This window comes from Clarias gariepinus, chromosome 26 (genome assembly GCF_024256425.1).
Source record: "Clarias gariepinus isolate MV-2021 ecotype Netherlands chromosome 26, CGAR_prim_01v2, whole genome shotgun sequence".
NCBI lineage: Eukaryota > Metazoa > Chordata > Actinopteri > Siluriformes > Clariidae > Clarias > Clarias gariepinus.
The window spans coordinates 18,152,045-18,224,133 of NC_071125.1; the positions used below are offsets into that span (position 1 = coordinate 18,152,045).

Consider the following 72,089-nt stretch of genomic DNA (forward strand, 5'->3'; position numbering starts at 1 on the left):
AATCTTAGCGCACTTCTCAGGTTTCGCATTTGATATAGTTCTTGGCAAAGTCGTGTTTTAGTACTGATGTTAGGCTGAAAGCATCAACGCCGCTTTGTTAAGACCAGCATAATGACCACATTACACATTTATAAAATTAATACTTTCTGTATGTTTGCTTTTAAAGTGTTTATAGCTATTGATACAATAACTTAATCTCACAGTGATGCATGAGAAGTAATGGGCGATCTAAAAAAATTGCAAGTATAATTTTTTACATTTCTGAAATATATACAGTATGTGACCTTGATTCACCTTCTAGACATTCCTTCTTTCTTGTCCTTCATACATTCATTCTTACTTTTTTTTTTTTACCTATTATCTTCTCAAATTATTTTAAAAAGTATTTCCAAATTTGCCATCAGCATCTATAATAGATGATTTTCTGTGTAATGGCAAATACCAAAAAAATGTATTGTGTTGTAATTGAACATTTTAAAGTATAATCAAAAGTTGGAAGAATCATTGTAATATTCAATAAGTTTCCAAACATGGGAGAGTCTTCGGGATTGTGTTTGTCTGATTTCTCAGTAACATGAAAAGTTTTTTGTTTCATTAAATTTAAGTGAGAGAAAAAAGAACACGAGAAGACTGGTTATGGTTGCTGTAACAGGAGTTCACTTGTCTTAATGACATTACTGAACTTTAATTGTAACTATAAATAAACTAAAAGCATTATTTCATGATTATTAATAAATTATGTAGTATCTCTATTTTGCAAAAATAGTTTTTCAAAATTTTTTGGGTTATATAAGTGTGGATTTTGTGGGATTTAAAAAAAAAAGCTATAACTCCACATCCCAAAGTTTTGGAACAATGGATAAAGCCTGCAGATATATTTATGGTTAGTTAAGTATGAAATTTAGTAGTGATACTATGTTGGTTGAGTTTTACAAAAACTGATCTATTGCTCATGGTTTTGTAGTGAATTAAACAGAAAGCAATGGCTAGAAATTAGATCAAGGAAAAACTGTTGAGTTTTGTTGCACGCAAAACTTTTTTAAAATAGAAAGACTGGTAAAGATCTTAAAAAAACTTATAAGCAATACAAAAATCTTCAGTTAACAGCATACAGTAATAGCCTCCTTATCTACCAGTTTTAGTTAAACTATTGTAAATGATGGCAGCTCCACTAGCATCCCTAGCGTTAGTGCAGGTATGTACATAGTACAGGTATGCACCTTATGATGTTAGTTTATGCATGCCGACTGCATATGTGTCAGTCATTGCATAAGGTTTCTACAATTACAGTAATAGTCGTCAGAACCACACAAAGCAAGTGCAACAGATTTCCACAAACAGCGCATGTATCTCATGTTTCTTGTTCATATTTAAAGTTTGTAACATTATTTTTCTGCTTCACCACAGTGCCCACACAAGAGTATCCACCATAACTTTGTTACGTATATCATATAGTGTTCAATCAACATCCAAATTGCATAACGTCCTATTTCACAGAACGTATCACGGACATTAAGCGACACATACCTGTCATTCATTACTGCTGGAGTGACTGCAACATCTTTTTCTTGCCTTCAGAATTCTCCAAAAACCTTTTGAACCCATATAAACCACTCCTCTGTGTTGCACAGGAATTATCTTTGCCTCACTGATCAAGTAACAGAAATTAGAATTTGGAAGTCATGCAATTGGCTCCTGATTTTACTCAAAAATCTAGTGGTCATGTATCATGCTTTGTTCAAAACATGGACGTTTAAAGCTTCTAAAATAAGATTATATAGTGGATTCCAAATTAAATGGTCTGCTCTAGAAAACCTTGTGTATTAGAAAATAATTAATGAGTAAATGTCCAAAGTTGGTGTTTATTATGTTCTCCTGAGTATTATATACCACTTATCATGTACAGGGGGCCTGGATCCTATCCTGGAGACTTAGGCCATGAGTTGGGGTACACCCTGAACAAGGTTCAATCCATCACAGAACACACATACACACAATTCCAGGCAATTTGGAAAGGCCAGTTAGCCTAATCTGCATATCTGTGGACTGTGGCAGGAAACCGGAGTACCCGTAGGAAACTCATCATGCACGGGGAGAACATGAAAACTCCATGCACACAGACACAAGGTGGGAATCGAACCCTTGACAGTGCTGATGACTGATCTTATGTCTGTTTACTGTTGTTTCATTTGTAAAGTTCAGACAAAAACAAGACAAAAAACAAATCATATTATATGAAAAGACTTTACATAAAATCATGTAACAAAAATAACAACAGAACATTGTACACTTATTTATTTGTCGATATAAACTGGATATTCACTTTAGATAATGCAAAATACTTCTACACGCTTTATCTATATGGTTAATTATTATACAAATGATTGACATCAATTTTATTAAATGGTCCGATGGTATATTGAATTCTAGAGATTGAATTATACTGTTGTACAGTGTTGGAAGTGGGAGTTTTTTTTTCCCTTTTAACCAAATATCCATAAATTCCTCTGACTACATTTGCCCTGTTTGATCACTCACTAGCTTACTAGATAGGGATGAAAAATATGAGTGTGTTTGGATGGGAGATAAACAACTTGCCGGTAATTACACTCTGCAATTTGAAAATAACTCGCTTGCAAAATTACATTGAAAGTTAATTTCATACAGCTGCACTTTCATACAGAGAGAGAGAGAAAGAGAGAGAGAGAGAGACAGAGAGAGAGAGAGAGAGAGGGAGAACATGCAGCATAACTCGATTGGCCACTTTTTAGCCCACAGCCATGGCGAATAGTTAGTTCTGCAGCATTTGTTAGTCGATTGAGTTATCAAGAAAATGCGTTAGATTGAATTTTCAGAGCTGAAATGAGAAATTTATCTCCAGGCACATAGTCCAGCATGTTTACAATAAAAACACACTTTTTCTGCTCACCTGCTGTCTCTGTATAACCACCCAGTTCGCTACACTAACTTCAACATGCATGTGAGTGTATAAACACCCAACATGGCAGATACATACAGCATCTTACATTAACATTAATGTGCATGCGTGTGTGCCCACACACATTTATGTATTCAGTTTTTTTTTGTAATGATGCGAGATAAAATCCAAGCGTACAGGTGAGAATTGTCTTTCGTCTTTAATGTGCCATTAATGTCCAAGGTCCTGGGATTTGAACTCATGTTCTGCTAATCAGTAACTCAGTATTTGGTCAATTCCAAAATGTGTGTGTGTGTGTGTGTGTGTGTGTGAGAGAGAGAGAGAGAGAGAGAGAGAGAGAGAGAGAGAGCGTATGTGTACTAAGTTGTCATCTATTAAAGTAAAATAATATATAATAATACATTTTTGTGTAGGAAATAATCTGAATCTTTTTGCTTACTGGGATTAGGTGTGCAGCTAAATATTAGTGTAGTGGAACAGTAATAAAACAGGGGAACTATTTATATATATCATTTGTGACCTCAGACTCAAGACTTTACAGGAAGCCTTTTTCATTAAAACAGGTATATCTGACAATTATAAGTGGTCCCAATATTTGTCTGATCAGCGCAAGGAAAACTGTAGTGTGTGCATTTGCGTGTATGTATACATGCTTATAGATCTTGGTTGTAACAAATATAACAAAAATACCAGTCAAAAGTATTATTATTATTATTATTTTTTTTTTTTACATTTTAGAACAATACTGCATTTTTTTTTTCAGGACATCATATAACACATATGGCATTACATAATTTGGTATTAACGACAACAACAACAACAACAACAGTCAGTTGTCATTTTAAGACATGAAGGTCAGCTGTTCTGGAACAGTTCTTGCAAGAACAGTATTGTCAAGTGCATTTGCAAAATCCATCAAACACCATGATGAAACTGACTTTCAGGATAACCCTCCCAGGAAAGCAAGACCAAAACTTACCTCTGCTCCAGAGGAGAACTTTATTTAAAGTTGAATAAAGTTTTCAACTATCTATAATCGTGCCTTGGATAAACCTCATAGGCTACGATATGAGTTACCAGCATCAAAAATCACCAATTAACAGCACGCCAGATTAACCCATGATAAAGCTTTACAGAACATAAGTAGCAGGAACATCTCAATATGAACTGTTCAAAGGGAAATATTGCATATTTTGGAGGCCTTCAGCATTCAGCTAAAATACAAATCAGGAAAGATTATGAAGTTAGGACATTTGACTTAATGTCTATATTCATACATGGACAAGGATATCTGACAATTTATCCTACTTTACTCTGGTCCCCACAAGGTAAAAACTACTTTTGTGTATGTATTTTTCATTATGTGTAGATACACTCTTTAAATGGTCTGTTGTTATAATCTTTTATCTGTTGTCTTAAAATTTTTGGAGAATTTTAATAGCTCAAAATTGATTTTGAAAATCTAAGCTAGTAGGTTTTTTGCAAACGTCATACTTGTGTATTTGTGTGATTGGTTCACACAATTTTTCTGTTATAATCTTAATACATTTTTCCATGAATAGAAAATAGAAGGGAGTTACGAGACAAAAAAAAAATGTTGGACATTGAAAAAAACAACAAAAGAAACTTTTAAATAATTATTTTTTAAACCTATTTGGTTGTTTTTCCTTAACCAATGTTCGGACTTAATGTTTGTTTCCAAAAGTTGTATTTTTTCCCCTAAACACTACAAAAATAGTATTAAGCATTGCTGCACCACTCAGCTTCATTACACTAGGTGTGTAACGATTCGATTGTGCTGTCAGTGCATTCCGGTATCCACTTCCACCTTCCTATTCACGAGACGAAGGCATCCAGTTTCCAAAATAGCACTCCAGGGTTCAGTTTTTCAGTGAAGAAAAATACTGGGATGTTGTTTGTCAAGAAAACACGTCTTCTCTCACCAGCTACACCAGTATAGCATAACACAAACAATTTCCTCAATCACAAACGTGTTAACACAAAATTATACGGAACTACGGTCATCGTCACAGCCTTAATTACAAAACAGCAACAATTAAAGGAAATCTTACTAAAACCAGGAGGGAAAAGTGTCAGCCTGAGGGGAGCGAGGGATGAGGAATTGCTTTGAGATGAGTGATAAAATCTGAAGGAGAGAAATACGGCTTAAAGGAGCGAGTGAATGACATATGGAGGGCTGGTGTGAAGAACAATCCCCAGCGCCTCCTCCTCCACCTCCTTGTCCGTCCTGAAGCCTTCCTGTGTGTGTGTGTGTGTGCGTGTGCATGTGTGTGTGTGTGAGGGCAACTTTCTGCTTTTTTAAAATCCACCCTCCCTTCACCACTCCCTCTCTCTCTCTCTCTCTCTCTCTCTGTTTCTCTCTCACACACACGCTCACACACAGATACACACAAACACACACACACACTCAGACTCTAGCTAGCCACTGCCTCCAGCAGTCATCGGTTGAATCTGACACACTCTTCTCCTCTCACACACACTTACGCGCACACACACACTTACACTTACACACATACATACACAGACACAGTCAGAGTCACTCAGTCTCTTGAGAGCTATGCACAGGGACTTTGTGCCTGTTTTAGGCTTAAAATGAAAAAGAAAAAAACTTGTGCCTCGTCATTGAAACGTTGCTGAATTTTTTTCTTCGTCGAGTTTTGAAATCCAAGATTCTTCAACGCTGTTTCATTTGCTCGGGAGACAAAAAATAATTTCAGACTAGTGGAAGAAGAACGAGAAAGGAAAGAGGGATAAAAGTGCAAGGACTCATCCAGAACTGCAGTGAGTACCTTTTTATAAAATATTATTTACACATAATTAAAGCTAAAGAAAGTGCAACTTTCTTTTTTTTACTTATAAATTTAAACAAGCATTTTCTGGAAAACTTAGATATCTACATAACTAGAAACAATACTTTATAGGGAACATAGTGAAGCTAGTGACCTGATTTCTGATTTTAAAACTCATTTGACACTTGAATGGTTGCTTGAGTTTAGATTTCTAATTAATATTCTTTATTTTAAAAAAATACATTTTAAACTAAAGAAGTAGTGAGAACCTTTATATGTATAGTGCATGAGAATGCATAATAGCATTTTCATAAACTAAATTTAACTGCAAACATCGCAACAAACAAACAAAACCTTTTTTCTTGAGCAGACAGAAACTTCTAAAGTCACGAAAGTGTATATTGTTGTCAGATCCAAATGTCAAATTGAAAAGAAAATTAGCAATCAGCAAATATAGAAGAAAATAATACAACAACTGGTTACAAATTACAGATAATTTCTTATTCTAAATTACAGATAATTTCTTATTCTATTAATATATATATTGTATCACTTTTTAACTTGAAAACTAAAATTCACTGTCCTCACAGATTTTTAAGCTCATAATCATCCTTTATTACATATAGAAGTATTCTTTAGCTAGAAATAAATAAACCACTAATACAAAATTTTATATATAGATACATTTTTTAAATAGTTTATCCTATTTGTGTTAGGAAAATAACACAAAGCAGAATAAACACAATGTTTAATGCACACAGCAACAATCTTAAAAATATGTAATAGCAAAAGGTACATGTGTACATTTTAATAATAAATACTAAGTATAATATTCTGTTATGTTTTTGTTTTATACTTCAGTCATAAATCTGCAGCATATATGTGTCAAATAAAAAAGTGTTTCTATAGAGAACTTCTATATAACTATGTAATAATCTCTTAACTAACAACAGCGTTTGAAGAGCTAATTTCACATTTTCCGCATTTGATGTCTAAAATTTAGCTTTGTTATTACATTCATTCTTAGGCTCACCAAATGAATTAAAAACAATTCAATAATTTAATAATAATAATAATAATAATAATAATAATAATAATAATAATAATAAAGCTTCCTATGTTAATTTTATTGACTTAAATTATTATTACATTTAAACTAAATTTAAATAAATATTTCTGTCATTATTTAGTTAAACATTTATATCATGCTCATATCTTAGAGTTTTTTAAAAAAGTAATAATAATCTAACATTTATTTTGTTTACAAAATATAATAATTGTTGTGAGACAAATTTGCTTAAATTTGTGATCAATTATTATAATAATTATATTTTTGTATCTTAATTCCTGAAAGAGTGCAATTTCTTTCTCTTATTTTGATCTGTCTAACATTATTATAACAAATATTACTCTAAAGTTCTCCTAATGAGCTTTTTATAAAGTATTGACTCAGAGTGTTTGTTTTTAATAAACGCACACTCATAAAAATGACGTTCTCTTTTTCTAAGCACTGAAGCGAGATCAGCGACCACTGTTTACCGAAGTGTGTGTCTATGTGTGTGCACGCGTGCGTGCTGAGGAAACACTGCCTTAATTGATGCTGTACAGTATATGACACAGGCACGGCTGTATTGTGTTTTGTAAACACTGCGGTGTTTAGTTGTTTAGTTAAGCAGGTCATAATTTATTTATGATTTATGCAAATAATTTTTGCATATTTCCCTGTAATCAGACAGCGTCTTCACTTAAAGATGAAATAAAAATTAGCATCGATGCTGGTGTGTTAATAATGATAGCCTTTTTTTAAACTTCACTTCTAAGTAGAAGTTAAATAGCCAAAATTTAATAAATGACTAAATTTATCCAAATTAATAAATGACTACTTTGTACTTTTAATTACTCGTATTATTACTAGTTAATTTATTCCATAAAAAGAAATAGTTCGATGCTCTGTAAGTTGTGTTTTTTTTTTTTTTTTTTTTTTCTTCGTCGCACTGCGGTAGGGAGCAAAGGATGAAGTGCGCACTTTATGAAGCGGCCCTTCTGGAAGTGATTTGGAGGCCCGAAGTGAGCGTTATTAGCGGATTTAACGTGAACTGCACGTCAGATTGGACAAAAACGAGAGAGACAAATTGCACGTCAGCCGACATCTGACAGGAATTAACATTTTAATCACCTGTTACGCCACATCGCACACACACTTGCAGTCACACATTTGCAGTCACAGTCACACACGCAGTCACGCACAACGTCACGCTCACAGTCGTACACGCTACATTACTTTATAATGCATGGCACTATCGATGTTACACTGGGGCCTTGGTTCTTTAGTGCATACATACAGACCAATAATAATAATAATAATAATAATAATAATAATATGAATAATACATGTAAAATACAATAATACACATAGCACATATAGAGTGCTTACTTAAAAATTATAGATAGGATTGTAAGTTTATAAGTATTACTATTATGGTTCATTACTTCAATTATATATTTTTGGAAATATGATAGAACAGTCAGAAAAGGTGCTGAACTACATTAAAACAATTTATTTAATTTTTATTGATTGATTGATTGATTAATTAATTGATTCTTTTTCTCATCTTTTATTAAGTGTGTGTGTGTGTGTGTGTGTGTGTGTGTGTGTGTGTGTGTTGACTTTAAAAGGTAATTTAGTTTGAAGGCACATTGCTCATATCTGGGCGTTCACGGCAGACACACATTTACATTTTGTTTATTATTTTAAAATATGACAGACACAGTTAACAGTTCACACCCAATGACATGATAGCACAATCTGAGTTAGTGCAGGTTTGTGGCGCTGAAGTTGTCGATTGAGTTTGGTTAAATTTTTTTCCTCCTGATTTCATTATAATTTTTTTTTACCTCGTATTATCCTTAGGCTCTGCATTAGTGCGTGCGCATGTGTGTTTGTGTGTGTGCCCCACCTCACTGTGTCCTTCTTTTTTTTTCCTCTTTCATAGTGTCATTTTTAAATGCTAATCAGTCTTCTCACCGTGGCTCCGTGGCTCACACAGACAAGTGCTGCGCTGCAGTTTCGTCTCACATCTGCGTCCAATTTTTGTCCACATCGACATTCTTTGCATGTCGATTTGTTGTTTTTGGCCAAGCGTGTGGGTTCAGCTGAGCAGCTTATGCAGGGATTAGATGGTTGAAAGTTATTTTGATTAAAGTGTTGTGTGTGTGAGTGTGTTTTAATATATAGTACATATGGTTTGCATGCTGTGTACATTTCTAAAAGGTATATGAGAGAAGGTCAAATATAATTTAAAAAATCAATTAAAAAATAATATGTGCAAAGAGATCGTTTTCCTTTTTTACATGGTAATATACTATTTTTGCATATTTATTTTTTATTCTAATGCATCACCTGTTTCTTTTCAAATGCAGCATGCCTCACTAGGTAGTTCAAGTTTTACTTTCATCGCTACGATATTATAATTTTATTTGTAAGTATTTTAACATTATTACCTTTTTTGTTTAAATAAAAAACATTTCAACCTGCTTAATTAAGAGACATTTATTAAAACAAGTTGAATTAGATGCCATTTTATAGTCAGGTTTTAGAAAAAATTACAGCTACAGCATCTCTTAAAGCACACAATGAAAAATAAATAAATAAGTAAATATATTTTCAAACGCTTATTACACTAGAATTTCTTATAAATAAGCCTAATAATGACATTATAACACTGTTATTACAGTATTATTATTTAACAAGAATTGTTGTGCTAAATATCACTATATTATTATCACCAGTTATCAGGACAACGTTTCTGCATCTTGTACATGTGTGTGTGTGTGTGTGTGTGTGTGTTTGCTCTTGGTAACTACTGAAGCTTGACAAAAAAAAAAAAAACCCAGAGCAAACAGTCATGAGTGACGTGCGCTTGGGCTTTATTTATTTTTTTTTGACGACACTGGGCTTTGTTCCTGTAAAGGCGGCGCTCGGTGCGGGCTGAATTGAAACGTGAACATCAAAGCGCGCACATCTTCTTTTTCTCTTTAAGCTACGAAGCTTGTTGGGTTTAGCACTTGTTTGCGCTTCACCTGCACAGACTCACCTGCATGAACAGAGACGCTGCACTGATATCTATAATCTCTATATAACTTGAATTCAAAATATAATTTCTTTCTCATTTCTCCTTGTTCACTCAGACAAGAGGTGGATATTATAGATATTGTTTAATTTTAGAAAGTGGATAAGAGACTGAACTTTTTTTTATTGTCCACTGTCTTGAAGAAAAATACATTAAATTAAAATGAATTAAAACCAATACTTATTCAAGTAAAAATGACACAAAGAAGTAAAAACACAATAACTACTCTTGAAGAAAAAAACAAACAACAGGTAATATGGGTCGATAAGATAAAATATAAAATACACCCTTTAAATAAGAGAGAGACGGTTGCCAGTGGCACCATAACTCACCCCCATATTGTGTACTTTTTCAGTTTCATGTTCTAATGCTGTAGTTTCAAATTTTAATCAATAACTGTTTCACACACACACAAACACACACACACACACACACACACACACACACACACACACACATATATATATATTAACTTCAATAAGTTATTACACATTTATAACTGTGTGCAAAGTGTGTATTACGTTAAACATCTTGGACTTATATGAATGTTAAATGTTAATTCAGCTCAGGGGATTTGGCCGTATAGACTTTGCTAAACAGATAATTCTAATAATGGCTAATTAGAAAATGATGCAAAGTCATTCTGAACTTGCCGACGCGATAAAAACTTTACACCTCTTCTAGCAGTTAACTCTAAAATAAACAGCGAAATATTTAGTTCTTCGGGTTCAGCTATACAGATGCTGCTTAGACAGAAATGCTTGTTTTTTTCCTTCTTTTTTTTCTGGTGCTGATATTCTGGTTTTTGTGGACGAAGGAAAAAAAAAAGAAAAGATAAAACCCTGAGAGAAAGTGGGTGACAGAACTGACTCACTGAGGTAATAGGGGGCATTTTGTAGTGTCATAAGAACCATATGTGTCTCCATATGTTCTCCGTGTTCTCCGTTTCCAATTTGACCTCGTCGCGAGAGATGGACTGCCGTTTTAGGTCCTCTGAAGAGCTCTCACCATCTCTTTTTTTCTCTCTCTCATTTTTTTCAACCCCCTTTCTCTAAACCTACACCCCCACACCCCCCCATCCCACCCTGTGCTTTCCTTCCCATCGCCTGAGGCAGAGTCATTAGGAACTGTCACTGTGCAGGGAGATAAATTTCAGATAGCGTCAATTGCAGATGAAAGATATGGTGAAGATGCTAGGGGTGTCGCGCTCCACTTGCTTCTGTTCAACAAGTTCCCATCTCTCTCTCTCTCTCTCTCTCTCTCATTCTCTCTGTCCTCCTGTCTTTACCTCCCTCCCACTCGGTTTCCCTCCCGCTCCTCTCCCCTCCTTCCTGCTTACCTTGGCTAAGCTGCTTTTGCATGTTGATTGGGGGAGGACTAATCCAGTTTGCAGCTGTCGTAGTCCAATGATGAATCACCTTTCCCTTCATTTCGGGCCCGCTCTTTCGTTCTCGGGAGGAAGGAGGGAGGACCTGGAGGAGGAAAAACGTAGACAATGTGCCTCTCTGTTCCTCCTCTCTCTCTCTCTATCTCTCTCTCACTCTGTCTGTCCGTCTGCTCAGGAATAACAATAATGTTTTCTCAGACAACGTCTATTGTGTCACGGATGGATCCGGACAGTGACACTGGGCTAGAATAACAAAGAAGGACGTTGTTTCATCGCAGGTGGGGGAAAAAAAGAGAAATCAAAAGAAAAAAAAGTAAAGGGGGAAAAAGACCTAGTTCAGAATCATCAAGTTTCAGGTAAGAGATGACATGAGATGATACAGGAAGTGGAATGTGTTAAAAAAAAGACAGACATAGTGATATTATTTTGTTCAGAAAGAATAGAGTTCAAACTTTTGCTCTTAACTGTACCGTAACTTCCTGTTATTGTTGTGCTTGTTGTCTTGTTTTATCTATTCAAACAGGAAGTTGTATAATCTTTTTACACTGATAATGTATGTGCATCATTATTGTTTTCTGCTGATTATTATTATTATTAAAGCTGAATGTTTCTGATAGCTGCAGCGTTTAGCGTCAGATCGAGTTAGCCGATTGGCCAATCGCCGTAATTGTTCCTTAATGTCGTTAGAACAATAATGCTTTTAGCAAAGACAAACACAGATGAACATGTGTTTGAGTTTTGCGGCTGTGCTCTCTCTCTCTCTCTCTCTCTCTCTCTCCACACACCCACCCACACACATACAAACACAAACACTGGCCTTCATAATAAAGTGATGCAGATGATAGAATAATGTTTTCAGTGGCACAGGTTTCGGAAATGAAAGAAAGAAAAAAACATTTCATTCTCTTACTTTACTAATTTCTTGTTTCCTGAACTCGTTAGTGACGAACCATGCCGATCCCTTAAAATGTGCGCGAGTGTATGAAAATGGCGTCATGCATGAATGGTGTGAATTATTAACGGTTAAAACGAGCAAAGCCGGTCAATCGTCAGGTGTCTCATTAATTGTTCAATTCGTGTCAAATGTCATTGGCGTGCCCAGGGGACGTTGAGTGTTTTCATCTCGGGAGACAGCGCAATGTGTTTAGTGGAACAGGTTTTAAATACAGTCTGTGCGTGCGTCAGGAATTGTGTGATTAAAAAAGGAAAAAATAAATAAATAACCATTAGGGATTATATTAGTCAAAATAATTGAAATATATATATATATATATATATAAAAATATTAATAAACATGAATTGGATTTTTTTTTAATGACAATGCAGTTTAACTGCCACTTTAAAAGTCTATAAGGACTTTTGTTTTTTTTATTTATAATGCATGTGCTTATCTTTTAGTGTGTATATCAGATTAAACTAAGAGCTATGTGTATGTATCTGTAATGATATTTACCATGCATTTTATTCACAGGTCTATGGAAATGCAGGATCTAGCCAGTCCGCACAGCCGAGTCAGTGGTAGCAGCGAATCTCCGAACGGCCCAAACCTCGACAACTCACACCTTAACAACAATTCCATGACACCAAATGGCACTGAAGGTACAATCATTTTATTTGCATTTGTTTAATATTTTCCCAGCTCTGGTATATTCCAGATGACTTCTCATCCTTCTTTCTCTGTAACAAGTGGAAAATGATTAATATACCTGAACTGGCTGATAGTGACATTATGTCAGGTATTGATTGTCATATCAGAAATCTGATTAGAATTTTAATCTTGAAAGTAATATTTTGGTCATTGTCATTTAGATGTAAGTTAATAACTGTTGGAAATGTAGTACTATACTACATATTTTATATAAATTCTGTCATTTACTCAGGTATATAAACAAGCTTCATTATTATAATTCACACACGCACGCATGCACGCACGCACACACACACACACACACACACACACACACACATATATATATATTAATTAATATTAATATATATATTAATATTAATTAATATTAATAAACAGCTTTAATACAAATCCTTACCTATATTGAAGGTGCTTTAACTTTAAATGTTGCCATTTTATTCAACCTTTATTAAAATATATTAAGAGACACTTTACTGGAATTCAGGAGTCAAATAATTATAATTGGTTAAGGAAAAGAACAAACAAACAGGTTTTAGTACTTAATGTATCAGACCTGGTCTGATTGTAATTTGAATTATTCTGAAATGTTAGAATGCATTAATAGACAGTATGTTACACTAAGATTTCTATAACATGTGTCTTAAACAAACTGGGTTTTACTGTATATTAATACCAGATTTTGCAAAAATATAAAACAGTTGATATATAGATAGATAGATAAATAGACAGATAGATACATAACATAATTGTTCTGAAATAAAATACAGTATATGTATAAGTATGATTTACATTGGGTATTATGTATGAAAATGTTTGTGTTTTAGCAAGATGTGAAACGAATAAAAATAATTAATTTATGCTTTCTAAATAGTAATAGTGTCTAAAGTAAAATAAATGCATTATGATTATAATAAAAAATAACAGGTTAGTTTGAAGAATCTAAAATGTGAATGCAGCGTTCGATCGTATTTCAGCCTGTTGGGAACACTAATCTCTCTCTCTCTCTCTCTCGCTCTCTCTCTCTCTCTCTCTCTCTCTCTCTCTCTCACTTTTTACGCAGTCTCAGTTTACATAATGTGATTTCTGTCGCGTCTGTCTCGTCCAGCGCCCGTTTTTGGTCACCTACCCCTTTCTGTGCCACTCTCTCTCTCCCTTTAGGTGATAACATCACTATGCTCACGACAGCCGACTGGTTATTAAGTTCTAATTCACAATCCACTGCAGGTTTGTGTAGAAGCAAGCGAGCAATGAAAGGACAATACTTGGTGTTGTTAACCCGAAACACTAATTTGTGACTTGTACAGTTTGGCAAAAAACATGTTCAAATCTACTGTACAATCTTTTATTATTTTCTTTATGTTTTCACTACAATTGAATTGATAAGACTGTGGAACCATTCAACTATTGTGCCTTTCATTAGGGTCTGTTGTGTTGTGTTGTGTTGGATTGAAAGCATGGTTAAAGTTGCAAAAAGACATGCTCTCCTCCTGATCAGAGTTTCATGGTATGCAATGAGAATTTAGCGCGCTAGTTTGTGCATGTGCGTTTTCCCTGCTTCTTAAAAAAAAAGAAGGATGGAAAATGCTGGTTTGTCTTGAGAGGAATCATGTTCGCCATGTCGAGTATGAAGGATTTCACTGGGCATGACTTTATACCCACATGGTGGATTTAGTTTTCAATAAAAAAAAAGAAAGAAAAAAAAGCCTTCTTTTGTCCTTTCTCTTTCTCTCTTCTTGTTCTCTTAGGACTTTTTGCCTTTTTCTTTCTTTTCCTCTCTTGCTTCCTGACTCTCTTTCTTCTGTCATTTGCTTCTACCCTCCACTTCTTCTCCCTCACTCTCCTTCCCTCTCGTTCGTCGTCTCTTGTTTTTTTCTCTCCCATTTCTCTCCCCTTTCACTAGCTCTTTCTCCCTTCCCTTTCTCTCTTTCTTTTTCTGAAACGGATAAACGGATGCATTTCACAGATTCGGGTCTGTCTGAAGTCTAAAGTCTGAACCGTGCTGTGAAATCATCTCTTTTTCTGCCCGGGTCAAGCTCATAACTGTTTTATTCACTTTTTGACGTCTCAATTTATCCTGCACGTTCATGCATTCCACAGTACAGCGCCTGGCTCTTTGGCCTTTTATTCTTACTCTTTATGCCTATTTTCCTCTTTTTATGCCACATAAAAACATGCGGTAAGAAACATGATGACTGATAAATCAGAGATATGACCTGACATTGACTGAGGTTTTGACTGAAAAAAAAAAAAATCATAAAATTATGTCCACAGCAGCTAAAAACACTGGCTCAATGCATGTTGGCATGTACGAGTATTACATTTTAATATCATTTTAATATAATTGAGTAACTTTGGTCACAGTTTATGATTTTCACCTTCTGGTGTAGCAAAACCACAGAGGGCATTTCTCAGTGGGGTGGGTGTTTCTGACAGACGTGATTAACCAGAATCTACTTCTCTGGAGGAGAGGTTAAAAAAAGAGAATTGTTAGCTTTTCAGCACTAGGAAAAAAGCAGTCACTTTGCTGTTAATGTTGAGTTAGTGTTAGCTAATAAAGGCCTAAATTTAATTGTTTCAAATGCATAAGGGAAGCAGTGGTGGCTTAGGTGGTTAAGGCTCTGGGTTGCTGACTGGAGGGTTCCCTCCACTGGGTTGTCACTGCTGTGTCCTCGGGCAAGGCCCTTAACCCTACAACCATACCAAATCGCTCTATCGTTTGTTGGTCCCAACATTTGAAAGAAGGTTTGAGCATTAAACTAAAACCGGGCCCTGTAAAAAACAAGCCTGAATAATCTTAAAACTTCTGAATTGTATTAAAATCAGTAGTTCACACTTTTACTGTATATTCAAAAGCAAAGCTTATTAATCATATTTAGCAGTAATCATCATAATAATATGCACAAATGTGTACGAATATCATAGTATATTGTACAACTAATTATTGGCGCAACTACCAACCCATAGCAGAACATTTTTGTATTATTATTATTTTTATTTGTATAATAATTATTATTATTATTAGGAGAATGAGCAGTAATAGTATTACTAGTAGTATTTTGCATATATACATGTCTTATGTTTTATATTTTATACTTATAATATGATCCTAATAATTTAATGTCATAAGTATTATGGTAATTGCATACAGTATATTCTAGCAATATATTAAGCCTGTATAAAATATTTTATAATATTTTGAATTGTCATTTATTTATTTTTATAATGTTATGAATTTGTTACAGTATCATTAGTAAATGCAATACATTTTAAATTGCACATACATTTAATAATTAAGCTTTGTGTTTCTGTTTCCTTTTTTTCAGTCTCTAGTTTTGATTTTTATTGTTATTATTATTTTCCTCTCTTTTACAGTTAAAACAGAGCCAATGAGCAGCAGTGACATCACCACGTCTGTAGCAGACGGCTCGCTAGACAGCTTCTCAGGATCAGGTAACACAAACGCACGCACACATACCCCCACACACACTTTAATATTTTTATTATTCATAAGATGTTTTTCTGTTTCTGAACAGAACATTTAATTGTCGAGTTATATAACGTCATTTCGTTCATCACTGAAATCATTCATTAATTATAAACTAGTTCTTAGTAAGGAGTTATAAACCTTTGTATGTGTGGAAAGGAAACTTGCAGCCTCATTGGGCATTTATTAAGTTCACTTTGTCGATCCTATAATAAATTATTAAATTAAGGTTAATGCGAATAAACCAATTTATCTAAGTGTACCTTTATGCTAATTAGCATTTTGAAGTTAGCATCAAATTAAAAAGATAAAATGTTATTTTATACTGCGTGTTTGATTAAACCCAAAACCGGATGCAAACAATATCTCACTTCCGGACACCTATACAATCTTAGGACATATTCATTTTAACTCAAACAAACATATTTGGATAAGTGTTACACGTTCCCCGCTCCCAGTTTCACATGTTTCAAGGTGGCGTACGGCACTGCTGCTAATTTGTCTTATTTCCATCCCTATTTCATTGAACACCCGATACCTTAACATTAGACGCACATAAATCAAAGTTATGACTCCTGTCTCTGTGATATTAATGAAATTTAGCCGTTTAAAGTCTAGAGAACTCGAGGGAGCTGAGAGGAAACGTGTCCGGTGTTAATAACGCGTCTCGGCTCCCGAACTCATTTTACTTTACATGCCACAACCAATTACACACACACACACACACACACACACACACACACACACACACACACACACACACACACTTACACTTCTATCATTAGAACTGAAAAATATGATATTGTTGAACATAAATAGTTTTTTTTCAGCCTAATAAAGCCAAAAAACAGTATTTGTTGTGGCAGACATGACAGTTTCTAAACCATTGCTACATGATAACAGTGGTAATGAAACCCAGGCACACGTGTAGTTGCACACACATGACACAGAGCTAGTGAGAGAGAGAGTGAGAGAGACAGAGAGAGAGAATGTAAAGTATTTTAGAAAGAATTCACAATACCGTGTTTTAAACAATTTGTATGTGTATGCTTTAAAAATGGCACCCTGTAGAATACTAGCATTGTAAATACTAAGCATGTAGTACTAGCAAACATTAATGTTTTAATATTAAATGTGTGCGAGTGTGTGTATGTGTATATGAGCAAGAGAGAAAAAGATAGACAGAGAAAGAGAGAGAGAGAGAGAGAGAGAGAGGGGAATGCACAAATGTTTAGACATGGTTTAGAAATGAGTTTAGAAATAGCACCTATGTTGTTCTGCTAATGTTAGCTGCTAACATAATTACCTCAATCAAATAACAGCACTAGTGCTATGAATATTAGCACAAAGCTGCAACTTTTTACATGCTAAGCATGAAACTAGTATGACAAATATGTATGTGTGTGTGTGTGTGTGTGTGAGGAATGCACAAATGTCTAAGGTTAAAAATGGCAGCTGCTAATGTTTTATGCTAGCAGAATAACCTCTGTAAAGAAATACTAATGCTGTCAGCATATTATATATTAAATGTTTGTGTGTATATTTCTTTTTCTTTGTGTTAAAATTTTAAATATATACTGCTAATGTAATTAGAAAAATACTACAGCCACATATCAAGATAGTGTGTGCGTGTCTCAAATATGCCCTCCCACAAAGAGATCTGCACAGTCAGTAAAAAGTCTCTCCCTTATTACTGCTTTACATTGTTCCACTTTAAGCTAAATAAATCCAGTGTAATTACTTTTTCGTTTAAATTCGATGAGTTCTGTTGCCATAAAGTAATGTTTACTTTATTTTTTTTTTCTACAATGCTTAAACTATATGCTTGTCTGTTTTCCGTAGCTATTGGAAGCAGTGGCTTCAGCCCAAGACAAACTCACCAGTTCTCTCCGCAGATCTATCCTTCCAAGTAAGTGTATTTTTTTCACTCAATAAATCGAGCCCTTTTTTTTTTTACTTTTAATTCCGACCTTTTATTAGGCTCTGCGTTAAAACCTCACCAGATGCAGTTTAGTATCTTTTACAGAATACTATTCAGTAGTTTAGTGTGCAGGGTTTGATTTAGCCATTTTAGGAGACTTGCTCCACTTTCTGTATTTGTGGTTTTAAGTACACTCCAGTACTGACAACACTAATCGAAGACCTTTGCATATTTTTGGACTAATTGTTTTATTACAAATTGGAGTTAACAACCTATGAAGTCTACAAACCACCTGCCAACAACTACAGTCTACCTTTGAATTACTTAAGGACTGCTACAATGTTTTTTCCCTTTTTTTAATTCAGAATTATTTTTAGGCATGGCCGAAAACTATTTTTCAATTCTCTTGAACAAGAAAAACCCTAAAAAAAACTCTGATGAAATTTGAGTGAACAAATGTGTATCATGTTCCTTTCTTCCTTTTTTACTCCTCCCTTCAATAGCAGACCTTATCCGCATATTCTTCCTACTCCTTCTTCACAAAACATGGCAGCGTATGGACAGACACAGTACAGCACGGGAATGCAGCAGGCCTATGCCACTTACCCTCAACCAGGCCAGCCTTATGGCATCCCGGCCTATGGTGAGCTAAAAAAAATTCTCCTCTTGTTTCTGTTCTTTTCCACATACCACTTTGATTTGGTTAAAATATTGTGCTTGGTTTAATTCTTCAGACTCCTTCATTTTCAGGTGAAGCTGTGCTACTTTACATTTCAAAATTCCTCCATGGCACAACAAAGTCTGTTAGCAGTAAGCTTTGGGTGCTAAGCAACATAACAGACAAAGATTTAATGGACAGAACAATGACTTTGGTGCAACGGTTTATTTTCTTTGAAACTTGGCACATTAATATGAAATTAAATCATTGTTCAGTTGTGTGTGACTTCAAACGTTCCTCGGCCAACCAGATTTGCAGGATCTGCGTGTATAAAAAAAAATGTGTGATAAAATAGTTGTAAAAATTGTATGTACTAAGTGAATAGCCAGGGAATGTTAGCTAACTCAATTTCCTTATATAATATTCTAATATTCCCCTATTATATAAAATAATATAGATAAGATTATTGATTAGCACCATGACTGAATTTGTAAAACTAAATGTTTTTAAAAGTCACAGAATGTTGGTGTTTTACTGAATAACAGGATTTACTGAACATATCCAAAAAAACACCATGTCAGTGGGACAAACTTATCCTGCAATGCTGCCTGCCTAGGCTGTTTTGTCCCAAATAAGATAACTATAGCGTCTTTTGTGGCCATGGGTATGTACCATATAGGTTTTTGGATAATTGCTAATCAGGGCTCTCTGTGTTTTTTCTGAGTTATTTGTAGCGACAGACTTCTAAATGGCTTCCTCTTTGGAACCCTCGCTGGAAGGAAAATCTTCTCTTTTTAGAGCTTTGTAAAGAATACAAATTATAATACACTATAGGTTTGACCTTTGTTGATAATGATAAAAAAAAGAATAGTTCTAAGAAATTAATGAAAAAGAGTACAATTTATGTTTATATAAGAAGTGCTGTTGAAGTGCCTGAAAGCTGAAAACAACTCAAATAAAAAAACAGCTTCTCATCAATCAGAATAAAAAATTTTTACATACCATTGTGGTATAACGTTGGATTTATTTCCATCAATCCTAAAATGAAGTGAAAAAGTTTTTAAATGAATAATTTTTAATGAAAAGTTAATGCTTTATTGCCTTAAAAAGCTGAAGATACTGCCTGACTGTTTCCTCTACATTGAGCCATGGTCCACCAAACAGACAAATATTTATAAATGTTTTTTGAATATTAAACTTGTGAAATTATGGACTATGCGTCACTATGGTGTTACTAACTGATTTAGGTCCATTGTGGGCAGGAATCAAGACGGAAAGCCAAGCTCAGTCTCCAGGACAGAGCAGCTTCCTCAGTTATAGCTCCAGCTTCTCAACACCACAGACGGGACAAGCACCCTACAGCTACCAAATGCAAGGTTGGAGTCTTCTTCTTCTTCTCCTTCTTCTTCTCTTGTTCCCGCCTTAATGGAAAAGAGCTGTGGTTTCTTTGTCCAGTCCAAATGTGTCAATTAATCAAATATAATCACTTGATTTGGTATTTTAACACACATCCAGACAGAGACAGATTTTCTCTTTCTCACACACAGCAATTTTTTCCCCCCTGACTGGTTTCATTTATCAGCCTTAACTACATTCTGATCATCATGTTCAACTATAAAGTCAGGACTTAGTTTATTTCTCCCTGTAATGTTTTTTTCCCAAGCAGGGAAAAGAAAGTAGCACCGTGAAAACAGTGTATCTTCCTTCTTTATACATGATGTGAGGTTAATTTTGTTTAAAATACAGTCCATCTGGACTCCATTGAATGCTCTTTCAACAAGAAAACAAAACCTCAGCTGCAAAAAAAAAAGAGTAAATGAAGCTGCAGTTGAACAGTAAATGTCTTCTTTTGAAGGAAATATTAAGTGAAGCACAACAAATAAGTGCAGGAGTGTGTACTTAGGAATGATATGGGTGGGTAGTTGGGGGGAGTGGGAGTGTAGTCAGGGGTTTGCAAGGTTTTTGCCCCAGGGATGATGGGGTGTTGGGTGACCAGGCCCTTTTCCCCAGCATGAGGCAATTCTTCATGGACAGGAGGGAGTTTAAAACGGCCTTTCATGTAGCTCGACACTCCATCCAGAGTCAACGTCTGTCCCTTTTATGACTTTTTGAACTGTGGGTTTTGCTAATTCAGTGTGCAGTGAGAGTTTGAAGTCTGAGGAGAAAGTTCATGGTTGGGCTCCTCCCCTCCACCACCACATTAACAAAAGGGAGAAAGAAAAATGAAGACATTACCACACTTTTATTGAGATGTTTAGCATCTAGTTAGAAATGCCATCTTGGCTATAAGTCAAGAAATGTTTCCTAAACCCATCAAACACCAAACAAAGTCATTTAGCTGTTGTTGTGCATAGATCCATGTTAGATTTTTTAGGAACACCCTTCTCCTGCTAATTCAGGAATTTGATGAAAAGAAAAATCTACTGTCCAATCCATATACACACAGATTAATTTTCAAAAGGTAGTATCTCCTCTTTTAATTCTATATGTTTTGTGTAAAGATATAATAAAATTACTTGACCATTATGGGTCTTAGTATTGAGCAAATAAAGCCCTGATGAACGATAGATACCATTTTTCACCATGACATTATTTATTTAATAAAATTTAAGTCAAAAAGAAAAAAAATATGTCTATATAAATTAAGTACTCCTAAGTTTCGTCAGCTTGTGGATCCACCTTTAGAAGCAATAACGAGAAAAACATTTCCTGTATGACTTCTGATCAATCTCTCACATCATTGTGGAGGAATTTTACAAAAAAAATTACAAAATTGCTTCAGTTCATTGATGTGTTTGGATATTCGCATATGCACAGCTCTCTTAAGGCTGCAAAAGAAGCCCAAATCATCACAACAGTTGTTGAGTTGTATGAGGGGTTTCTGCTTAAATGCTGTTTGGTTTTTGCCAAACATGGTACTGGGCATTGGGGCCAAACATTTTTTTCATAGCACTTCGTCCCAGAATTCCTGTCGTTTGTTCGGATGCAGTTTGTCGAACCTCAACCTCCGCAGCTTCTGTGTTCATTTTAGACTTTTTCTCCTTCCGAACAAACTGTGCCTGTTTAGTCTTCTAATTGTGCTTTCATTGACTTTAACATTTAACATGCTCAGTGAGGCCTGTAGGGTGTGAGGGTCTGAGATGTAGCTCTTGTTTTTTTTTTTTGGAGTTTCTCTAAACATCGAGCTCTGAGCGGTTTGACCTTGGTGTGAATGTGCTGTCATGTCCACTCCTGGCAAGATGTCTTCCTGGCAACTGTCTTGAATGCATTCCACTTGTGAAAAATCTTTCTCACTGTAGAACGTTGAACTCCAAATTGTTTGGAAATGGTTTTATAGCCCTATCCAGATTGATGTGCAGCAACAACTGCTTCTCTAAGACCATTGCTTATGTCTTCCCCTCTTGGTACTGTGTTAAAACACACACCTGAATATTCCATACTAGCAAACTGCCAAAACTTATGCTTTTATAGAGGTCTGCGCACATGGTCATGATCAATTAATGAAAGACTGATGTTTAGCAGCACCTGGCTGCAACTTAACCTCTTAAATCCTTTGTTTTTCAATTGCTGTCTTCTAAATTGTTGCTTAATGTAACATTACCTACAGGACCTATTACTTTCCCTGTGGTGTTGCTCAATTAATACCAAAGGGTTTTATTTATCAGGTTGTAAATAAAGAGTTTTATTTATTATTTATTTGTAGGATAATTCTCCCAAAATATTTAGTATTCATAAACATCCTATCATTTAAACTAAAAAAAAAAAAAATGACTTCAGTGCCTGAGTGTGTCTGAATTTACATGTAGGAAGACTCGCTACTGTGAATCTTGATTGACTAGTTTTAAATTATACGACTGGAACAAGTTACTGAAAAGGTTTACATGGAACAAGCTGTTGAATTTAAACAGCTTACTTTAATTGCACACAAATTTAAAGATTTATTTTTTTGCTTTGTAAGAAAGATGGCTGAGTTACTTGAGTTTAGGCAGTTTGGCTGCTTTTAAGTTTTTCCTTTTTATGGAGGATTGTGTGTATAATGCGATGTATGTAAATGAGATGTCATTTGATCATGGTTAGCAATTTACAATGCGAATATAAACAATATGCATGTGAATTCTTAAATGTCTTAAATATTGATAAATGAGGATAATTTAGGGATTATAATAGTATTGTTAGTATTGTTATACAGTACTGTGCACAAAGCTCTTGACCCACCCCTCATTTCTTCATTTTAAATTTCATTAAATAATGTACATTAAATTAAAGAAAAAGGGAGAAAATGGGTAACTGCAACAAGCTGCGAAGTGCTTAAAGATACAATAAAAAAATTGTTGTATAGTAACGACCTTAGCATCAACCGCACTTATTTGTTCCAACCTCCCGTCTGTTCCAACCACTCAGCATCACCAGTATAGAAATTACCGAATGTGATCATCTGTCATAATCCACACCGGTTTCTCACTAGTTCATGGAGGTTGGATGTGTTCTTTTATGCTTTAGGCTTAACAAATAAAAACAATTCCTCTGAAACTGGTCAGGTACAGGGACTAAAAAGGAAAATGAGAGGTAAAAAACTTGCCAATAATGAGAAGTCCTTCAGGAAGCCTGGAGAACTATTCCTTAAGATTATTATAAAAGTACAACAAAGTCTGGCTTTTTGGGAGCAAATTATGAAGAAATGAGTGGTGGCTGAAGCCTTCTGCACAGTACGGGATTTCCCTCTTATAACAATTCTAATACAAAAACATTTTTTTATGTTTTAGAAGTAATAGGGACTTTCCTGTTGAGCAGAATACAAAAGATTGTGCTTTCTTCAACAAAAGTACAATTAAATTAATCTGTGTGGCAGATTGAGAGAGAGAGAGAGAGAGAGAGAGAGAGTCAAGAGAGAGAGAGAGAGGAACAGCTGTTCATTAGCTTAGAGCCTGTTGATATTAGTTAAACTGGCCGCAATGGGAACCAACTTCCTGGGAAAATATTTTCACCGTGACACGGTGTCAGAGAGTGTTAAAGAGGCATGAAGTTTACCCTCACGATCGCATGTTCTGAGTCCAGACTGTAATAGCATTTTGACATAAACATGATTATGCATTTAAAAAAAAAAATCTAAATAGTTTCTGACATAGAGGTCGACATTAAAACTGGAAGTCATGTCAGATGGATGTCATTCACATTTGCTAATAAGAACATAATTATATATTATATTCTTACTTTCATGCATGCTTTGGTATAGCGTATTAATTTTTATCCACTTGAATCCACCAATGTATTACATATAAACTTCAGATTGCCTCTATACTCCAACTTTAATTAAGTACTTCCTGATCTAAGTGAAGTGAAGACAGATTTGTGTATTCATCAGCCTTTCAGTAGTTTACACACAACACTGGGACTCTTTCCGCCATTGTGAAGGTGATAATTGATTTAAAAAAAAAAAAAAAAAACATCCTATCATTTGACCCTACGTCCTTCCTTCACCTCTTTCTTTTCAAACTGCAGCCAAGATGAAATGGCTGATAAGGCAAAGAGAAGACATAGAGACACTGTTTAGTCATCTCCCTCGTCTCCCACAATCCTTACACGCTTCACGCTTTAGTTTTAGCCTAAAGCAATGTGGCTTTCACGCATCAGAGTTTTGTTTTCATGTGCAAGATGCTATCGCTGATAGCTCAGGCAGAAAACCGTTTCCTTTTATTTTATTTTCGATTTTTCAAATTGCAAGTGTTCATTATCTGGAAATATGGATGCTTTATCACCTTACTGCTCTTTAACATCATCAATGCAGGGGTATAACTGAAATTTATTATTTTAAAAGCATGAATGCAGATCAGTTATTGTAGCACTTGGAACTGATGAGATTGAAGAATTGAAACATTTTATCATTTAAACCTTTAAATTCATATGCTATAACAGCATTTTTAACAAATATAGAATATCTAAAAGTCAGCCCAGTTCAAGTCAATCCAAGACTTTGTGATTTTGAGTTATGACTAAAAAATGCATTTATTTCTTTATATAATATCCCTCTAAATAAATGCACTTATCCTCGGGTTTCACTAATGCTTGAAGACCATCAAAATAGAAAGTTTTCTCAGTATACCAGAGCCATAATTGGACTGTCTGGGACTCCCAGGAACTCCTTTAATGGACCATTTCCCCCTAATGTGACCTCATATGAGGGGAAACCCTCCTCTGGCTTGTTGCTCGGCTCTGTTGTTCTCTGGCGTGGTGTGGCTCAACAGTGGCTTATTTACATAGACACTGAAATATGGGACCTTTAAAGCTAATATTGGTCAAAATCACTTACTTTTACTTTAACAAGTAACTAATGTCAAACATATGTCAGTGTTAAACATGGAATAGACTTAAGATTTTTCTAAACTTGAGTTTAGGTAAGATATCCCCACATCACCCACTCTTCCCAACAGTGTTTGACTGATGGTGCTTCAAGTCAGAAACATAGCGAACCAGTGTAAGGATATATTTATTGATGGAGACTTCAAAGCACTTCCCTCTGGATAAGGATATCTGCCAAATGCTGTAAACTGAAATGTTTTTTCATGGTATAGTTGTTATTGGTATAGCAATGCCAAAATCTGCATCAACAAAAACATCAATTGAAACTATAAATGTGTTTTACTCACACACACACCCACTCACAAGTCATGGTAATGTGTCTTGCTCTTACAGGAGGCAGTTTTACAACGACATCGGGACTGTACGCAGGAAGCAATTCCCTCACAAACTCGACTGGATTTAACAACACACAACAGGTAGCTGTAATCCACTTTCCCTTGCTTGTTCTCTTCTCAAATATATTTCCTTTAGCTAGATACAAGGTCTTTAGCCTATACAAGGTCATTGCATGTTTGCATATGGAAGCCTTTATAAACATGTGCACGCTTGAGTATCATCCACATGATATGAGCACAACAGAGCACATCGCACCAGGTAGCCATCGTTTTTTATTTATTTATTGGATTTTTTTTTACCATGTTCACTGCTGTAAATGGATTTCCTTTATCTTTTAGCATCGGCCACTGCGTGTAGCGTAAGATAAACTGGATTTCTGGAAACTTTTATAAAACATCTGTATACTTACAAGGGATTTTACAATACTTTTTTACGTCCAACTTTGACTGCCTCATAAATGATGAACAAATGTTTGCCATGATTTTGCTTTTAGCTATAAACTGCTAGCATACACAAAGGACAGACAATTAAAGGAACAGTTTGGCTAAAATGTCCATCTTATCCCAAGATATGTTTCTCGTCTGGATTCCTTTTTTTTTTTTTTTTGCACTGCTACAAGAATAATGAACACAACAGGAAGCTCTACGACACACCGAACAGCTCTAGCCTCCCACCATCATAAACAGTGCATGTTGACAGTGTATCTTCTTTAAAGGTTACCGTCAGCTGTTGCATGTCAACATATACAGAACAAAATTTTGGAAACCCTTCTAAAACATCTGTGTCCTTAAATCTTATCCACATGATATGAATCACTCCTAAAACGTCCTGCCTGCTGCAGACAAGGATTGTCCCTGTGATATTCTCACATGTGCATTTCTCCATGAGGAGACAAAAAACAGATCGCTTCCCAGATGTAGCACATGACAGACATGTGTTCACGTTTACATATTTGAGAATCTGAACAAGGAAGTAGCCGTGTTTGTAGAGTGTTTCAGTCCTGTATCACGTTACGGCAATGCAGCATGTGTGCGTGTGCTCCTTTGCTATAAATAAAAATCATGTTAACTGCATTCATATTTATATATTGCAGCATACATTTGATTTTATGTTTGGAAATAATAGTAGAACACTCCTGTTCCACAAACACAACAGAAAACATTTTTAAAAACTGGGTTCATAGTGCAACAGAAGTTTTAAATAAGACTTGTGAAAAAAAGTGTTGTCAGTGTTATTTATCAGTTCACAAATAGTTGCTTATCCTTAAAGCTAACAGTAGCTAAAACATACACCTTTACTAGCTAAAAGCAGCTAACACTAAGAACTAGCATGGGATGTAGCTAATACCTGGAGTAGTTAATAGTAGCTAAAACTTGGTGTTTATTGTAACTGTAGCTAACATAAGCTAAAACCTGTTTCTTTTCTTGGGTAAAAAGAGAGCTAATAATAAGTTTTTTTTTTTTTAAACTACAGTTTATTGTTCTGGGAGTAGTTAATAGAAGCTGCAATGTGGAAGTTAAAGTATATAACAACAGTTAATAGTAGGTAGCATTTAAAGGTTATTTTACCTTATGTTACACAGAGTACCCAACGTAAATAATTCATAGTAGCTTATATTAATAGTAGCTAATATATAACTTGTAGTTTCTATCATTAATAGTAGCAAATGCTTGTAACTTAAAGCAGATACAACAATCTTGGAGCTTACACTTAACATTTAGAGGAGCTAAAATAGTAGCTAACATTTTTAACTTCTAATAGCTAATAATAAATAATAGCAGCTAACACATATAGTACACAGTATACAAAAAACAAAGATTATGCAACAAGATTTAAGTTAAGGACAGAATTGCATCAATCACTCAAGTAAAACATGTAAGTTGATCAAAAATAAAAAAAAATGTAAATAATGGCAATAATTGGTTAAACAATGTATTTTAGTAAACAGTAATAGTAGCTAACAGTAGCTAACACCTATAGAGTCACTAATAAAAATCGTAGCTGACACTTATAACTTAGAGTAGCTATCTGCAACAGTACAGTAGCTAACACTTTGCACTATGCATTATATTATACAATTATTTAGCTAATACATAAACAACATTAAAACATTGGCAAATTTTATATATAGTCTAAATTGAATTCACACACTTTTACACACACTTGTTTATGTATTTGTCTGCAGGACTACCCATCCTACCCTGCGTTTGGCCAGGGTCAATATGCGCAGTATTACAACAGCAGCCCCTACACATCGCCCTACATGACCAGCAACAACACAAGTCCCACCACACCATCCACCACGGCCACATATACACTGCAGGAGCCACCGTCTGCCATCACCAGCCAGGCTCTGACCGACCAATCAGCAGGTGAGTTGCTTACAGAAACTGGTTTCTGCTGAAGAAGAGTCTTCATTAGATTCTGTTTATTACAAGACTCGATTTTATGCTTAAGCCCAGACAAGCATGTAATACATTTTTTAGGCCCAGGTTTATCCCTAGAGCATCTTCATTGTATTATGTGTAAGGGATGTTTAAGTTAAACCGGGATTCGTGACAAAATTTCTCATAAAAGAAGGCCTTTAAACCAACATTTACAGACACTGACGTCAGAAGACACTGTCGTTCCCAAGAACATTCAGTGACTGGAACACATGTATCTTGAAAATCGATGGAGAACCTGTCGCCAACTTGTGGAAGAAACGCATCTGTCCATGGGTGTCACGAAACTAACCGGGATGATCAGAATATTTAGCACACTAGCGGTTAGCCCTTTGTAGCGTGGATGGTAAACCCAAACGCGGAAGCAAGCAAGTAGGTCGGATAACCACGCGATTTAGTCTAAGGACTCTCACAAAAGGGGAGCAAGGGAAAAACACAAATTTAACCCGCGTACTATAAACACACACTCGAATCAGAAAGATAACCCAAGAAAGATTGTCGAAATGGCAGACGGACAATCTGAACCGACATGGGCGAACTCAATGACCGAGCGATGTGAAGCGCCATCTTGTTTTCTTTTATGCTTTCTGTTTTGCGACTGTACTACTTCCGGGTCCTAGTGCCGATCGCCGCGCGGGTGTGTGTGACAGTGGGAACTGTACACACAATCATTCAACAACACCACTTGCACATTACAGGAACTTGACTTATTAACTTGAGTTATTGCCACATGTCCCGTACTATTCTGACCTTGCTCCAAGCCATTTCCACATGTTTGAGCCATTAAAGTAGTTCCTGGGAGGCCAGTGTTTCAGATGTGAAGCAGGAAAGCAGATCATGTCCCTGCATGCTGAAAAAAACTTTCTACCCTCATGGTATAAAAGCACTAGTGAAATAAAGGTAGTTTTCACTCTCATTAATGTGTGCTGTTATTCTGAACAACAAAAGGTTCCGGTTTGACTTGAACACCCACTTGTATATGACTTTTATAACAATAGTGTAATATAATACTGGTTCCTCATATTCACAACAAATTTATGGACTCCTCTTTTGGTAAAAAAAGTTCAAATGATTAATTTTGACCTAAAAAGAATAGACAGGATGAACCAGGCCACTCCAGACACTCCCTTATATCCATTAGTGGTGAATAAATGGTATCAGGGGTGTAAGAGGATCAGATAAACGGATTCAGCCGCACATTGTTCAAGTTTTGAAGGTGAAAGCTTTTTTTTCTTTTTTATTTTCTCTCGTTTGATACAGTTTTTTGTGTCTTCCTGCAGGAGAGTACAGTACAATCCACAGTCCATCAACCCCCATTAAAGATTCAGATTCGGATCGATTGCGTCGGGCCTCGGATGGAAAGTCACGTGGAAGAGGAAGAAGGAACAATAATCCGTCTCCACCTCCGGACTCTGACCTTGAGGTACTGAGCAAACTCACTTTCTAGTTCCGGTAAATATAACCAGTAGTTTTGCTGTTTTACTTGAATTGCTCATGCATTAGTTACAATTGTCAAAAAACGACAATAAAACAGAAAGTTTATGAACATTCAAATGTTTTTTCTTTGCAATACAAATCTAACATATATTGTAACACAAGTCACATAATTGTGTATCTTTTACTCTTTGTATTTTCTTATTTAGCATAAAATTTGATGTTGCATTATGTTATTGATCTTGTATCTTATAGCATGTTAACATATCTGCTTAATTAGTTGGTTATTATCGATCGCAGCACATAAATTGAGAAACCAGTTTTTTTTTTTGTACTTTCTAGCCCCTAAATCCCAGCGCCCTATTTATTGACAAGCATCTCAGTTTGCATGTGTCATTGATTTATCCTTCTTCTTCTCTGTTCCCTTTCAGCGTGTGTTCATTTGGGATTTGGACGAAACGATCATTATTTTCCATTCCTTGCTCACAGGGTCTTACGCCAACAGATATGGACGGGTAAGTGATTTGCAAAAGAATCTGTAAATGCTGCAGTGGAAATATACGTATGAACATAAAGATGACACAGTTAGACTTAAATTTAAGGTTATGTTGAAATTTTGGCTTTCTCCCCAATCAGAAATAGGTATTTGTGATGTCACAAAATAAATAAGATTAACGAAACCTACTTTTAAGGTCTTATTTCAAGCTGTAAATTCAATATTTTACTGGATCAAAAACAAGTATGGTTACATCATTAAACCCATTAAAGTTGTTTTCTGAACTGTAAATAATATTTTTCTTAACACACCAATCAGAAATAAGCATTTGTGAGTGGATGTCACAAAACTGGTCGGAGCATTGTGATTTGCCTTAAACACTACATTTTAGAAGTAAAAAACAAAAAAGATCCATCAATCAGAAACAGGTATTTGTGATGTCACAAAATGCATCAGATAAATTAAACCCACTTTAAAGTAGGTTCAAGCTGGGTTTTCTTTTACTTGATCGACCAATCAAGTAACTAGAATTTGTGGTTTCAAAAAATTGACAAAAGTGGTTAAAGGTGTTAAACAGTTTGATTTTGTATATAATTTAGTACTTGTGTTTTAAGCAGTTTTAAGTTGTGTTTAAAATGTTTTGACATGATCCACCAATCAGAAACAGACATTTGTGATATCACAAAACTGATTGGATGAGTAAATCCTGCTTTACACTTGACTTGATCCGCCGATTAAAAACAAGTATTTGTGATGCACAAAAATGGTAAACTGATTGGACCCATTATATAGTTTTAGTTTAAGCCTGTTTAGTGCATAAGTGATTTTTGCTTAAATTATTGCTTATTATCTGCTGTAAAGTTTCAGAAATTTTCTAAAGGATTGAAACCTGTCATATTTCGATGATTATTTATTTACATCATTTCGAACACCAGTTTGACTAATTGTTTCCTTTTTTAATCGGCCCAACGAGGCCTGAGAGGAATGCGATTTGGCCTGCAGCTGTCTGAGATATGTGACCACAAAACAGTTGCACTGAGAATGTCACTTCACACTTCTTAAGAGTTTTTTTTCCCTTCGCTTTCCTGTCCTTCAAAAATACTTCATTGTTAGTTTAATGAAGTGCTTTCCAAACCTTCCGCTCTTAGTGAGATTAGCCCGGTACTTTCCAGGATTCTGCAACAGACAGATGGTTACATGGGGCAGAATTGTGTTTTGGACATGAGAATGTGTAAAGGTAGAGCCCTTGTTGAGCTAAAGAATCATGTGTGTCAGGAGAGTTTGGCATTTGACGTTCGTCACATTAATATACAGAATGAAACAAAAAAGCTTGATGTATTGTGCCTAATGAACAATTAAGTTGTGTAGCTGTTTCATTTTGAGTTAAGATTGAGTAAAGGTGTGTGTGGGTGTGTGCTGATGGAGTCGTTTCGCTCTCTTTGTTCCTGCAGTGGGGTGTTTGATGGCTGCGGTGTTTTGTTTTAGGGCCTAGAGCCTTGCCCCTCGACCCTTAACTCTGTTTATTTACTTTGTTTTTGCTGTGCATGCTGGGAACAAAAAGTGAGCCTCTGGGCTTCAAACACACACACAGAAACACACATGAACTCCTTCAAAGTAGCTTTATTACCATGACCAAACCAAGGTACCATTTACAGTACTGCTGAATTACACTGAGCAGTAAGGGCCTCATAGGTCTTCTCTCTCTCTCTCTCTCTCTCTCTCTCTTTCTCTCTTTCTCTCGCTCTCTCTCATTCTCTATCCTTAAACATAGACTATATTTTCCAAAAGTTCTTTGACACTTGTTTAAACACAATTTGTGTGGTTCATTGTTATACTCACAAACCAAAAGAAAACCTGCAAGACCAATGTGACCTGTCACTCAAATACGAATAAAAATAAAATATTGTTATATTTCTGTAAATTCTAAAGACGTAGCTGTTGAAGTTTTTCACTGCATTGGAGTCAGTAGGTCTTAATGTAAATCCTCCTCTGTCAGCAGGCCAATAGACCAAAAAGAAGTAAAAAAAAAAAGATTAGTAAATCTGAAAGCCACTGAATGTTCATTAGAAATGTAGATTTATTAAAATAATATGTTTTATTTCTGCTTCTATTTTTGTAAATATTTTTAATGTCACTTAAACTGAGATTAAGATTTTGTTTAATATATTAGTATACAACATTTTGGAATAACAGAATAACTAAGAGAACCTGAAAGAAACCTCTCGGAGAAGTCTGAGTCTTTGATTGCACTCCATAAATGTTCCTGCCTCATTTCAATGTTTTTGATTTATTCATATTCCTTCCTATTAATATTTTAATAACTAATGTAATAATATAGAACGAGATGAGTTGTGTTGAAAGTCTTAATAGAGCTTGACACAGAACTGCTACAAGAGCAAGAAGCAAAAGAAACTGTATTTTTTCCCTCCCTGTTGAACACACACTATAAATAGAGCTGTATTGGAAAAGAAAAGTGCACTGCTGTGGTGATCAGTTATCCTAATTGGCATAAAGGCAGTTCACTTCCATAAAGCTGATGGCTGAGACCAGCTGTGTGACCATCGGGGTTTTAGGGTGTGCCTGCGTGTGTGTGTTTGAGTGTGTGTGTGCGCGGCTGTGCGGTGCTGTTGGAGGTGGGGGCCGGGGGGACTTGGCGCCCTGCTGATGATGGCTGATGGGTAAAAACAGGTGGAGCACTGACAAGAGCAGAGCCTTTTGACCTTTTGGCCTCCTTGTATTCTTAACTCCTCCTGCTGAATGATTGTCTCGATTTAATTGGAGGGGATTCGCCACGCCGCAGAAATGCACTTTACATTCCTCTCAGCGCCAAACTCGTTTTTATTAACTGTCGGATGCAAAACGCAGACATGTGTAATGAGGGCAATGAGTAGCAGGCTCATAAATAGATATTATTTAGCAGTGAGGATGTATTTTGATACACTACAATATTATGTGTGTGTGTGTGTGTGTAGTGTAATGTTAGTGTTAGTGCATGACCAATGTGGTTTAACAGGTGGTTTAAAACAAAATATCAGGAATTAGATTCAATTTGGTTTGTGTGTTTTGAGTTATCTATGTGATGGATGCTTTAACTCATCCTTTATATCAGTAATTCTAAAAAAATAAAAATAAAAACGAATCCAACCTGAAACACAAGAACAAGATTTGCCCTCATTTTACAACACAGTTTTTATGCAGATCTCAGAAGTTTTCAAATGTAGGGAAACTGACGGCAGTCAATGTCTTTTATTTTATTTTTTTCCCACAAAATCTTAATAATTTATATATCTTTTCTTTATATAAAACTCCTTTGTGATTTCTCATGCATGTTGTTTTATTCAAGACCTTTATAATTATTCTCATCTCATCTACTGTACGCGGTTTCATGCGGTTGCTGTATGTACAGTTCATCATGATCCACTGCAATTTTTGTTCCCTGAAAAGGTTTTCATCTTTCCGCGCGTCGGTCCTCGTCTAGTCAAACTGCATAGATGAGATAGGGGTATAACAGCAGAAATAACAGAGGGGGGTGGGTTATTGGGGCCGGGGCTTGTAGGACGACTTTCACACATACACTAAGGGATTGGGAATGACTGCTGTCTGGTTCACGGTTTCCATAAATTGTCTAAATAACGGATTACATTTTAGAAAAAGTTAAATTACTCGTTACATCAAAAAAGTAATCCAAGTACTCTAACGCATTAACGTACTACACACTAAATTAATGAAGACGTAACACTGAACTGACTTGTGTGTGGTTTTGCTGTGCTTAAATCATTTTCATTGTTGAGTGTGGCACGCAATCAGGAGTAAAAGCTCAGGTGATTCTTTAGGTAGCTTTACATTTAATCCCCACTGCTGAACACACACACACACCAAACACACAAACACACACTACACATACAGGAACAAATCCTGTCCTTCACCTGCTCTCCTCTCACTCTCTCTCTTTTAATAAAGAGCTCAGAGATTAAGAACTCGAAACCCTGACTGAACAACGATTACAAAAAAAGGTTTAAAAGGAAATGATTAACTTCTGAATCCACATTTAATAAGATTTGTAACATCTTTAATGCTCCAGTTTTGAGTTAAATTCTACTTCCTTAAATTAACCAATTGATTAACCAAATATTAAATAGTGATAATAATTAGTAAAAATAACCAAATATAGACTGCACTGAAGTTTAATTACGAGGTTTGTTCAAGTCAAACCAGGCTGCATGATGAAATTTCTTTTGAATTAAGCTTTAAAACTATTAGACATTTACAGACGTCTTCAACCAGAGTTCAGGGATGTGACTCTTAGCTGCAGTAGAACATTTGCATGGTGTAAACATTTAAAAGAAGTCTGTACTTCTGTGAATCATGATCCTGGCCGAGGTGGCTCGGAGCCCACTGCAGTCGTTCCCATGAACAATCACAATTATGATCCTTAATAATCGCTGGAAAACTTGTCTCCACATTGTGGAAGTTACTGCTACATCCCCCTACACACATCAAACCTTATTTCTTCCCATTTCACATATTTGGGCCATTAAAAGAGTTCTTGAAATGTCATCATTTCAGATGTGAAGTGGGTTGTCCGAACATGGCTCCGGCATACCGAAAAACTTTCTACCTTGATGGTATGCAAGCACTAGTGAAACTCTGGGATACTGTAGGTGCGTTAGTGTAGCAGGGGATTTTATAGAGATATAAAGGCAGTTTTTGCTCTCATAACTGTCTTTTCTTATTCTGCACAATCAAAAGTCCCAGTTTGACCTGAACGCTCCTTGAATATTATTCTAAAGCTTCCTATTATATTATACTTATTATAATTATAATTATTTTTATGACAATGAAGCATCGGTAGCCATTATTTAAAAAAACTAAATGTCTAAAGCAAAGAAAATAAGATCACTACTTTTGCCTTTTTGCCTCTCGATGATATTAAAGAATGTTAGGAATATTAAGGAAATGGTTCAGCATTTGTCTGGGGAAAAAAATAACTCTTTTTCCATTTTTCTTAAATCTGCTTGTGTCTGAAAGACTCAGACAGAGACAGCGAGAGCATTTAAGTGCAGATTAAACCTGCGTCCTGTCTGAGGTGGATTGTAAATGGAGGTTTTATGGTTTAACAATGAGAAAATAATGATGGACAAACCAAAGCATGTGAAGAATGGTGTGTTTATAATACTGGAATGGGCTCCAGCACATCTCAATGCACTTTTACAGACTTTACATCCCACAAAATGACAATATAAGCCAAGTCAAAACAGCAATTATTTTAAATAGGGATGCAAAATTGGCCTGAAAGTAGGTATCATTACTGTACTTCATATAAAACTTTACACTGTACACTGAGCTAGTTAAATGATTAAGTGTAATTCTGGCAAAACTCTATAAAATATCTAGGATTAGTTTAAATATATTGATATTTCTGTAGTAGAGTATAAGACATGCTAGTTCAATGCCACCTGTGGGTCCATTCATGGTTTCAATTCAACTCACCCTTCAATAGATGGATTTAATGTGACAAATACATTTCCATATATGGCTTTGACACAACACACACATTTAAGTATATGGACTCCATACAAAAAACTATACAAATTTTTTTTTGTTCACCCACCTTTAGCTTTAATTACAACCATACTTTCCAGCCCTTCCAATTTTCCTGGGAGACTCCCATTTTCACCTTAATCTGCAGATTTTCTCTCGCAGTCAATATTCTCCTGTATTTCTCACAATTTAGGACAAACTTTTACACCTTTCCGCTTTTTATTCCCAAAACCTGTTCTTGATATGGGCATTGTATCTTGGTAGCACAGCTACACTTTCTTGGTATGCACGTGTGTGCTGTTTGTATGTTTTTTTCCCCCCGAAAAAAATACTCATGCAAATTTCAGAAGTCAGGGAAAAAAGAGTGAATTCCCATTTCTCATGAAAAATTTTAAAGAAGGAGCCATGTCTTTTGCACATAATTTTGCTAAGTCTAGACCTGAGCAACTGTAGCAACCCCATATCATAACACTGACTACAGAGACTTGTACAGTGGGCACTATGCATGATGTGTGGATTGCTCCATGAACTTTCTTTTTATCCAGATATACCCATCGCTTTGGAATATGGTCGATCTGGACTCATCAGATCACATGTCCTTTTTTTGTTGCTCCAAAGTCTGATCGTTATGCTATGATTTCTTTAGCCATACAGCTGTATAGGTTCAATTCTGTGCATTTTCCCCCACATTTTATGTGTGGAAATGTTCTTACTTTGTAGCTGTGATTATGCTATTGATTTTTTACAATTAAAAAAAATATATGGTTCAACTTCACCAAACGTGATCTTTTTGACCAGATTTCTTCTGTAAGGTTCACAACTATCCTTTCAGGTTTCAATAATGTTTTGGACACATTTTGAACCAATTTCCATTTTTGTGTCATATTTTTTATTATTTTTTTTTTATTATTCATTTATGTAATTATTTTACCCGGCATTACTAAATATTTCTATACATGGGCTCAATATCACACCCACATTTACTGTATGTACTCGAGGCTATAAATAAATGACCATATATGGACTCAGTATGACATAAATTTCCATTCATGGGTTTAAAATCACACCTTCATTTGCATGTATGTATTCAATGTGACACCAAAATGTATGCATCCAATACCACATCTTTATTTACATACATAAAGTTAATGCAACATATACATTTCCATATATCAGCACAAGTTCTGACTGCGCTGCAATGTGCAAATGGAACCTATATGATTGATCATGTATTGTTTAATATTCTGTTTTCAGTAATCGATATTTCATATTTCAGGATCCACCAACATCTGTGTCACTGGGGCTCCGAATGGAAGAGATGATCTTCAATTTAGCAGACACACATTTATTCTTCAATGACCTAGAAGTAAGTGCTCGAGCAGTTTTATTTTTTCCAAGCTGGTTTTTATATAGGTTTTATACTAGGTATTAACCTAGTTAACCCAGTGTAAGTATGTATCCAATGATGTAAACATTAAAGCACTTTTTTTAAGTCGCTCTGGATAAGAGCGTCTGCCAAATGCCTAAATGTAAATATATAACTTGGTGATAGGGCAATTGCCCTTAACAGATGTTTAAAGCTTAAAATGTGCGTAGAAGCAATCTACTTCTGGATCCTAAAAAAAATTAGTTGTGTTTGGATTTTCCTTTGGCTTGTTTGTGAGAAATTTGCTTCAACCTGGTGAAACAGAACAATGGAGCCAATGACGTTGATCTTCTGTGACATAGACTAAATTATGTTGTCTTCTGAACAAAACATTCAGTCAGTGTGGTTAGCATGCTTTCTTGACCACATTATGTAAAGTCTGGTACTAAAGTAAAGGTTGTTAGACTAAAACAAATAGTTTTACTTCTTGTAAAGGGAAAATGGGTGGCTGTTATTGTCTATTGCTGAAAAGCCTCCTGGCAGAAATTTGTTGGTGGTATTTTACAGAACTGTAAACTGTAGTTTAATTATGAATTATTTAATTATTTTTAAATATTTGCTTTTAATTGTCTAAATGATTTAAATGTTAAGAGAATGCCTCCAGCAGATTATCTCTTCCCACCCTCGACCTTCTCCTAAAAATGGCGCAATTTGTTGTAAACCCTGGCAACTCGGTGTTATATTACAATACGATAAAGTGTGGTCTTATGGGAGTAAGTAGGTATGGCAGCTTGTTTTTGCCTACCTCACAACTCCCGCCTTAATTATGCTCTAATGTTAGAATGTTTTGTCCTTACCATTACATGTAAATTGCGATCCAGAGACCGGAGATAAGTCACAACAGACAGTATATGTTACGTTATGAACACGAAACTTACAAGATAAGTCACAACACTGCGTATAAGTTACATTTTGAAGCTTAGCGGCAACAACCATTTAATGGCAGAAACTTTCCTGAGCCGTGATGTATGACCTTAGAGCCCAAGGGACACCATGAATTTTACATATCCTGTCAGTCTCACTGTCGCACCCCCTAACAATTTTGCCCCTTTTTGCCCCGCCCCCTCTGGTAAGGGCAATTTGTCAATGTCTAGTGTTTCTCTATGTGTTCAGAGTGTCTATGTGTCATGCTGTGATGCTATCCGCCTCTCTTGGTCATGGTTTGGGGCGACTCTCATACTCTTGATTCATGGTGTAAAATCTGCCCCATGGGGCAATTGCTCTACCGCTGTCTGTCTGCTTTACGCAGTGAGGGGTAACACTTTGGATGGCTGGGTCAAACTAGCATAAAACTATGAAGAACAAGACAAAACTGTCAAAAATATCCAAATTTTTCTCAGATATATTGATAATTTGATAGGAAAATTTTCCATATTAGTAAAAATCACACAGAAAAATGATTTAGCGTTGACTGCTAATGTAAAAGTGTGTAAAAAAAAGCTAAGTTGTGTGCTAAAGTGGTGTATAATAAAAAATTGACTTATAGATATAATGAACACAGAACTCCTTTTGAAATGAACTTAGCATTAGCTAGCTAGTTAATGTAATCTTTCGATAGTAGAACTCTAATCAGCTAGTTTGTTTTTCAGACTTTTAAGGAAAAGATCTGAGTGCAAATTATGTGGCAAAATACATAAATAAATAAATAAATTTGCTCCTGTGCTTGTTGAAGTGCCGTGTAGGAGGCCGATAGCACTAAACCGATTATCTACTCACGCTAATCACAGGAGCGTTAAAGCACAGATTAACGCGCTGCACAATGGCCACTTCTTGTTCAAAATGTCATGTCTTATTTCTCATTCAAGACGTGCACAAACCCAAACTAACCCAACCCCATCTCCCTCTCTCCCTCTCTCTCTCTATAATCCGACACCACTGACCCACAAGCTTTTTCTCCACGTCCTGCTCATGTCTGACCCTGCAAGAGAGGAAATGTTTTGTTTGATACTTAAGTGTGAAGTGAGCTGCCAAGTTTCATTAGTCACCGACCTTTTTGGGACGAGGAGAGGCGAGAAAAAAAAAAAAAAGAAACGAGCGGGTAGAAAGAAAATGTTTGTGCTGCACAAGACAGCCGAGTCACAGTCGTGCGATCAAAGTTAATGGGTGGCAATTGGCTGTTAAATATTCCCGTATGTTTGGCCACATCAGATCGAGCGGACTGCGCTCCGCTTTAATAGGCGCGGCCGTGCCATTTTTCTGAGAAGTTCGAAAATGAGGCGGCGACAAAAAAAAGCTTCAATGCGGCTTTAACATCTGTCCTGTATTTTGATTTCTGTTTCATGTGCTTATAGACGAATTGGCAGCTCGGCACAAGAAGCCTCTTTAAAAAAAAACGGGTTGGATGTGCATAGTTTCGTCGCTCTGCTTTATCTCAATGAGGGATTATTACATCTGATTGCGACAGGTCTAAAGCCAAGGATGGTTCGGCAAGCGCTCCATGTCTTTAGTCGGCCGGTTCCATTTTTTTTTTTACAGCCTTCATCTAAACACAAGTGAACACACTCCTTCAGTGTAAACAACACCACAGCAGGTCTGTATTTATGGCTCTGTCGAAATGCGTATGCTATATCTAATTTAGTCAGAGCCATAAAGGAAAACCCCACTGCTACCACACACACACACACACACACACACACACGCATTTGTATTACTTAAAATACCCAAAGCATTAAGGATAGGCTGTGCAGGAATATAATATTCCATAACTAATGCAGTTTAATGACTTTTCAGGAGATGCAGTATGTTTTCTTAGCGCTATGGGTGCCTCTGGTGGAAATCATATATTATTTTTGGTACACATTTTAACATTATTTTAATATTTAACAAAACAAAATTCCAAATTCCACATTACTGCAAAAATTTGTTAATAACATTATAATATAGGCCTACTGTACATATTATCCATAAATTATTACGCTAATGATGGTGTATCAAAAGATTCGTTTTTCTGTCTTTAATAATGGTGTCTTTCGTTACAGATATTATAGTGAACATTTTCTGTAAATTTCTTTAAAGCTCACATGGTTTTGCTGACATATAGAAACACTCCACCTAAACGGCAGCAATTTTTTAAATATGAAATTGTTCTTTATATACTGTATGTACAACCTGGAAAACATTCTATATGTTTACAGCCATACATACACACATACTGTATATAGATATAAAGTGATGTTGCAGTGTGTGTGGGTGTGAATGTACTCCTAAAGTGACAGGAGAAAAGAAGGAATAAAAAGAAAGAAGACATGCTGAGCTGGTCAGTGGGGATCAGTTACTCTCTCTCTCTCTCTCTCTCACACACACACACACATACTGTACACACATACACACAGCACTGAAATAACACGAACCCTCGGCATATTGATCAACAGAATAAGCATTAACGTCATTCCTACCTGTAAGATAATAAAGTGCGCGGAGAAACGGATACTTTTTGCAGCCACTTAATTATTAATATTTTACAAAGACAGGACGAATCCATAAAACGCTCATCAGCAACGTGATCCGGGTATTGATTGGGCGTGCAATATTCTGGGTTTACTGTCTCGAAGAAAGATGTTTGAAGGAAACACAGATCAAGATCCAACCCAGACAATTACTCAGACTATAGCGCAGAGGGATTGGTCTTGTCTAGAAATTATTACAAAGCTGTTATTTACTTACTGATAATATTTATTGATTACTTTAACTGAATTTAAGCCAAGATGTTAACTTAGAAAATGTGCATCACACTTGCGTTTAAAACAATCCGTCTTAGAATCTGAGTTTCCCTTTTTTAACATTTCACGTTTCATATACTTTTTTTATGAAATACCTGTAAGTGACATTTCTTCCAAACCTTTATTATTTTCACTAGGAACCCACATGGGTCGTGCTTAACACACAAAACAAACAGAATCTCACTTCTTCCAAATGTCTCCCACTCTATAAATCACCTGGAGTGTCATGTGAACTACCTGAGAGTGAAGCGAGTGTGTGTGTGTGTTGGGATGAAAGCATTCCACTCTGGGTATATGAGGGAGAGAGTGAGTGGTTGTATGTGTATGTGTGTGTGTGTGTGAGTGAGAGGGAGAGAGAGAGTGAAAATGGGACGTCGGAGGAGGTTAAGCGTGCATCTATTTTGCCCTGCTCGCTCTCTGCAGGGAAAGGTTCGAGGGTAAAAATAAGACGAGACCGCCTGTAGGACGGAGTTCCCTGCCTGAGCTGGGCACAGTTTAAATTAGACACACACACACACAGGGGAAGAAAGCGATGACATAGCAAAGCGGTGACTCTTTTATCTTAATACAGCGGATAAGATAAAGATAATTCAAATTTGTTGATAGTTTCTACAATTGACTTGAAATTTCTTCTTCTTATTATTATTATTACTTTAATTAACACATTGCTCCTAGTATTTATATCACAGTAAACCTTTTTTAGATTTCTTATTAAATACTTAAAAAATATTAAATATTATTTATTAAATACGTTTGGATGATTATTATTATTGTCGGTTTATATTAACGTATATATTCCCTCAAAAACTATCGAACCAATTTCTCTATTCCATGTCTCGATCCCCTTATACATCCAGTACAGTATTTCTATGGTTGTGTCGAACCTCTCCCTGACCTGCGCTGCATCCTAACGTTCCCTCAGAATTCCACGAAGTCTTCCAAGCCTATCAAAATAGAGGAGCAACTCTTTTGAAAGTGAAATTAGTCATTATCATAACTTTCCCTGCACTCGGTGTGCGTGTGTTTCCGCGCGTGCGTGTGTGTGTGTGTGTGTGCTTAGGTGCTGGATTTGACTCTGTGGATTCTAATGTGTGTTTTTTGGTGTCTAGACACGGCAGCCCTCATGGGTTTGTTGGAAGGACTAAAGAGAGAAAGTCGAGCTTTCAAAAGGCAGCCCTGTCTATCTTCTCTCAACATGCCCCCTCCTCCACACACACACACACACACATGCGTACGCATACACACACTACCCGTACCACAGCATCGTGGCCGGATAACACCACAGGGTCACGGAGAAAACATAACATTACTAACAACTCTGTGCCAAATGATGGTACACGTCTTTTTCACGTGTGTATGTTTTTATATAAATAAGTAAATGCAATAAACTAAAGGTGGATTTAAAGAAAAAGTATGAGTTTATTTTTGTAGCATATTATTTTATACTACTGTGTTTTTTTATTTCTGCTTTTAAATTTTTGTACAAGCATAGAGAAATTATTTTTAAAGCAGTTGTACCACTTAAAGACATTTCTACCTTATCCTGGTTGATTTGGAGACTCATTTCTCATTGTTCGACGTGTAATTTCACAATACCCGTGTTTCCACTGAGTTGGAGTTGTTTTTGTGTCCGTGTGCCGGTGTGTGTTTAAATTCCACTACAATTCAAGCACGAATTGTGGATTGGAATGAAGTGGGTCTGAAGAACTTTCTTTGTTCTCTATATCCTGTATCTGACCCACAGGTAAGCTCTCTCGCTCTCATTCGCCCTCTCTCTCTCTGTCTCTGACTCTCCCTCCCTCCGTCATTTTGCCCCCACAGCAGTTGGGTTGGGTGGGGTGATGGGTTGGTGAAGCTAAATTTCGGGGTCACGACCCCCCCTTAGAGATGACAGACTTTGCGAATGGAGTAGCGGCATTGAGAACCTGCGAACCGTGGCTTGGGCTTTTTCACATGGCCCGAGCTTGTAGACTCCGAGGAATGCCGTGATGATGGGCGTAATCGCTCACACTGCGCTTTTGTTGCCCAGCTCGCTCACCTGAGTCAGAGAGGCAGAATCAGAAGAGGAGCCAGAATCTGAAAAATTGAATCGACTCAGGTCATGTGACTAAATAAGACAGTACACGTTGGACGTAATACATTGTAGAGAATCACAACCTGACATTTGGAGTATGACAATACAGGATGATTTGATTGTACGATCTAGTGTAGGAATCAAGATTAGATTCTGAGTCAGGAAATAAAAAAAGATCAATTAGAAACGAACCACAACAATTTTTTTTATTAATATTTGAATCCTCCCTAAGTTAGCTTTGGTGGGAATCTTAAGAATGTTTTAGAAAGGGGACTAAATAAAGAATACAGAAAAAAAAGATTGGAATTAATTTAAAATAATGATCAGAATTAAAAGAAACAGTGAATCAAATACAAAAAGAAGAATACAGCTGTGTATCCGAATTTAAATCACTTTATTTCCTCTAAATTACATTTTTATGCACTTCTTTTATTTTTATCTTGTTTCAAAAAGAATAAAAAAAGTTATAAACTACTAATACAAATCCTAATCAATTCAGAAAAAAAAATCTTTGTAAATGCTTAAACAACAGTGATTTCTTGATTCATGGAACTAGAACTTCGATTCATGTGGTACTTGATATAAATAGTGCAAGCATAAATTCCAGTCAAAGAAAAATAGAAATAATGTGCAGGCAATATATGAAAAATCAAACAAACAACAACCAAACAAAAACAAAACTGTCCAATAAATGCACACACCAATGGCTCCTGCTGTATTTTTGTTAGAGGTGAATTTGGAAGTAAAAAAGTTACAATCTTGAATTATAAATATATAGACTCTTGGTGTGCTGATCCAAAGTAAATTCATAGCAAATAATGTTTGTAACATAAGACATAACAGAAAAAAACTTATATAATGTACTAATAACATACTGTAGTTGTAAAAAAAAATTGAAATAAAGATACGTGTCACAAGTGGCATGTACTGATGTGTTTATATAAGGCATAAGCATCAGCGGCTTCGGCTAAGACCCTCGTCTGGTTTGGGTCCTTTTCCTCCTGTGTGGGGAAGGAGGAAAAAAAACGAGGAAAAACGGAGGCAAGCCAGCGAGAGTAATGCAATACGGATGTTTCTAGGACGAGAGGGAAAAGCCAGGTTTTTGTAGTTTGAAATAATCATTTTCGTCTTTTTTTTGACATACTGCAGCTCTCCTCTGAGCCGTCAGTAGCAAAAGTCCTTCCTCTGGCCAACAGGAAGAATCGGCCTGATTGCTTAATGACAGACGACAGAGGAACAAAGGAGCCTCTGATAGCTACTTCGAAACGAAAAAAAAAGCTTTCTCAGAGGTTGAACTGAAAAAGAGACAGAGAAAGAGAGAGAGAGAAAACACTGGGTGAGAAACAGCGAGAAGGTGATTTTTTAGGTGTTTATTTTATAGTTTTGTTGATTTTCCGTGTTCATGAGCACGTTTTCATCCTGTCATCTCTGTCTGTTAGGACAAGGCCTGCCAGACGGTCTGAAAAAAGGAACGAGATGAGAGGAAAAATGTGATGAATTAAACAGAAAGACAAATTGTTTGCTTAGGAAGTAATTACGTATGGACCATAGAGGAGGATCTTTGTACAGTCTACAGTAGGAACATGTGGAGCGAGTTAAGGGTGATTGTTGGGTTTGGGGAAGAGCGCTGCTCAGAGAAGGAAGAGCCGAGGCGATTCAATTTGCTGTTTTATTGTCTTTGCTATCTCAAAGTACACAATCTTGATTCAATTTTTAACTGTTTAGTACATTCTATTCTTATATTAGTATGCAGTGTACAGAATGTCATTCAGTTTACTAGTGTTTAGTTTTTTATTTTAAATGTCTTCTATCTCTAAGCCAGAGAGCTGTAATGCTATTCTATCATTGGACCAGGATCACCTTTTTTTTTTTTTTTTTTTTTAACTGGTCCATGTTTCTCCGCCTCTCCATTTTCTTAGTTAACATTTGACTAACACAACATAGCCCATTTTTTTAGTTTTTATATAAGTCCTTTCTGTTTGATGTACGCTCAAACACTTACAAAAATGAGTAACACATTTTAACTGGACTATATAGATTTTATTTCTCATCACTTGGAGACAAAAAGTGATGAAACGCTGTTCCGGTGCGCTCCGGCAGCCCTACACCTACTGTATGCTTAAGGCCATAAATGAAGTAGCCAAGCAGTAAGGACAGACTTAAACCTATGTACCGTAGAAGGAACACAATGATGGATTGAGATTCATGTTTTTATTTTATGTCACACAAAGGACCATATGTTTTGTACCTTTACTTAGGGTACTAAACAAAAATCCTGCACATATATGTTATCTCAGCAACAAAGTGTGATGAAACTAGCATAAAAAGACAAGGTTCTGGAGGAATAAATGATCACACAGTATAGTATAAATCTATGATTTTGTAACATTGAAATCAATAACTCATACAGTATTTCTGCTTATAAACTACACAAGACAAGTCTATATCTTGCTGATCTCTTAGTAAAAAGCAAGGATTAGCATGCTACAACATAAAATAGATGGTGCTACGACTGCTTGAATATAATGTGTATTGGTAGATAATTGGCAAAAATGACAATATATTAATCCACCTTAAGACTCTAAATACATAAAACACATGATTATTTTTCCTCATGTTAACTCCCCCCACCTCCTTTTTTTTCTTTATTAGTACTGATCACCCTCTCACAATTGGCTTGGCTCTGACGTATTATTGAAAAGTTAACATGCACAGTATAACAGTATATGCACATGTTAGTGTTTTATATTCTTTGCTTCAGTACTAAATGCGCACCATATCCTGTTATGTGTCTTTGCTTCAGTACTAAATGCGCACCATAGCCTGTTAAAGCACTTACCGCTCATCCATTCCTGCTCATTTAGGCTTAACAGTGTTTACGAGTGCTTAAGAAGGACGAATAATGAGTCTCGTGAGTTTCTGTAAGACGCTCAGCAGTCAAGTGGTTTATGGGTAATCCCGCTGTGCGTGGTGATTGTCAGGGGTTGCTGTGTTCCTTTTCTCTCTTTTTCTCTCCTCATGCCGTTTTTCTTTTTCTTTTCATGGCGGTCTGGCAGTCCGCAATGCAACATTTAATTGTGTGTGCTGGTACAGTGAATAAATAAAATAGGCAATGGAAGCATGCCGTGACATTAGCTATTAGAGTTAATGCGATTTATTGACTTCCTTAAAGGCATGTTTTTTAAATGCTTAGTGTAAAGACTGCGATTGAAATATATAAAAGAACATCAATGTAGGCTTCAGTTTAATGTAAGTGGTACTTTCAAATATTGGATAGTTGATTTAATTTTAAGATCATTTTAAAACCTTTTGCTACTTTTAACCCCAGATGAACCCTGACTTAACGGTGTCACCATGCTACTTGGATGTTCTGCTTTTTTTTGCTACATGTGAATGAGGGCGAGACTTTTTCTTCCCCAGTAATGATTTTAGCCTGTCCAAAGCTGCTGTTTCTCCCAGTGACAAATTGGTACTTCACAAGTATTAGGGATCCATTGCTGAACAGATTACACAAACAGCTTGCACAGCTCTAGTAGGCAGTCCATCTTCTTGGTCCATAATGCTCCTAAATCTCCATGTGAGGTCACCCCTCCCTCCGTCACTCCCTTGCTCCCTCCATCTACCATCCCTCCTCCCCTTATCTGAGTCCATGGAGCCCTAGAGAGGAGCAGAAGGCCACTGGGTCAAAGTCTTTTCCTCTTTGGATCTGGAGACTCACTGGGAGTGAAGGCCGGCATTAGACCAAAGGTTCTCGAGGTCAAGATTTTAATTCTGTTAAAGAACAGCTGGTTTGAGTTTCTCCGCACGTAGCCCCCCCCACACAAATCCTGGGAGATGAAAAATTTGTTCGGAGGGGAACCAGTAAAATAAAAAAGGTTTACGGTTTAAAGCCCCTTTTACCCTTCAACTGCTCCAGCATTAACCAGGAATGCAATAACGTCAGCATTTGGCCAGGTTTGGATTGAGTTAAAACAAGGAAGTCCTTTTGTTCATGTGTTTTTTAGTTTCCTAACAGACGAAGTAAGTAATTAAACATCTTAAGGAAGTTTTAGAAATGGAATTTATGGACCTTAAACAAAAATGGTAATCAACTGTTATTCAAGTTTAGCTGATTACCTAAAGAGTTCATTATCGAGAATTGGACAAGGATATAAACGTTTTTTCAATCTAACTCATATTCATTTTAACTTCTCCATTTTCATCCACTAATGCAGCTGAATGTCGCAATCCTGTCTTTCCATCCCATCTGAAATTTGTTGGATCCTAATGTCCAGGCATAACTCTCAAACATTCATGGCTCTTCCAAGTGAAGGAGTGTGTGGGTTGGTTTGGTGGTGGGAGAGAAGCGGGGGGGGGGGGGGACGCCTATAAATGGAAAACTAATAACAGATTTTCAGTCTGCACTCTGCACAAAAACGCCTCAGGCCATGCTGGTGTGTGGCTCGGCAGCAATCAGAGGTCATAATTTCATTGGCGGTTAGCATCAGGTTCAATTTTTCTAGTATGTTACGTTTAGCAGAGGGTCTGGTTTGTGTTAGCATCAGTTTGGAGCTGAGGAACTCGCCAGCCTCTCCAAGAAAACGAAAGGAGCAGGGATGCACTCATTATCTCAGAGATACTTCTTCATTCATTGGACTGCTACAAAGCATATGTTTTTTGTCCTTTTTTAAATAAAAGAATTTTTTTTTAGAACCGTGCCTCCAAAACAGACACGTTAAACATTTATTGCCAAAAAACAAGCAAACAAAACACATGCAACTAGGCTTCTAACTGAAAACTTTGAGCTGTGGATTTTACATATTGAACCTAAATTAGGTCATCTAATCACAAGATTAATCATGTGATCACATTACATTTTTTTCTTTAGGATGCTGGTTAGCTTTAACACTGAACAAATATATTGTGTTTATTAAAGGAAGCCTATTATGCAGAGTTTTTAAAAACACGTTTTAGACATTGAGATGCATTTCCGGTGTGCATTTACAAGCAAAATGTGTGAGTATATTTTTCAATGAGATTTTTCCCCCTATTGTGACCTCATATAAGAAGAGCCCCAGCCTTGGTTTGTTGCTCAGCTCTGTTGTTCCCAGGTGGGACAGGCATTAATAGTAACTCATTTACATAAACACTGAAGTGGTGCATTTTGAGGGAATTTGAGGTCTGAAAAATTCATTATCTGAGAGGTATTTCAACTGGAGCATTAACAGAGACACTTTATTGGAACTCTGATTCTTGTTTTAACTTGAACTTAAAGAAACAGTAAAATATGGAACCTTTTAAGCCTGTGATTATACTCCTTATTACTCTCTATATATATATTTCGATGTCTGTTCTAACCCAGCTTTCTGACAGATTGTTATATAATTTAATAAAAGTCAAAGAAATCTGTTGGGCAAAAGATGCCCCAACAAACATAAGAGCAAATGCAGATACTGAAAGTCGTCCAGTTAAAGCAGCACCAAGTTGTACTACAGAAAGGAATTTCATGCGTTGATACGTGACAAACATCGTCTGATTATATCTGTGTTTTTGAAGATCCACTGATCTCGTCCCAGCCGATGTTTATCTAGCGATAGAAGAAAAAGCATTAAGCTCTTCCCACTAGTACTAGTGCCTAAGTGGCTACACCCTTGGTCCCCTGATGACTGTGCTTATTTTTATTAAGATCGAGCAGGTGGGGGGGTTCGAGCCTGGAAGTGGTTTTAGGCCATGATTTCTGCTTTCTGCCCTGAGCTCTAGGCTTCAAAATGGGAATTCCACAGTTGTTGACATTACTCACTTCACATGGATCCGAGCTGCCAAATCGCACCCAGTTTCACACGTGTAAGCCATTAATCAACTCAGCCTACTTTAATTTGGATTGTCTTCTGTTTTTTTTCTGCCTCTTCTTCTACAGGAGTGTGATCAAGTCCACATTGACGACGTTTCCTCTGATGACAACGGTCAAGATCTGAGGTAAATATAGCATGGTGTTCATGTTCAGAAGGTCAAACTTTTGACTTTTACACAGCTTCTCCCTAGAGCAAAAAAATGCAGTCACTTACACAAGACTTTTAGTTTGTACAGATTGTTTCTCTTATTCTGAGGTATTATAAGTCACCAAAAATCCTTTCCATAAATGTCTAGTCCCTTACTTAAGCCACTTCAGACACCAAATGTCAAGACTAATTACGCACATTTGGTGCAAGTTGTAAATCTGGGCAAGTGTAATGGTATTCTCAAACCGCCACTACAATCTAAAACAGTTTTTTCTCTTTTTTAGCACTTATAACTTCAGTACGGACGGCTTCCATGCCGCTGCCACCAGTGCCAACCTGTGTTTGGCGACCGGTGTGAGAGGAGGAGTGGACTGGATGAGAAAGCTGGCCTTCCGCTACAGACGAGTAAAAGAAATTTACACCACCTACAAAAACAACGTCGGAGGTAATTCCGCAATAAAAATGCTCAGGGCAAATTGCTGGGTTGGAAGGAGGGAAAGGGGAATGGAAATGGAAATGTGTGTCAACAAAAACACTCTGAGGTTTTTCCACCAAGCCTACAACTTGGGTTGGGGCTAAATTTTGAAATTTCTGGAGTTGTTTGCAAAAAAATGGGCCAACTTAAACAAGGTTTTCTGTTGGTTTTCAGGACTGTTGGGTCCGGCCAAAAGGGAGGCCTGGCTGCAACTACGAGCAGAAATTGAAGCTTTGACAGATTCCTGGTTAACACTGGCACTAAAAGCACTAACACTAATCCACTCAAGGTAAGGAAAATTATTTAGAGAGCAGATATATAAACCTTAAAATTACAAAATAGTGCTTTAGGCTATATGTTCCCAAACACAGAAATTTGGCATGTTATACTGTTTGCAAACAGTTATAAAGTCACTAATGGTGACAAGATTAGCAAGATGTGTCTGCCAAATTCTAAGAAAAGCATTCTTTTTTTTTTCTGCTTCAATTTCAGGTCAAATTGTGTGAACATCTTAGTAACCACGACGCAGCTTATACCTGCCCTTGCGAAAGTGCTGCTCTATGGACTCGGAATAGTTTTTCCAATTGAGAATATTTATAGCGCTACAAAAATAGGTGAGTGATAGCTCCTTTACCTGCGGGTTCCTGTGGGCTGAACAATCAGGATATTATGTTATTATGTGTAAACATCAGGAGACGTACTGTATGGCGCAGGATTGGTTTAGGCTGCAGAAGGGGGCGGACACACGAGAGGTTTGATGTCGGTTTCTAAGGAAAAGGCCTAATCAGGCTAGGATTATTTTCTTGGAGCTGGGCCTGAGCTGGGCCTCTCCTTTTTTTCAGGCCTGCATATGAAACCACTTCGGCAAATTTATGTCATTCCACACGGACATTTTTGCCCCCTCACCCCCTCTGCTCCTGCCTCCGCTTCTTCAAATGCAAAATAAACTCTAAGCTTGGAGTCTATAGTTTTTTGGGCCATCCCTGAGCAGAGACGGTTCTGGTTGCGGGCTGCATGCCTCCCCAAACTCTGGCATTAGCATGTGAGGCTGATTTAGCTCGTTAAACTCCATTTGTCCCAGGTTTAGGGAGGAGAAAGACACACTTAATGCTTTTCAGGCCACTTTTATCTGGGCATTGATCTTATCGAATCCCCCAAGCTACGGCTAAGTGTTTACACTGGGTAATTTTGTGTAACTTATTGCGTATTTAGAGAGCTCTCACAAAAGGTTGGCTCTTGGATGCGTTTGGAAGCACTAAACCTGTTTCTGTTCTCCGCAGGCAAAGAGAGCTGCTTCGAGCGAGTAATTCAGAGATTCGGGAGGAAAGTTGTTTACGTGGTGGTGGGAGACGGAGTAGAAGAGGAGCAGAGCTCCAAAAAGGTAAATGAGAAACCCTTCACTCGACCCTGCTCGACTCTCCCCCTTCCCCCCTTTCACTTTCGTCCATTTATTCCCAAAAAGCCCATTGGCGAAACGAGAAAATAGCTTCCACAATTGAATCAGCAATGACAGCTCAAGTGTAAAAAGGGGGCGAGATGGCATAATTATACATTGCCGAGCTGAGCTGAAGCAGCATGAATGCGTGTAACGCTAGACAAGTCCTTTCAGGCATGATCGAGAGACAGGCCCATAAACAGAGCACGCGTTTAAGAAGCTTACATCTTTGTTTGATGAAATGTGGGATGTTTTTCTTCTGTGGGTTGAAGATGAGGGAACGGCTTGGCTGCCAAAGCCTTTTGATGTGTTGTACGACACGGCGCAGTAGCAGCCGGGTCTTGTAGTTGCTCTCGCCTGTGCGGTTCAAAGGAGGATTTGAAGGATTTATGTTACCTGCTGAATGTCTAAAAGCCCTTTGTGTGTTGAGTTTCTGCCAAGTTCATGTAAACCCAATGCTCTAACCATAAACCGCAAAAGATGAAGATATTCATTTGCTAATTAATTACCTGGGGGAACAAACACATTTCACTGACAGTTGAGCAACATATCCAGAAGGTGAAGCTGCATGTTGACACACTTCTTTATTATATCCTGTCAAGTATTTAGTTGCATGTTGTCAATTAGAGCTGCGAAGAATGTGCATGTTAACACAGCTTCTTGTATCAGTTTTTGACAGTCCTGTACACCTGTGGTAATATAACATGAACAGTTATCTCTCTCTCTCTCCATTTGCAGTCAGAATTGCATTAGCAGAGTTTTGTCATTATTTTTCCTCTCTTTTGTCCTTTAAAGAATCCCCCAAAACAATCCCACTTTGCTTAATAACCTAGCTGAGGTGAAGAAGAGATAGCATCTCTGGCTTTTAAAACTTAAAAGCAAAAGACAATTTACAAAACAAAAAAGTGGGGGGAAGAAAGAAAAAGAGTCTTTTAAGGGTCAGCGCAAGCTCCTCTAAGCGGAACATATGCCTGAGAGAAGCTATACTGTTGATAAGAGGCAGTAATGGAAGCACTGAAGACTCCTGACAAGCTTCTTTCATTCTAGCAGACTCATATTTCTCCTAGCGTCTCTCGGAGAACAAAGCCTCATTCGAAATGTCGTGTTCAGGGAAGTTTGGGCTGTACAGTGAATACTTATTTTTCGAGTAGTTTTTTTTTAAGGGGACCTTAAGAGTGCTACAACTTTCTTTTTGTCATTTCTTTACATTATTAATTAACCCTTTTTAAGGTCAAAGCCATTAAAAATAAAGGCACGTAATTGAGGGTAGCCTAAAAAAAATTTAGATTTTTTTTTAAATAGTACAAAGAAAACCTTTTAAACAATAATGAAATTAATTCAATTCTAAAGTCATTTAAAGTTTTAATTGAATTTAAACTTTCACAGTTTGAACTGCAATATGTTAGAAATAACAATAAAGTCAAGCACTAGAGAAAAAAAGTGTTAGCATAACCAGAAGTACTGTAAATTGTTTGCTAACGTTCTGTTTCCGAGTTGCCAAATTGCTAACTTTCCAATACCTGTTGCTTCCATTTAATGCCAGTAAAGGCATTCAATTGGCAAATAGTTATACAGAAATGTTTTTATGAAGAAACAAATTCAGATGGGAATATTGTGCCTAATGATTGCTAGATTGGTACTCATAGCTAGCTAGAACATTACTAGTAATACCATTAGCTAATTAGGCAAGTTCAGGAAATTGTGTCCCAAATCATTTATTAACATAAAATTAAGTTCTTATTGTCGCTAGGGAAACAAAAAAAAGAAAAAAGATTTAACCTTTTTAGTAGTTACCTATAAGGCACATATTTTTTGCTAATTCAGTTTCTTAACCAAACATTGTGAATTTACCATGCTCGTACACATGGTGCTAGTATTCAATATACTGTCAGATTCAAAAGTATTTAGACAGTGTGCTAAACGTCATGTTGTTTTTTTGTCACTGCATACATCACAGTGGATTTAAAATGAAGCAACTAATTCTTGAAGTTTAATTTAACAGGTTTAAAAAAATATATTGTATTAACCGCTTAGGTATTATGGGCTTTTTGCTCGGTCGCTCTATTTTTTAAGCCGTTAAATTTTTTAACTGATATCAGTTGTGCTATTACAAAGTAAATACAGATGTTTTACCTCAAGATGCAAACACCTGGTAACACTTAATAATAGAAATGCCAGATGAGACACTTTTCTTATTAAAATATGACTAATTCCTAAAAAACAAACAAACAAACAAAAAAACTGCCGAGATCTGATACAAGGTTTCCTTGTACTAGAATGGTTAGAAGAGAAGAATATGGAGAAGGAAAGAAAGGGCTTATGATCCAAAGCATACTACATCATCTGTTAAGCATGGTGGTGGCAGTGTTATGCCATGAACATGTATGGCTGGATCACTGGTGTTTATTCATGATGTGGCAACTGACAGAAGTAGCAGGATAATTTCTAAAGAATATTGAGGTATGCCCTTTTGCATAGCCAAATGCTCCAAAACTAACAAGACAGTGCTTCAACAAACTGAAGGCAGAAAAAAAAACACAAACAAGGTGGCTGCAGTAAAGGCCTGGCAAAGTAGCTCAAGGTAGAGAACTTAGCATTTGGTGATGCCCATGTTTTTTTTCCATTAGAGTATTTAATAATCCTAATATGTATGATAATGTTCAATATTTTTTGGATATATCCAATAAATTTGGAGACACTAATAATGGAAGGACAATAATTGCAGTAATTCAAAAACAGTTAATACAATATTTTTGGTGAAATTTTGTCCTGAATATCCTTCTATGTGGAAAAAAGATTGCCTGAAGATACCTGACATTGGAGACCCTTTCTATAACATGTCCCTAGGTAAATAAGTCCTAATCTCATCCAAACTATGAAGTCCCAGTCTCATCAAAACAAATGCAGCTGCTATTGTCCAGCGTGGAATAATATGTATAATTTACATAATAATGTGATGCCATTTATTTTCCCAGTGCTTATTGGTATTTTTCTTTTTTTTTCCAGCACAACATGCCCTTCTGGAGGATCTCCAGTCATTCGGACCTCATGGCTCTTCATCACGCGCTGGACTTGGAGTATTTGTAGCACTGTGTCCTCCTCAACTCACGATTTTTACTCAGCACGGACTGACAACAGAACGTTAACACACTTACCGTGGGAAAAGAAACCCACGACTTGTCTTAACCCTAAAACCTCGGCTCTTGGTTGAGCAGTCGACTGGAGGATTGCGAATTTTTTACGACGCTGCAGCTGCGGGGTTACTGTGAATTGACTCGGCTTCGTTTTGAAAAAGCCGTCAGAATGTTTTCCGGATTTTTTTTCCAGGAAAAAAAAAAAAACTCTGTGAGGGTTCACACCTGTGAGGAAATTACAGTGAGCTACCGGCGTCCCTTTTGGCTCTTAGCAAGACTCTGATCCCACCGAGATTCAGCGTGATTTCTTGCGTTGGCTCGAAACCACTGCGCCGGATGTCCTAATTTATATTCAGAGACTTTGTTGAGAGCGCCACCTCCCGGCGAGAGACTTGTCGCCTTTTTGTTGTTGTGTGTTTCTCACCATGCAGAGTACTTAGACAAGAAGACGTTTACGGAAAAGAAGAAAAACGGATTTTCTAATAATTTAAGGAAAAGAAAAACTTTATCTGCATTTGCTCAGACAATCATACGTGTACAGAATACGGCGGGTTTTGTGTGTGTGTGTATATTTTTAATCACTGGACTATTCCTTCTTGTTTTTCTTTAGCTATTTTGCTATTCAGTGCTTTTTTTTTCGTGGAAGTACTCTAAGGCAGGAGTGCACAAAAAACGTGTGCAGGAGCCTTAAAGTGTTGCTTAATGGTTTGGAGATCTGAAAGCATTTTTGTCAAGACCAAAAGCACGGATGTCAAGTGTCAATGATTTCGTATTTTGTTTACGGATTTATTGATTATTTTATTGTTATTATTATTATTATTATTATTATTAATAATATTTTTCCTCCCTTGCTAGTTAAAGTTTCTGTATTTAATTACAGAATCTCAGTAGCATTTTATTTTATTTTTTTTGAAATACCTGTATTTATGGGATGACACACATCAGAAAAGAAAGTAACAATCAAAATGAATGTCAAGTTTGGAGTTGAGCATCAGTACGCTCATCACTGACTCCTTTCTGTTTAGCGTTCTGTTTAAAAGCATTTAGACCTCACAATATTTCAAGGTTTTGTTATCTTTTGTACTGGCACTAAAAGGCAGAAACTCTTGTACATTAAGTGTAATTTTTGTATGAAGTAGTCTTTTTCATTTTGATTTTTGGAAATGTCGCTGTAGAAATTCTTTATAGTGCTTAGATAAATAAGACTGTGGACTTGGGAAACTTTAAAGCTCTAAGGACTGTCAGAAAGCCACTACACACACATACACACACACACACACACACACACATAAAGACGCGAAGGGGTCAAGAACACACACACGCTACCGACTGTGAATTTCCTCAGCAGGAATTGAACCTGTGTGTGAGTTTCTGACTGGTTTCTGCTCCGTCGTCAGTGTTGCTTCATTCCTGCAGGTGAAGTGTTCTACTGCCCCTTCTACCCATTACCCCATCTACATCCTACCCTCTCTAAACCTACTCGCCCTTTTTCAATCTTATATATGCTTCTCAACCCATAAAACCCCACTTATATAAAATCAGCCCATTTAATCTGCCCCGTAACCCCACCCCAGCTTAACACCACCACAACTTAAATTTGTCCCCTTCCCCCCCTCTCCTACCATATAAAATTTGCCCATTTACTATGCTCCTTCCTCCTGTCCCCCAGGGTAACACATATTGCTGCTAGTTCATGGTCATATTAGATGGGAGATGTTTTATACAGTAAGCTTTTTTTTTTTTTTTTTTAAAGAAAAAAATATTGCAATCATAATGCAAACTGGAAAAACATTGACGTGGGCCTTGTCGTGAACACGCAAACATTTGTTGTGTCTGAAAAAAATATAGATATGTACAGATGTTTTTTTTTTGACATTATTATTTGATTGTGTTTAAATTAATAAAACATTGATTTGTGAACTGGTACACACACACTCTGTCCTCTGGGCACATTTATTTATTGTGTGACGAATCAATTCTGGTTTAAAATTCTGATCTAGTGTTCCAAGCTGATGGTGTTATTTATTACATGTTTATTACTAAAGCCCATTTAATAAGTAAGCAATAAAATCTATCTTACTTCTCGGCAAATTAACAGAATAGCACAATGTCATGTGGCTTGGCAGGAAACCGAGTAGCATTTAAAACACTGAAAGTTATTATTTTGCAATAGAAACAGCTTGTAACGATGCAGAGTAAGTAAATAAAACCTGTGACATAATTAAAAAAAAATCAATCAGAGGAATCCTGAGAAATTACGTTATGTTAAGCTAAACATATTAAGGTTTGCACTTGAATTAACTTTGTACAAGGGGCGTTTACTTATCCCAGCGTTTCACTAGCTTTACATTTGAAACACTGGCCTCCCAGGAACTCCTTTAATGACCCTTGGATTGGACTACCAAAGGTGTTGTGTTTGTACATCAAGTTCCTGGAAGGCCAGCATTTCAGACATAAAGCAGGCAATACGATCATGGATCTTGCGTACTAAGATTTTTTTTTTTCACTTGTTGGTATCCAGGCACTAGTGAAACACTGGGATAAGTGCATCAGCATAGCAGGGAATTTTGTAGAGAAATTACGGCTGTTTTTTTACGGTTGTGTTCTGTTTAGCATTTATGGTATAGATTATTTTAGATAAGATTAGGTTCAACTACTAATATAGACTACAAGGACAACGTCAATGAAATGCAGTTTGTATCTAACCAGAGGTGTATTTACAAATAGATAAAAATACGGGTATAAGGCTTGGGCAATATACTGTATGTAACAGGGTATGAATGTACAGATAGTGCAGGAAGATTATAAAGTGATTTGAATCTCACCTCAGTTCATCTTTGTATGAAATTTTCATGTTCACCCTGTGCTTGGTGGCTTTCCTCCAGGTACTTCGGTGTTCTCCCACAGTCTTTCTTCCAAAATATCCTGTTTCCAAATAGTCTGAATTGTGTGTTGGGTTTGGCACCACCTGCACGTTGTACCCTGCCTTGTGCCCTAAGTTCCATAGAATAGAATTCGGGCCACACTGTGACCCTACACAGAATAAGCTATATAAACTTTGGATGGATGCATAGATACAGTAGACAGGACGTATACAAATATACTGTACAAGTAGTGAGAAGATATTAAAGGTCCAACATATAATTTTTACACATTAACATATGTCCGAGACGCTGTGAAAGTGTGTTTGTTAATGCTTCAGCTGAATATGCCTCGCATAATGCTCTTTCATACGGAAAACTTTCTGTTTTACTCCTCTCCCAAACCCGCTGTTACAGTGTCTATGTAAATGAGTTCCTGCTGAGCCACTCCCCTTCAAGGAACAGCAGACCTGAGCAAAAAGCTGGCGGAGGGGTATCTTACCCTCATATACACTATATTGTATATATGAGGTCACAGTAGGGAGTAATCTGACAGACTTTTCTAATTGAAATCCTGTTTCAAATGTTTTATTTTTTTATTTTTTTGGTTTAATCACGCAAACCAGAAAAACCCATAAATGTCGAACAAAAAGTACATTTTGTAGATTAGGTCCCCCTTTAACTTTAAAAGAGAATATAACATGTTAGTGGACAGCAGAAAAGCAGCCGTTCCCTCAGATGCGTGTCATCCAGTTGTCACTCTTCACCAAAAAGCTAAATAACCATCTCAACAATCAGCATGTGGTTTAAAATGTATGTAATGTAACCTGTCATAGAGATGAATCATTCTAATGTAAAACATTAACTACTAATGTAGAACTCAATACCACTGATTTTCACCCTCATGATGTTTGAGTTATTATTATATTACTTCAGATGAAGTTCTACCAGCTGAAGTTCACTCAGCCTGCTTTTACACTTCAGTACACACTTTTAGCAATCCTAGGAGAAGCAATGTGTGTGGAGTGTGGCCACAAGTGCTGCGGTGGGTTACATTTTCAGCACCATGTTGAAGAAACCTTCTCGAAATGCTTTACGGCATCCCATCAATTGCCAAGCAGGTCACAAGCTGGGGGAGCAAGTGAGACAAACCAACATGGAGGACAAAGTGGCTGTGAGAATTTAGTCTTGTTATTGAGCCAATAGAATAAGATTTATGACATGTTGAAATTATTTCTTGGCCAATATTCTAAAATTGCAATGTAACTTTTTGGGCTATTTTTGGAACCTTCACCGCGATGTAATGTGGCATCCCACTTTAACTGTGGTTGCACAAGCAACTCTATTTTTCTTGTTTTTTTTCCCCTGTGATTTTCATTTTTAGCACAAAAATACTTGAAGAAACTCTTCAAATTGAATTTAACTATTGTCAAGCTTTTTGAAATATTTGTATAACATCGAATTAATATTTTATACGTAATATGTTAATATGTAATATGTGTATATTTAATATGTTAATATACACTGTGTATATTACACACACACACACATGCACACGCACACACACACAATGGGCAATTTAGAAATAAAAGTTAAGCTGTTCTGCATATCTTTGGACTTTATGGGAGAAAACCAGAGTACCCAGAAGAAGCTATTATGTTATATATAATTTTTGCCTGAGTTCTGCCTTTAAAATAAACACTTTAAAAGCACTATGCAAAAGAAATAAAAGAAATATACACACTACATGAACCTATGCACAGTTCCATCTATTATATTTGTTTATTTGAATTATGAAAAATTGGTTCATAAATTGTCCCACTAAGTTTGATCTGTTTTGATGTCGAAAAACGGCGCCTCCCATTAGCAACTCTCCCTTTTCCGGACGTCGGGTTGAAAATCTTTTGTTATTTTTAGGGAGGTTTGAAAGCCAACTATGCTGCTAATTGAAATTTCTCTTTACACCACAGCCAAGTTTCTGTGCACAGACCCCTGAGCTTCCTTTTTTGTATTTCTAAAAACACTAAAAGCCCACTTTGCCCGCGTTCGTTTAAATAACACATGAGAAATATTTATGAGCCTGATTGTATTTATTTTATGAGGCGGTCATGGCGTAGACTGGCTGAGGAAGAAAGGATTTTTTCGACGGCAGTGGAATTTTGTTTTGACCTTTTCATTCTTTAATAACATCAATTATATTTTCAGATTTAGTCTGCCAGGAGCAGCCGTTCAGACTGTTATCATTGGAATATAACAGAAGAAAGAGCTTACAATGTGCCTTTCCACTTCCGAATAACTGAAAGACAAAAACTGCGTTCAATACTCTTTTGAACACGTCCTCTTCCACTTTCCCTTTGTTGAAAGGACGGTTATTTCATTAAGCGTTGGGAAAGATGAAATTGATAGTGTTAGATAAGGGATAGTGTTGACATTATTATAGGATTTAAAAGCAGACCTCAGCACAGATAAAGCATATACTTACATGTTTGCATCCTCTCTAGTTTTCATATTGGCTGTATTATGCAAGTCTTCCAGTCCTGCAGGTGGTGCTATTAAAATTTCCATAACAACCAGAAGAAGTGTATTCAAAGTAATATATTTTGGAACAAATTAGCTTGAACCAGTTTTTTGTTTTCAGACAGCCCTCAGACAGAAAAAGCGGCGACACCAACACTGGGCTAAAACAGAGAACCGCTCACCTCAGTGGCTGGGATGAGATCATTACGACCAACTTAATGTTTGTGCCCACCATTTTTAAAAAACGTACCCAATATGAAATGTGCAGCGCAAATTCTTCTTAGTAAGCTAATAGCATTTTTTTGTGTTTTTTTTTTTTTTTGCCATTGACGCTAGCATTGCTGAGAAAGTAGAGACATACATGGACGTATATTGTGATGTAATGACCTGACTTACTAGCCTATGGAAAAACAAAGCCAGTTCTAAGTAGGTTTACTTTCGAAGCGGCTCTGAATTGGCACTAGCGTGAACAAATGTGTCCTGCATCACAGTTCAGACCCACAAGTGACTGATATGCTCTATTGTCCAAGCTACAATCATCAGTAAGTACTTGCCTACCACAGTGAACATCATTGGTAAAGATTGGTGTACACTATGCATTCGTTTGGTTCTGGGTGTGTTAAACCAAGGGGTGTGTTCAAGCTAAGATCTCATTTATTTTTACACATGAAGTAAATGATTAGACTTTGCAAGGAGAATTTGCTAGCTTGGGGTAAAGCTCTTGCTTTAATCAAGATTAGCACAGGGCATATTTTGACAGTTAGGGTATGTGGTAGAGAAAATAAGGGCACACTTTTGGAAAACATTGATTGATAGGGAAGAAATGTTGCAAGAACTTACTCACTCATAGTCTATACCACCTTGATCTGCATGTCTTTGGGAGGAGAAACCCACCAAGCACAGGGCGAACATACAAACTTTGTATTCAAGGGATTTAAACCTTTGCACCTGGAGGTGCCAGGCGATAGTGCTAACCACTAAGCCACTGTGCTGTTGTTGCAATAACTATACCATATCAAAATTTGGTTGCTCAGAAAGATCTTTTTCTTGACTCATGAGACTGAATTGAGCTATCTCATTACAAGCTCGACTTTGTCTTTTCTATTTCTCCTAAACCCCACTTAGGAGAAACAAAGAGACATAACCGAGACACAAAGCAAAATTTTATCTTCATTTTAGAGATCCAAACTACTAACCGTAACCTCCATCTACACGTATGTTAAGAGTAAGAGGAAGTATAAAAAAAGGACTAAACACTCTTTAGTGTAGATAGCACTGTTTGTCAGAGAACCTTAGCCCTTTAACCCCAAAGCATTTTTAGCCATTCTTTGCATTATGTTTTAATAAATATACTGTATATGAGTCAGGATTGTGCAATATAGAGTAAAATTTTTTCAGCAGAATATATTCTTGAGACACATTTAAGAAGATTGAGAAAACGGCTAAAATCTCATTCAAGTCTCAAAGACGAGTCACATATGCAGTCACAAGTCAAATATGAACTATCTCGGAGATTTAAAAGTAATCAGCCACATTTGAGACACCTTTAAGAAGATGAAGAAAACACCTAAGTCTCATTCAAGTCTCAATGATGGCTCATTTCTGTCTAGGAGACAAAGGAGAGGTTAACATGGGATCTAATTTTGGAGTTTCTTTGCTATGAGGTCTTATTATTTTTTATTATTTTTATTATTATATATATTATTATTTAACCCTTTGACAGTAAGCAACTATTTCCTCTTAACTATTCTAAAATGACATTATATTTTCCTCACCTTAATAAAATACTGTAAAACTCTAAAGTTTGCTTAATAAAAACAAGTATTACGGCATATGTTGTGGTACAGAATTAGCCTAGAATAAAGATTACAGTCTTGGAGTCTTAAATGATCACCTGCTGGTTACAGTATGTAGCTGATGTTCCCCTAACCAGTGCCAGACAGCCCACCTCTCCCAGAAGTTCCGGGAGCCTGCCTTATATTTATAGCAGCTCCCTGGTGATGACAAATCATGTATAATATCCTGGGAAACTGTTTTTTATTTTGTTTATTTTTAAGAGTGAGCATGCTGCTTCATGTCTCTTTGGGCTAAGTGAACCTATCGATTTTTAAGTGGATGGGGCTTTACATTTAACCTCTGTTTGTTAAATGAACCGCATTTCACCTATGCTTGCTGAGCTGTTTGCAGCGTTATTGCTCATGATGGGTTTAATAGTTGTAAACAACATTTTAAGATGAGTTTAACAGCCTCTTTCATTCATCAGCATTTGATTTCAGCATTCCTTGAACTAAGATGTCTTTGAAACTTCCTGCATACTTGATTAATGGGAGATAATCATAAAATTAATTTTTGCATGGCTGGATGTTTGCCGCAGTTCCTGACGACCTAATAAGTATCTGCTTTTTAGTAAGAAACTGCTTGTTAGTTGTTGTTTCTTTTTCAATGTAAAAAAGAAATAATTGAAAATATAATTTTAAGCTTTCTTATTTAGACATTGCAATCTAAACTATATAACCAAAGTATTTGTGTTATCATGATTGATTTTTGTCACTTATTCATACCAACCTTGAAACTGTGTCCTTTAATTATGTCTTTATACAGTGAGGTGTAATATTCATGGTTCTCTGTGTGTCTTTGCAGCACACTGATCCAAGTCACTCATGTTCTACCACTCTTCAGCTGTCCAGGTTTTTGACCTTTGCCTGTATTAACCCCGTCTGGTTCTGGTCTTGACCAACCTGCCATACACTCAACCTTTGTCTGTGGCCCATGAAAGAGAAAAGGAAAATAAAAGAACGCCCTGATGATTTAGTGCTTGGGTCCAGACAGCGATTTCATGCGGATTTGTTGAGCAGTGAAGATTATATTACACACATATCACAAAGTCCATGACCTGCCTGAATACTTTACAAGTACAAGTGCAGCTATTAATAGGACCTCCCCTAGAATGTTATAACTAAAAATGCTACATTCTCTCTATAGGAAGCAAATGGGAATATAACTATTCAGATAGGCTAAAATTTTTGGATAAAAATCTGTAACGTTCTAGTAATTAGGATCGATAATACATCATTGAAACTCGACCAGATTTGTCTGTAGTCTGTCCTTGTGGCTAAATTTTGTGCAACTCAACTGACATGCTAAAGTTATCTATTCGAGTTATCTGTCAGTTTATCCCAGTTTGACCAATCTCCTCTTTTCAACAAGAAATTTTTGCCCACATAAATATTTCTTATTGGATATTTTTTCACACTTTTTTATTGCAGTGTCATATTTGTATTTCCATTTTGCTTTTTGAGGTAGTTAACAATTTAAAAAAATGGATAAAAGTAATCATTATATCATTTTCTATACCACTTATCCTGTATCCTGTACAGGGTCATGGGAGACCTAGAGCCTATCCAAGAAGACTTCGGGAACGAGGCATGGTCTGGGTGCTAATCCATCACACGGCACAGGAGCACACACACTCATTTACACACTAGTGGCAATTTGTGAATGCCAATTAGCTTGCTATGCATGTCTTTGGACAGTAGGAAGAAACCAGAGTACCCGGAGGAAACCCATTAAGCATTGGAAAAACATTTACAAAAATTCACAATCTAGACATCCACAGACCATAGGCAGGAATCAAACCTGGACTCTGGAGTTGTGAGGCAACAATGCTAACCACTATGTCAACGTACCATAATATAGGTCACAATATTGTCATATATATATTTTTTAATATTCCTTTATCCCTTCCATATTCAGAAACCTTGATACAGGTTTGAATGTGAATCATAATGTCATAAAATAAATCCTATTATTTTTCATTTACCATGTTACACTTAAGACAAAATAGAACAGAAATATTCTATTCTAAATAAGTCCCATATTAGGAAAATCATTTTTAGTCTATAGTTTTTACTTAAAACAGCTTGCTTTAACCAGAACATAACAGAACAGAACCGAAGACTTAATGGATACTGTTATTTCAAGGTCATGAGAGTTTAATGCACGCACTAAGAGACTGAAGGAGACGCCTGGAGTTTAACTTCTCTATTTACAGCCTGTGATGATTCTGACTCTAGTCCATTAATATATCGTATTATACTGCATACATCTTCAGGACTGCACAGAGTTTATGATGTGGATTTATGACGTCTGTGTTAAACCTGTTAAAGGCGTGAAACCGTGGAAAGTTTATCTGCCAGATTTTAACAGTAACTGGATTGGAGTGGAGGTGTGACGATCTACCTCCTTCTTCTCCATGCATGGCTATGTGGTGTGCAGAGCACCATATTAGATGGCTGGATAGCTGATAGCGTCAATACACAGCAATGTAAAAAAGACCTTGGCTGCCACGCTGTTTTCTTTTTGTGCTGAAAAATGAAAGGGTAATTATAGATTCTTAAATGATGCAGATGGAACAAATTGGCCGAGATGCCACGTTTTCCTCATTCCATGGTGGAATGTTAATAAGCATTGCGGCCTCACAATTCCGGGGTTTCCGGCTCGATCCTGAGTTTGGCTTACTGTCTGCCTCAGTGTCCATATGAGATCCTTCCAGAAAAATCTTCCCAAAAAGATATAGGTGAAATAAGTACTAGATTCGGCTTACAGTAGGTTTGATTGTGGCACCGTTCAAACTTGGCATTAACATGTGTCCTGGGGACAGCTGGCATGCATAACCATGTATACCTAGCATTATAAATGTGTCTCCAGTGAACAGATTTCAGACATCATTTCTCTTGCTTTTATGTTCAGATGAAGTTCTCTTGCAAATCCTATTTCTTGTACTTGTATGCACTTTTAAAATATTATAATAACATGACCTGCTAATTACACTTTTAAGTGAACAAGGGATGAGAGAAACGATGTTATGAATGGCAGCTTCTTTTAAGGATTTCATTGACCTAACTGTAAAACTGCCAACACAGTGACTTAGTGGTTAGCACTGTTGCCTTGCTTGTCCAGAGTCCGGGTTTGATTCCTGCCTCGGGTTTTGAGTGCATGGAGCTTGCTGTTTTCTCCATGCTTGATAGGTTTCCTCTGGGTACTCAAGTTTCCTTCAACAGTCAATTAAATGAGTAGTGTAATGATATAGTAAAAAACAGTAGGTATATGCGGGTGGGCGGCAGTGGGGGTACTTACTTCCTAGGAAATATACTGGACTATAATGAACTGGTGAACAGTAGTACACATTGTCACCCATTTAGAGCTTTAAGATGTATTTTTAGGCTTGCATTTGTTACTTGTTTAAGAGGAAAACAATCTAGACTTTTTTCTAATACATGGGTTTAATAAACCTCCTGAAACCAAACAGTGATCTTCTTAATAATTCAGTTTATACAATATTGCAAAAATTATATCTCAGTTAATACTTGAGTTGCATCAACTCCATTATAAGGCGTTTACTTCACCCTCCTTGTGAATGGGAAGTCGACATGGAAAACCACATTATTATATTGGCTGGTTATCAAATCAATAATTTATTACATTATCACTAAATCTCTAGATTTGATCGGCTTTACAATCCTAAGAGGAAACACAGGATGCCGAGTCCAAGTGACCCCATCTTTTTGGGTAACGTTATTTCCAAACCCTTCTGCTGTGTAAACACAAAATCAGAATTTTACAACGGGAGCTTGACCGTCAACGTCGTTAATTATGGCAGTTATTACTCAAAAGTCGGAGAGGGCGAACTGGATCAACTTTCCATGCTTTTTTTCCCTTTTCCCTCAAAACCTCCACCTGCGTTTGCGGTCACGTGACGCACTCAGCGAGAGCTCGCAGCAGTGAGTGGCAGTGAGTTATATGTTATACAGTCATCCAGGGTCGTTTTTTGGCAGCGCTGAGCTTATGAGACGTGCTTTTCTGCTCCCCGCGGGACTTAATTTGAGTTCAGACCTCCATGCTTGGTGTTAATTGGTCTGAATTTCTCCCGTTATGACTCGTTAAGGCTTTGCTCAGCGGGCCCCGGTTCCAGCCTCTCCACCATTTTAATAAACTTTACCTCGTCCGGTTAATAAAACAGCTCGCAAGCCCACCTCCGCTTGTTTCTTCTCAAAAAGTAGACTTTTTTCTTTCTTTCTCACTTCTGCTTTTTTTCTGAGCTGAACCCTTGTGCTCTCAATGCCTGAAGTAACATTTACTTATTCTGTCCTTATTCTGTTCTGTCACCTTATTCTTTTATTTCACCAAGTACTTGCTATACATCAAGACTAGCTTTATGGGAGCTGGCCAGATCATGTCGACTGATACGTCTGGGAAGGATGTCGTCAAACTGGACAGCCAGATGACAGACTCCCCTTACGTACTCTAAAGTAGTGCACACTTCAATAGGATGATATGTTTCCCATGCCCTCGCAGTGGACCGGGTGAAGCACACCTGTCCCACATCGCCGTGTTATTATCTCCAAAATCAGCCATGCTGTCAGAGTCCATAGACTCGTGAGTTTATTTTCCTAAGAATTCTCGCGCTCTCTTTCTGTCTCTCTGTCTGCCTCTCTTTTGTTGGAATGTTAATGTCCTGTTCCAGTTGGATGGAAATGGAAATGAAAATGGTCTTACAAAAAAAAAAAAAAAAAAAAAGTTCCTAGCTGACTTATCCCACCCGCACCAACCCCCTTCCCCCAGCCAGGGGATTACAAAGGCTTTAAACCAGCGGATGGGGAAAGGAAAGGTGGTAAGTGACATTTCTGGTCTGGGAATATAGCATTCAGCAGTGTGGAGAACTGCCAAAGACGCTAAAAAGACTTCGATAGAGTGTAAACAAACGGCGTGTTGTGATGTGGGGCTGAAAAACGAGTAAAAAAGTTAAAGGGGGAGGGGGACTGGACAGCAGATCTGTTAGCCATCAGCAGACTCGTTTTATCTAGCCTTGGCTGCCTGAACGTTGTGAACGGAGGCTTTGTGTACCTGCACGAGGGCAGGAGCTGAGAATGAAACGAAGCCGGAAACCGCAAGCCGACGTACCCCTCCTTTTCTCTTTCTCCTTCCTCCCGCCATCACTCCATCCTTCTCTCCCCAAGGCCCTAAAATACAGTGTATACAGTCTGGCATTCTGCACTCACCGTGGTTAAGAAGAACAGGAAGCTGGCGAGAGTCATCGCCAGGTCGAAGGTCACAGGGGACAAGGGGACACAGAATAGCAGTCATGCATATTTGATCACGTTAGGCAATGGGGAGTGTGCGGCGTGTGCAATGTCAGTCTATAATTCATACCAGTCATTAGTTAGAAATGCTATAACTTACCCTTGACGCTTTATGGCAGTCTAATGACTTATTCATTGATACGGTTATTTTTCACTTGAGGCAATTAGAGGTAATGGTACATATTATATTTATTTATTTTTAGTGATTTGTCCCTATTTGGGTTATGCCTAAATACACAGTAGACAGGGTAGCTAGTCATTTTTATTCCATCCAGCAATAATAGTATTTGTGTGTTCATTGACATAATTATTGTTTTTAAAAATAAAATATTGACTGTTTTTTAAATTTTTCACGTCTAGAACCCAAGCATTCATAATTTCAAATATGAAAACATGTGCACTGCTTAACATTCTTTTACATTCCAGAGTCACATTGAACAGTCACAATTAAAAAAGTACACGTGTTCTGTTCTACAGACACTTCTCAGGTTAAGATGATTTTCTCTGCAAAATGATCTTCTTTGTCATAAAAAGATATTATAAAACAAAAGCAACATTTATTAGCAACTTTATTTTATTAGAACATGTGTACACCTAATCATTCATGCAGTGTTCCAATCAGCCAATCGTGCGGCTGTAGTGCAATGCGGAAAATCGTCAGGGGTTTTCACACACAGCAGTCTCCAGAGTTTACTCAGAATTGTGCATTAAAGCTAAAAAAGAAACATTCAGTAAGCAGCTGTTGTTGCAGAAAAAGCGGAGAATGGCAAAACTAGTTTCAGCTGACTCAAAAGCTCCAGTAATTCAGATAATCACTCTGTACAACCCATGAGCAGAAAAACATCTCTGAATTCATAACATTTTATTCCAGTGGAATACAAAAGCAGAAGATCGTGCCAGGTTTCACTTTTGTCAGCTAAGGACAGGAATTGGAGTCCGCAGTGCTCACAAGTTCACCAAAACTGGTCCGATGAGTTTCGCAGAGGCTCATGGATGGCGGAATTTGGCAATCTGCCTTGTGGCAACAGTCCAGGCTGGTGAAGGTTGGGTATTGATGTGGGGAATGTTTCCGTTGCACACATTTGGCTTGTTAACACCAATCAATCATGGCTTGAAAGTATTATTGCTGACCATGTGCATCCCTTTCTGCCCACAATGTACCCCCTTCTAATTGCTACTTCTATGTATATGGTAATGCACAAAGCAGTAGTTGTGTCAAACTGGTTTCATAAACATGACAATGAGCTCAGTGTGGCCTGTCCCAGAATCCAACAAAACACATTGTGGATGTACTTTTATGGGAAGAAAATCCTTGTTTTCCTACAACAGAATTCCTCAGTGTTTGATTTCTTATATAATTTTTGTTAATTGTATATTGAGGTATATTGAGAACAACAGTAAAAAAAAAAATATATATATATACTGTATATATTATATAAAGTAAGAGTGTAGATATTTAGAACCAATTATATGGGCAAATAGTAATCTTCTGTCTGTCACTCTCTATATCAGAGTGTCCCCAAGTCTTCCCATTTCCTCATGGAATGAGTATGTCAAGCTGTCACCCAACATCTGATAGGATGACAAGACAGGAAAAAAAACCCCAAAGAGTAAGTAAGAAAGAGAGCCAATGCAGGAAATTAAGAAATAGGATCACACCAAACTATGCATCATCAATCTCCTCGACTCATCTCTTCACACACCAGCAACAAAGGAAGCAAAACTTATTACCCTGTCTTAACATGTCCGTAATATTTGTCTGTGTATGATTTTTTAAAAATATGTAGATGTTCTTGACTTGAGCTTCCTGCTTGGGGGGTTATGGGGTGGATGCCTACATCGTTGTGTAACATTTTCCTCACAAGATTACACAAATAGAAACATACTTGTACTAAGTTTAAGGGCCTGTCCACACGGAGACGCGTTTCGCTGTGTACGTATACATTTTTTTATCGTATTGGCGTTTCGTCCACACGGATCCGGCTTTTTAGGAGACTGAAACCGCTATTTTTTTAAACCAGGTCCCAAAGTGGATAAATCTGAAAACGACACCCTTGCGTCTCCGTGTGTACGGCCAATCCGTATGTCATCACATCACGTGTCGGCTGCGTCACACATAATAGCAACAACAATAATGGCGGACTACATGATTGTGTTTGTGTTGCTACAAAGCCTACTAGCTTTATTACAGCAAAATCTATTGCTTCTATGCAACTGTTATGAGCAACAAGCGATAATGGACAACACCATCTTGGTTCGTATACAGCGCGCAAGGTTATGCGCATGCTCAAAGTCTTCTTCTCCGTAGATAGTGTATCTCTATGGCAGAATTACAGCGCCCCATACTGGTCTGGCATATATACTACACCGTTTTCAGTGGTTTCGTGTGTACGCAGATATTTCTTGAGACGACGCCGTGTTCACGAAAAAAAATTATCGGATAGGGAACGCTTCATGTGGACGGAGTCTAAACATACAGTGAAATAGTGAGCAGAATTGTATCAGTACTTGGTGTCTTTGTATTATCTTAAATATAATCGAACATTAACATGTGTAGTGGATTAAAAACTCGAAGTAGGAAAGTAAACATGGTTATGTTAATTGGGCCCGGGTTCAGTTCTCACTTAGTGCCCAAACCCCCGGCCACTGGATGCAGTGCCGGTCCCAAGCACAGATAAAATGGGAGGGTTGCATCAGGATGGTCGGAGCGAATGGTCTGCTGTGGTGACCCCTTGACAGGAGCAGCCGAAAGATTACCTACAAAATGGTTTGGATGATTAGTATATATCATTTGCACATCCAAAAAATGGAATTGTATCAGATTGCAATGATTTCTGGGTAAATTCTTTATTCTATCATTATTTTGATTCCTTATTTTATCTCCTCTTAGATGTGCTCTAATAATCATCACTAAAGCTAGTTGTCTATCTTGATAATGAACCGGTATCCCAATAATAATTTATAAAAAGATGATTGTGCAAAATATTAAGCACACTCAGCCCTTCGCAGACTGTGAAGCCATTCGCTTCACTTTGCTTCTTATTTGCATAAAGCATGGCATTACTGCATTACCCTGCTCTTCCCTCATCACTTTGCCTATAGCAACTTTGCTTCGTAAAGCAGTATTGAAGTACTGAAGTGGCATTATAAAGGAAGTAAAGGAAGCACTAACATTTTGGGAAATAAACTGAAAATGATGAAAAAGCAAAAACAAGGTGGTGAAACATATTTATTAATACTTCTTCAAAATGTATTCTTTCCTATAGCAAAACACAATAAAGTGTTTTATTCTTCTTACTAGGAGTCTATCCAAAGAGACTTTGGGCATGAATTGGGGTACACCCTGGGATACATCCATTACAGGGCATACTGCCATTTACACACTGTGGGCAAGTTGGATTCATTTACCTAATCTGAATGTCTTTGGACTGTGAAAGGAAACCCACCAAGCATGAAAACATGAACACAGATTCAGCAAGCAGGAATTGAACCTTCAGGCCTGGACGAGTGAGACCATAGTGCTAACCACTATGCCACCCTGCCTCTAATGTGAAACAAAGTTTAGTGAATTTCCCATTTCTATTCTCAGAAATGACAGTGTGGTTTGTCTTTTTTGTTTTTGGAATTTTTTTTGTTGGACATTCATGCAATTTGAGTTTGAGGAACGTCTCTAGAAATCTTGAGTCATTTCAAAACATGAGCCATGATCATACACTTGTGCTATGTTTAGTTTGTGTGTGTGTGTGTGTGTGTGTGTGCATGATGGAGTAATCAGGCCACGGTTTGTGGCTCCCCACTGTTTTAAAAGTCTGACAACAAACACGTTGTTTTACACCCTGGCAACGAATCAAACATGCCTATATTGAAAACACTCACCACACACTTACACACACTCATATACGCTAATTAAATTAGAATGTGTAACTCTACCATGACCTGGAAACATTGCATTTTTAGCCTCAGTCTAAGTAATAGATATTGATACATGATGTTGAAACTATCTACATAAGGACTTATAATAAGTATAATATTAAGATAATAATAATGCATGTGTATTGAATATGCATGGTGGTGTAGTGGTTAGCACTGTCGCCATGCACCTCGATTCCCGGCCAGACTTGATTCCCGTCACTGTGCTGTGTGCTTGGTGAGTTTCCTCCGGGTACTTGGGTTTCCTCCACAGTCCAAAGATATGTAGGTTAGGCTAATTGGCGTTCCCAAATTGATCGTGGTGTGTGAATAAGTGAATTGGCACCCTGACCCAGGGTGTACCCTGCCTCGTGCCCTAAGCCTCCTGGGATAGGCTCCAGGTCTCCGCGATATATCAAGCAATGTCCACTATTGCTGAAACTGATATTATGTTTGCGCTTTAAATATTAGACTTCAGAGATTAGAAATGGGTAACAATTATTGTAACATCAACTATCTTCTAATCTCTATTTGGCAACACACTATTTGAGTTGTATTTGCACACTCTGTGGATAAAATCAGCAGCATTCTGAATGCTGAAGGCTTCCCTCTGAGCTTATCCTTATAGTATAATTTGTGGATGGAGTTGGTTGGTTCCTTCTTAGTGAAGGCAGTCACATGGAATGCACATTCCAGACTGGACAAACATAACAGAAAGCAAAGGAATATGTTTACATACACTGCCTGGCCATAAAAAGCCACAGCTTTAGGAGGGTCAAATTTATTCAATTCCATTCAAAATTATAAATTTGTCACTGATCAGCCAACCAGATGTCATCATGGCAAGGTCCAAAACAGTTCATGGCCTGTTCATTTCAGTCCTAAAATTATAAAATGACTGAATTAAATTGAATGAATTAAAAGCCATCTTCATAGTTTTTGAGTGGAACCAGCCTCAGTTACTACACATCCCTCCTCACCACTCATACCATTCTCAGTGGCAGCCCGGAGCTGGAGAGAGTGAGAGAGAATAGTTAGGTGTACTCACATAATGGATAAGGTCAATGTATATTTTGTGCAGAGTACAAGCAGGGACTCTAATAGGACCAGCTCTGACTATGACAGCATAACTACAGGGGAGAGCCAGATGGAAAGACAGACATGAGGGTTCCCTGGGACATAAAGAAACGAGTTGTTTCACCTTCAACAAACCAGTGTAATCAGAGAAGAGAGCATACAAACATACCAGTTCATCATAAAACCCATGCCCATAAATCCCCTATATCTGCACCTTTACCTAAGAACAAATGTATTCACAAAACGCTTGGCTAAATAAATAAGGTTTTAGCCTTGACTTAAACAACCAGACTGTGCCTGAATCCCAAACATTAATTGGAATGCTCCACCATTACTCTGTCTTTAAAAGAAAAGCATCTGCCCCTGCAATAGTTTTCATTATACAAAGTAACAACAAGCACCCTGCACCTTTTAATCAAAGTAGGCATAGTGGATCATGGAATAGTTGTAGTTCACTCAGGTGACATGATGCGAGAACAATTAATGCTTTATAGATCAATAGTAGTATTTTAAATCAATGTAAACATTTTCTTTCAGCCAGTGCAGTGTGCATAATGTAGGACTAACTAGAGCTAGTTTATGCACCTAGCAGAACATCCAGACAGTGAGGCATGCAGGAGTCCAATCCAGAGGTAACAAAATCTTTAAATAGTTTTTCTGTATCATGTAGTAAAATTATATTTCTTATCATGACAATATTTCTGAGATAAAAGAAGGCTATCCTAGTAATATTATCTACATGAACTTCAAACAAAAGACTA

At 36.9% G+C, this 72,089-nt stretch overlaps 1 protein-coding gene across 7 annotated transcripts; it reads left to right on the plus strand.

Moving 5' to 3' along the window:
• The first annotated feature begins 5,399 nt into the window (after positions 1-5,399).
• On the plus strand, positions 5,400-55,757 carry eya1 (EYA transcriptional coactivator and phosphatase 1). Of its 7 annotated transcripts, none has more exons than XM_053488345.1 (18): positions 5,400-5,740; positions 12,737-12,864; positions 14,072-14,137; positions 16,286-16,363; positions 18,240-18,306; positions 18,822-18,961; positions 20,224-20,352; positions 25,667-25,749; positions 27,855-28,041; positions 29,394-29,536; positions 29,979-30,062; positions 36,861-36,950; positions 48,700-48,758; positions 49,066-49,226; positions 49,431-49,545; positions 49,749-49,870; positions 50,537-50,637; positions 53,698-55,757. In XM_053488345.1, exons 2-18 carry the CDS (start codon positions 12,741-12,743, stop codon positions 53,776-53,778), a joined length of 1,830 nt encoding a protein of 609 aa, XP_053344320.1. In that variant the 5' UTR covers positions 5,400-5,740; positions 12,737-12,740; the 3' UTR covers positions 53,779-55,757. The 7 variants fall into 7 exon arrangements, with proteins under 7 accessions (XP_053344320.1, XP_053344323.1, XP_053344322.1 ...); XM_053488348.1 differs by having other exon boundaries at positions 20,239-20,352; XM_053488347.1 differs by having other exon boundaries at positions 18,825-18,961.
• The last annotated feature ends 16,332 nt before the right edge of the window (positions 55,758-72,089 follow it).

Bases quoted from the DNA above. Each gene is read 5' to 3' on its own strand.
- eya1 (XM_053488345.1), top strand. From the start codon at position 12,741: ATGGAAATGCAGGATCTAGCCAGTCCGCACAGCCGAGTCAGTGGTAGC. The intron at 25,750-27,854 runs GTAGCTGTAATC...ATTTGTCTGCAG, and splicing joins GATTTAACAACACACAACAG to GACTACCCATCCTACCCTGC. The intron at 49,546-49,748 runs GTAAGGAAAATT...CTTCAATTTCAG, and splicing joins CTAACACTAATCCACTCAAG to GTCAAATTGTGTGAACATCT.